This window comes from Panicum virgatum, chromosome 5K, assembly GCF_016808335.1.
Source record: "Panicum virgatum strain AP13 chromosome 5K, P.virgatum_v5, whole genome shotgun sequence".
Taxonomy (NCBI): Eukaryota; Viridiplantae; Streptophyta; class Magnoliopsida; order Poales; family Poaceae; genus Panicum; species Panicum virgatum.
In genome coordinates, this window is record NC_053140.1 from 27,498,432 (window position 1) to 27,570,520 (window position 72,089).

At 44.0% G+C, this 72,089-nt stretch overlaps 2 protein-coding genes and 1 long non-coding RNA gene across 38 annotated transcripts; 1 reads left to right on the forward strand and 2 right to left on the reverse strand.

Moving 5' to 3' along the window:
• Positions 1-25,126: 25,126 nt before the first annotated feature.
• LOC120707021 (AMSH-like ubiquitin thioesterase 3) lies at positions 25,127-40,344 on the forward strand. Its single transcript, XM_039991785.1, has 14 exons — positions 25,127-25,504; positions 25,679-25,743; positions 27,037-27,130; positions 27,341-27,505; positions 27,640-27,746; positions 29,059-29,164; positions 29,258-29,304; positions 29,406-29,715; positions 29,897-29,986; positions 30,060-30,122; positions 37,036-37,110; positions 37,833-37,895; positions 38,999-39,051; positions 39,745-40,344. The coding sequence occupies exons 1-14, from the start codon at positions 25,376-25,378 to the stop codon at positions 39,923-39,925; spliced, it is 1,548 nt and encodes a 515-aa protein (XP_039847719.1). The 5' UTR covers positions 25,127-25,375; the 3' UTR covers positions 39,926-40,344.
• Positions 33,982-35,930, reverse strand: LOC120707024. The gene is made up of 4 exons (XR_005688699.1): positions 35,559-35,930; positions 35,262-35,447; positions 35,085-35,144; positions 33,982-34,039 (listed from the first exon to the last, which is right to left on the reverse strand). It is a non-coding gene; the product is annotated as an uncharacterized LOC120707024 (long non-coding RNA).
• Positions 40,345-41,426: 1,082 nt separating the features above from the next.
• On the reverse strand, positions 41,427-55,353 carry LOC120707022. 36 transcript variants are annotated; one of them, XR_005688681.1, is made up of 14 exons: positions 54,754-55,100; positions 54,066-54,116; positions 53,652-53,821; positions 51,884-53,450; positions 51,747-51,789; positions 50,991-51,175; positions 47,426-47,473; positions 44,147-44,221; positions 43,855-43,984; positions 43,630-43,735; positions 43,204-43,469; positions 42,882-43,093; positions 42,373-42,477; positions 41,427-41,666 (listed from the first exon to the last, which is right to left on the reverse strand). XR_005688681.1 is itself a non-coding variant. In XM_039991787.1 (8 exons), the coding sequence occupies exons 1-5, from the start codon at positions 55,139-55,141 to the stop codon at positions 53,378-53,380; spliced, it is 798 nt and encodes a 265-aa protein (XP_039847721.1). In that variant the 5' UTR covers positions 55,142-55,339; the 3' UTR covers positions 46,917-47,317; positions 47,426-47,473; positions 51,747-51,789; positions 51,884-53,377. The 36 variants fall into 36 exon arrangements, 3 of the variants coding, with proteins under 3 accessions (XP_039847721.1, XP_039847722.1, XP_039847720.1); XR_005688680.1 differs by having other exon boundaries at positions 41,427-41,673; XR_005688672.1 differs by having other exon boundaries at positions 42,373-42,480.
• Positions 55,354-72,089: the final 16,736 nt, after the last annotated feature.

Consider the following 72,089-nt stretch of genomic DNA (forward strand, 5'->3'; position numbering starts at 1 on the left):
CTCTAGGTCCTCGACTGCAACAAATTGACCCTGAATACGTAATCCCCGAAGAAAAGGTACTGAATCTGTGCATTCATTCCTTCTAAGTCCTCTATTTTTCCTCTTAACTAATCCTGCTCACCCTGTTTGCAGCAACAAGATGGTCCAGAACCTACGACCAGCAACGGGGAGTCATTCCACTTTCTTCCAACTGCCCCTGACGTACTCTTCTGCAAGGGATCACCATCAATGAAGAAAGTGATAATGACTATTCAGCCAGACTTACTTCAGTCAGCTTCCAAACGAAGACAAGCTTCTGCAATTGTTGCCCCCCCGAATTCCAACCAAAAAGAGGAAGATGATTACAAAAAGGATCATCAAGAAAACTGTCCAATCTTCCCCAAGTCCATCAGATACTAACTCCAACCAGGTGATTCATCTTTTCTGAAACTTCTTCCTTATGCACATATATTCTAGTTGACCATAACTTTATTTTCAGGACATGGCTGAGGACATCCCCAACGCAGAAAGCCCAGTACAAGATGAGACGACTGCAAATCCTAATGCACTGATAGAGGCAAGCGAAGGGTAAGCTGACACAGTCAATGTTCTTGATGTCGACACAAGCTCTATTAGGACGATCGCTCTTGAACTGCCCAACGCTTCTTCTTCAGAACAGGTAACATTACAAGAATCAATTCTGAACCAGCCGATAGCTTCATAAATGCATCTTGCTCTAACTTCAGATATGTCCACAGGGCTTTGACATTTCAAGTTTGCTTTCTTTGACCCGGCATCGATGGGTCTGACTGCTCCTGGAGCAAAAACACCATCTTTGCAGCAATTGGCTAACTTGACAAATCAGCTTCAACTCATCAAGGATCTACTATCTGCTCCAATCATTATTCTGGTTGATGATTCCAGCAAGATAAAAGAAATTCTTGAGCAGATAGAATCCCAGCTTCCAGAATCACTTCGAGTCAAACTTTGGCCAGCCGGCCATCTTCCTTTCTTTCGGGTAGAGGTGAAGGCAGCACAACAAAGAATAGAACTGCGTCATTCTCAAATCCCTCTGAAAGCCGACATCGCTCAGAAGTGTAAACTACTCAACCAAAAGAAGGCAACTCTGGATGCTAAAGCTGATATCTCCGAGAGCACAAGACGACTCAACCTCTTGGAAAAGGAACTGATGGAACTTGAAGAAAAGGTCCGAAATACCCAAAGACTAATCCAAGAGGAGAAAGCTTCGATCGCAAACTCCAAGCAGGAAGCCCAAGAAATGACTGAAAAAATACAGGCAGAGTTTGCAAAGATAAGCACCTTGAGTCGACAGATAATATCAGGCGATGATAAGGACGATGGAGAAATCATTGCAAGAGCTGATGCTGTGCGCGCAGAAGCCATCCATGCCATAGAAAGATTCCTAAAATAGTAGAACTATTCAGAAAACATTTGATGTTGCTTGTTAAACCTGAAACTTGTACTCATTTAAAACATCTTAAGTCGATGGTTACACATCGGCTATCTTGCTTCCATATGTATTTTTACTAGCCAATTCAATGTGTTGGCCTCTCATTCTTTTTTTTTTGTGTCGGCCAACTCAACGTGTTGGCCTATTTCCTTCTTCTTTTTTTTTACCGGCCAACTCAACGTGTTGGCCTGTCATGATTTTTTTTACCGGCCAACTCAACGTGTTGGCCTGTCATGATTTTTTTTACTGGCCAACTCAACGTGTTGGCCTATCTCGGTACAGCCGGATGGATCTCATCGGCTCTTGTCACTCGCCTTCCCACATGCTCGGAAAATATTTCTTGAGGTGTTGGCCATTAACCGCCACGGGAAACTTGACACCGTCCAATTCCTCGAGCATGTATGCATTCCCAGGCAAAACCTGATTAATCTTGTACGGCCCGTGCCAAGTTGGAGACCACTTGCCATACTTTTTATCTTTAGTTCCTAATGACAATACCGCCTCCCAAACCAAGTCTCCAACCTGGAAATTCTTTGGCTTGACCTTCTTGTTGTACGCACGAGCAACTTTAGCCTTGTTTTCCTTAATCTTCTCCAATGACCAAAGTCTTAGCTTTGTCAGGTCCTCCACATTGTCATTCATCAAGGCTGCATACTGTTCAGCCGATAGATCATTCTGAAACTCAACACGTCTCGATCCGGCCATAATCTCCCATGGTAACACAACATCTTGGTCGTAGACCAAATGGTATGGTGATGTCTTGATGGATCCGTGACATGAAATATGATACGCCCACAAAGCTTCTGACAACACCTCATGCCAGCGCCTAGGATATTCGTCAATCTATCTCTTTATGAGCTTGATGAGGCTCTGGTTGGATGCTTCAGCCTGTCCATTAGCTTGGGCATAGTATGGAGATGATATGATCAGCTTAATTCCCATGTCATCGGCAAACTTCCTGAATTCCTCTGATATAAAGACCGATCCTCCATCGGTTGTAATAGTTTGAGGAATCCCGAATCTGTGAATGATATGCTCTCTGACAAAGCTTATCACATCTCTTGACGCTACTTACCTCATGGGCACTGCCTCTACCCACTTTGTGAAATAATCTGTAGCAGCTAAGACCCACTGGTGACCCTTGCTAGATGATGGGTTGATCTGACCAATCATGTCCATGGACCAACCTCTGAATGGCCACGGTTTGATGATAGGATTCATTACTGATGCTGGCACTATTTGAATTTTGCCAAACCTTTGACATGCCTGACATCCCTTGTAATATTTGAAGCAATCTTCAAGCATAGTGGGCCAGTAATAACCCGATCACCTAATCAGCCACTTCATCTTATGAGCCGATTGATGAGTACCGCAGGTTCCCTCGTGAACCTCATGCAAGAGCCGATTTGACTCTGAGGGTCCCAGACATTTAAGCAGTAGTCCTTCCAAGGTCCTGTAGAACATGTCATCCCCTATCAGAACATACTTCATAGCCTTGAGTCTTATCCTCCTGGGTGCCCCCCGAGCCGAATCCTTTAAGTAATTGAAAATATCGGCTCTCCAGTCTCCGGATTCTAGAAACTGAACCTCTACATCGACCCAGTCGGCCGTTTCCTTGTACCCAGAAGCCATCTGTGCCAAATCATTGGCTTCATTGTTCAGAGTCCTACGTATCCAGTGGAAATTGATGTACCTGAATTGTGACATCAACTCACGGCACTGCATCCATATCGGAAAAAGAGCCTCGCTCTCACATCTATATTCTTCCGTGAGCTGAGAAATCACCAGCTTCGAATCTCCAAATATTTCCACCGCTTCTGCGCCAGCTTCGAGGAGCAGTTCCATCCCTTTGCGAACGGCTTCATATTCCACCAAATTATTGGTGCATGGGGCAGTCATTCTGATGGAAAAGGAGTAAGTCGCCCCTTGAGGCGACACCAACAGAATTCCCACACCGCACCCATCATCACAAGCCGATCTGTCAAAAAAACATAGCCCAAGCACGAATAAATAGTGCAGCAATATCAGTGCTGATCCTGTCTGCAACAAGATCCGCCAGTGCCTGTCCTTTGACTGCTTTTGCAGGCTGATAACGAATATCGAACTCTGACAATGCAAACATCCATTTTCCAAGCTGGCCTTTCAGAACAGGAGCCGACAGCATGTGCTTTATGACATCCGATTTGCATATGACAATTGTTTCCGCCGAGAGCAAAATATGACGAAGCTTTGTACATGTAAAGAATAAGCAAAGGCAAAGCTTCTCGATTTCAGGGTACCTGGTCTCGGCGTCTAACATGCGCCTACTGAGGTAGAAAACTACCCTCTCTTAGCCGTCGTGCTTCTGAACCAATACTGAAGCAATGGAAGTGTCACCCACGGATAGGTACACATAGAACGGCCTATCTTGCTGAGGAGGAACCAACACTGGAGGCTTCGATAAATATTCTTTGATCTCATCGAAAGCTTGCTACTGTTCTGCCCCCCAGTGAAACTCATCATTGGATTTGATCTTCACTAAACCCATGAACGGCTCGATACGCCCAGACAGATTAGAAATAAATCATCTGACAAAGTTAATTTTACCAATGAGCTTCCACAACTCCTTCGTAGTAGGTGGATTCATCGTCTTCACAGCTTCTTGACTTTTCAGGCCGATCTCGATTCCCCGTTCATGCACCAGGAATCCCAAAAATTGACCGGCCGATACGCCAAAAGCGCACTTCTTTGGGTTCATTTTGAGCCCAAACCTTCGAGTCCGCTCTAATACTTGATGCAGATCTTCTAGATGCCCCCCAGCTGATTTGGACTTGACCACAACATCATCAATATAAATTTCTACCAGTTTGCCGATGAGATCATGAAAAATGTAATTCATGGCATGCTGGTATGTTGCATCGGCATTTTTCAATCCAAAGGTCATAACCAAGTACTCGAACAAGCCGACCGCGCCTGGTACTCTGAATGCGGTCTTGTTCACGTCTTCTGGGGCCATGAAGATCTGGTTGTAGCCGGCATTACCGTCCATAAAACTCATCATTTTGTGGCCCGCGGTTGCGTTGATTAATGTCTCTGCAACAGGCATCGGGTATTCGTCCTTTGGCGTCGCTCTGTTGAGATCCCTAAAATCGACGCAGACACGCCATCGGCCATCCTTCTTTTGTACCGGTACCACGCTGGAGATCCATTCTGCATACCGGCATGGGCTGATGAACCCAGCATCCAACATCTTCTCCACCTCTTTCTTGACTTCTTCTAGGACTTCGGCCTACATCTGACGTGCTCGTTGCTGAAACGGCCGAAACCCTTTCTTGAGCGGGAGCCGATGCTCGACGATGCTTCTATCTAGACCGGGCATCTCAGTGTAGTCCCATGCGAAACAATCCCGGTACTCTTTCAGCAGTGCGATCATCTCCTCACGCAAGACCGGATCCAACTTTTTGCTGATAAATGTCGGCCGTGGCTTATCCCCAGGACCGATGTCAACCTCTTCCAAATCATCAACTGACGTGAACCCGTATCCCAGCTTGCCGTCGTCTGAAAAACCAGCTGCGAAGGCAGGCGAGTCTTCGTTATCCACAAGATCAGCGGCAAACACAGGGAGATGACAAGAAAAATTATTTGGCCAACCGCATGGGCTGGCCGTTTCAATACTTCTATTATCATTCAAAACCAAATAGTCAATGAGTAGCCAACTGCTGGAGCAGGCCATCGCATGTACATGATGTAACAATTCCGACCCCAAATAAGATTTTTCTATTTTTTGGGGCCGGTCGCTGGGACCAGCCTCTCTAGCTCTATTACACCCCGTAGCATGCTAGGACGTGTTTACTCTATGAGGCCAGTGGATAAGACCAACCTCAGTCCGTTTTTTGTCGCCTCGATCCGATCACAATCCTCCAGTGAAATCCCTGGGATCGGCTCTTGTCCTTCTGCGTCCCAGGCATTCATATCTACGAGCGAGACCTCGTTGGAATAATCTGCAGGGACCACTTCTACCTCATCGCCATCCCATTGGACCAGATACTGGTGCATTGTGGAAGGGATACAACAGTTGGTGTGAATCCAATCTCTCCCAAGCAACACCGTGTATGTACTCTTGCTGTTGATGATGAAGAATGATGTCGGGACCATCTTGCGGCCCACTGTCAACTCCACATTAAGAACCCCCATTGCCTCTGATGGCTGCCCATTGAAGTCATTGAGCGTCACGTTGGTCTTGATGAGGTCGGCAGAAGAACGCCCCAACCGGCGCAGCACTGAATATGGCATCAGGTTGACTGCAGCACCGGTGTCAACCAACATCCTGTTGACGGGTTTACCATTGATGAAGCCCTTGAGACACAGCCCCTTCAAATGTTTGTAGCTTTTTTCCTTTGGCTTCTTGAAGATGATCGGCTGGGGGCCAAGATCCAACTGTGCAATAGGCAAATCCTCCGGTTGGGGTGCCCGAAACTCTGATGGGAGCACGAACACCATGTTCACATCAGCCGATGGCTTCTCATCAGCTTTTGCCTGCTTGGGGCGCCACTCTTTTCTTGGAGGGTGCCTTTCCACCCTTCGCGGGTACCTGACCTGTTCCACGAGATCCGGACGTGCCTTCCTCAGCACGTCAAGGTATCTTGCTTCTGCCTCTTCTAGATTGCGCAAGCGCTGCACTCTGCGCTTCTGTGAGCGATTAAGCCCGTCAGGACACCACCGTGGGTGATGGTACATGTCTTCTTCTTCTGGCTTGAAATCACCCATGGTCGGCCGCTCAACATGTTCGTCGTGACGCACTTTGGGCCCCAAGCGCCAGAACACCGATGTCTCGCCTGACTGGCGTGTCCGAGGCCTGCACTCCAGACAATCATCTATAGTGGGCAATCGGCTCATGCCGGAATTCCAGCAATACCTGAAGAACGGGCAATGCCAGTGGTCGCGTATAGCCTGGCGCCTTCCCAGCGTCCTCCCTGTGCAGTACTCATACTCCTCTTCTTCCGATTGATATCGGCGACGTAGCTTGTGCTGATACTCATATTTTTCCAGAAGCTGATTATGGATGTGACGCACTTTCTCTTCAGTAATATGCTGTCGCCCTGGCTTATTTTGATCCAAGGGTCGTTTGCCAGAAACGGCCTCTCTCCTTTGCTCGTCACGACGGCGTACGGGCCCCACCATGTTAATCTGGAACGAAAAATTCTGGCCTGTAGGAGTGAAGTCTGACAACTCTACCACGTTGGCTTGCGGGAAGGGCTTCGTGTCAACCTTCATCATGTGTTGAGCCAGGATTAATCGGCCTTGCTCGATAGCTGATTGAATCTGACGATGCAGCTCCTTGCATTCATCCGTGGCATGAGTGAACGAATGATGCCATTTACAGTATAGCCTCCCCTGCAGCTCTTGTGCGGTTGGCAGCTTGTGATTCTCTGGGAGCTTCAGCTGTTTTTCTTTGAGCAGCAGATCAAATATCTGCTCTGCTTTGGCTACGTCGAAGTCGAAGCCATTCACAAGCCCCTGCTATTTGATCTATTTGCACGGGATGGGGTTTGCCCCCCGGGTCCACTCTGCCACGGCCACTTCTTGCTCCTCGCCAGAGTCATCAGATTCATCCGCTTGGGCCATGTTCACATGGCGCTTGAACTTGTCCTGGTACAGCTCAGGATGGTAAAGCTCGTATGCCGTCAGCTTCTGCACCAGGTGCGCCAGAGATGCGAACTCCAACTGGAAAGCCATATCCTTGATCGGCTTAGCGAGTCCCAGAACTGCCAGATCAACTGCTTCCTTCTCCGTAATGCATGATGAGTAGCATCGAATCTTGACCTCTCTGAAGCGCTGTATGTATTCTGACATAGTCTCTCCTCGCTTCTGCCTGACTTGGGCGAGGTCGGCAATCCCAGCTTCAGCAGCCTCTGAGTGATACTGGGTATGGAACTGATCTTTCAGCTGCCTCCAAGTTCGAATCGAATCTGGAGCCAATGACGCGTACCATCCAAAAGCTGGGCCTGTAAGAGATTGGCCGAAGAATCGAACCCTCAGTGGGTCCGATACTGAGATCATCCCAAGCTACGTTAAGTATCGGCTCACATGCTCAATGGAGCTGGCTCCTTCCGACCCGTTGAACTTGGTGAACTCAGGGAGCTGATACTTGGGTGGCAATGGGATCAAGTCGTAGTCACTTGGATACGGCTTGGAATAGTCGATCGCTTTTCTCTTGGGCAGGATGCCAAACTGGTCTCTCAGTATTGCACTGACCTGCTCCACACTAAGAACTCCTGGGGCCGATGGCTCAGCACTCGGCCTGGTAGCGTACTTTGCCAGCCACGCTTGTTTCTCCACGTCTGCTCCAGAAGCTCCTGGGCTTACCAACTGCACCGAGCGTGTTGGATTGACGCTGTCAGGGATGTATGCACACATGCAGCCGTACGGGATCTCCTTGGGTGGCTCGGTCAGGAACTGGCCTTCTCCAGGATCACCGCTGATCTTGTGAACGACATAGATCGGCGAATTCTGTTGTCCTGCTGCCGCGAGCGAGTAGGACACTGGTGGCCTAGATTGCAGTGCAGCTTCCCCCTTGTGGCTCCCCAGGACTGGTCCCGACGAGGAGTACTGGTTCTTGATCACCTCCTGGACAACGCGATGTGCCATGCGCTCAAGCTCGTTCACCAGGCTCTCTGAGTGCCGATGAAGCGCATGAGCCACCATGTAGTTCATCTCCTGGCGTAGGGCCCTGGTGCGCTCCTCTGAAGGCACGGACAGGTCAACGTTGTCGAGAGCGCCCTCTGGTGAGAACCCCTTCAACCTGATGCCATGGTTGCGGGTCCTCTCGAAAGAGCCGATGAGATCGGCTTCGAACTGAGCTTTGACCTCATCATATTTTAGCTTGTGTTCTAGAGTCAGCTCTTCATACGTGACAGGTTTGGTGACCGGCGGAACCGGTGCTTGGTCCTGAGCTCCTGCCATCTTTACGGTGGGTGTTGTTGTTGATGAAGGTCCCACCGAGCGTGCCAGAATGTGTTGTCGGTCGAAACCCACCGGCGAGCAGCGACAGGCAACACGAAGAGCCGGGAGGTCGCCGGGGCGCTGGCAGGCACTGCTCCCTCGTCGACGGCCCGCAATTCCGTCACGCGCCCGGAGATTCCGGAGAAAGTCGGGCGTGCCACCTGACCTATACCCGATCAGGAAGGTGCGAACTTGCTTGCAACGATTTGCCTGCATACACCAACACGTGGAAACGTAAGTCCGAGCCGTAGTCGGCTCCCTGGGACGACTCTTGCATCGGCTTTAAAGAGCCGATCGAGTCCCAGTGTCAGATTGGATCTGCATCTATCCGGATAATGATAAATAAAACAAATAAGTGTAAAACTGCTTCAATTAAATCTAATTAATCCAATCCATGACGGTAAGAGCTTCACTGCTAGATCGAAACATCCTACACGTGATTGGGCCTAATGGACGTAATAAATAACTAAACCATAACAAAAAACAGAGGCCTAAGAACTAGCAAGAGCAGATTCCCGGATCAATTCCCCGCTAAGACTAAGGCAAAGCATCTAATACATCACCGGATCATCCAATCCGTTTGCAAGGCCTAACCTAGCAGATATCACGCCAACTCTTAAGAACAAGAGCAAACCATAATAGATTAGATCTACTAGATGGAAAAGAAGCAGGGTGTTGTCTCCGTGCAACTAATTCTACGCAACAAGAATTAGCATAAGATTGAAATGTGACTGCACGGAAACAACATGATATTCGTAGATGATAAACAACAAAGCACGATAGATCTACTAAAAGCCATGCTACGAACATCAGGATAACTAGCATTACTCGCCATCAAAAATGCTTCAGTACGAGTAATACCAAGGTAAAAGCAAGAACAACGCTGCCCTGATCGCAAGAAGCGATCAGGGCAGCATGGCGCTTACTTGGATGAAACCCTAGAATTAGGGGTGGCGATGCGCCGAGAGTTGTTGTTTGCGAGACGTGATGACGCTCTTCTTTATGAATAACATAGGATACATATTTATAGTCCGGAGACTTGGGAAACAATCTAATTCTAATCTTGTCCCGATCGGACTCTATCTCTAATCTTGAACTAAATCTAAGGATACATGGCCCATGTGGCCCAAATGCCCACGCAGGAACCGATTTACAAGCCTTCTTAACCTTCTGCTTTAAGCCCAACTTGCTTTGTTAATTTATGGCGATAACAGGTGCCCAGGCTTGGCTAGCTATCTTGAGTTGTGTTCCACCCCACAGAACCATTGTGGTAGGCGGCAGGTGGTGACAGCACTGTCCGTCCCTCGTAGTCCTCCACGTTCGGGTGTTTTCATAGCAGTAGTGCTGACTGCCGTTGGACTCCCTTCTCACCCCAGTTTGAGTCCTTCCCTGAGGCCGCCGAAGCAGATCAAGTTAGTAGTTAGCTCGTCACTAGGTAGAGTAGTAAGTTATCTGGAGTTAGGCCCTCGTCCCTCTTACCTTTTCTCTCTTGGTGTGTCCGGTTGAATAGTTCTAGATTTGGTCGAAGCTTTACTGTTCCTTGGATTTGATATCCCTGGTATACTCTCTGGTGAAGGCTACATCGGTCTCTGTATGCTTGCGGAGTAATTCGTTTAGGCTAAGGAGTGCCAACATATATGGGGACCTGAGTGAGTGCCCCTTCTATCGTACGCTCTTCGACTAGAACTGCATTGACAGCTGCGCCTGACGTGGCGATGTATGGGAGCAATTCTGCTTTGTCCGAAGGGCTGGACATGACTGCCAAATTTTCATTGTATTTCTTTAGGGCTTCGAAAGCCTTCGCCTGTTCTTTGCCCCACTGCATATTACCCGTGCCATTCAGTGCTTTGAAGACTGTGAGTCATTTCTCTGTGGACCTAGAAATGAATCTGTTGAGCGAAGCCAAGCAACCTGTTAGCTTTTGTACCCCCTTCTTCATAGTTGGCGGACACGCCTTGTTGAGGATGGTGAAGTCTATGCACATTCGCCATTTCTCGTTCTTCTTCGGCACCATGACAACATTCGCTAGCCACTCCGGATATTGCACTTCGCGGATAACACCTGCATCTAATAGCTTATGCACTTCGGCTTGCGCTGCCTTTTGCCTTTCTTCGGACATTGGCCGCTACCCCTGCTTTACCGGTTTTGCCTTTGGGTTCACCTTGAGCATGTGTTCTATGACCCCTCGACTGACCCCTCACAAATCCGACGAAGACCAGGCGAATACGTCCTGATTGCTCCGCAAGAATTGGATGAGTCTGTCTTTCTCGTCGTCTTCGAGCCCCTTACCGATGATCACCATTCGGTCCAGGACATCTTCGCATAATGGTACTTTCTTGTGTGCTCTGCTGGAGATACCCCTTCTGATCGTTGTGGGTCTTCGATGGTGGCTCCTTCGGTGTCTTCTTCTAGCGTTTCAATGGCATGCACATTTTTGTTGGCGCTAGATGCATTGTCTTCACACCTCCACGCCTCTTCTTGGCTGCCGAAGACCGTGATAACTCCTTCGGTGGAAAGCAGCTTCATACATAAGTATGGCTGGTGGATCACCGCTGCAAATTTGACTATTGTATTGCGGCCGATGATGGCGTTGTAGGGGTAATTGATGTCCACCACATCGAAGGTTATTGCTTCCGTTCTCTGTGCGGCCCCTTCGCCGAATGTGATGTTGAGCTCTATCTTGCCGAGGGCTTCAATCCTCTTGCCCTCGAAGCCAATGAGCGGGTACTGAGATTTCTGCAAGGCCTTCTCAGAGAATCAATTTTTTACGAAGCACTGCCACTCCAGGATGTCTGCGGAGCTGCCATTGTCGACCAAGATTTGCCCGACATCGTTTTCCTGTGACATGTACAGAGTTCTTGCCAATGTTGGCCCTGATGACGAGGGGGTTGTTATGCGGGTAATGTTGCAGCCGAAGATCTGCCTGTGTGAAGGATATAGGGATGTGCGACCACGGGATTCGAAAGAGTTTGCCTTCGCTTACATGAGAGACGGTTCTGAAGTATTCTTTGCACTGCTTCTTCGTCTCGTGCACTGGCTCATTGGATCTTCCGGAGATGGCGTTGATGATGTTGACCATGCTACCAGAGGGTGCATCGCTTGCTCTTTCGGGTATTTGCCCCGGCTCAAGCTTCGGTGGTGGGGGAAGGCTTGATGGGTCGTAGGATTGCAGTGTGGAGCTTCTCGACCATGTGTGGCTGTATTGCGGAGGGGGTAGCATTGGCATTGGCTGCTGCGGAGGGACTGGCGTTGGCTGTGTGTATGGTAGTGGGTTGTAGTTGTAGACTGGGTATGATATTGGCCAATTTGGCGTTGGGGTCCACATGGTTGTTGGCGTGGAAGATTGCTGTGGTAACTACGAGGTGTAGTTGACTGGCTTCGCTGATTGAGCGCTTTGGCGATCGAGTTCTTCTTTCTTCTCTATAGCGATGGGGCATTCATTTGTCCAATGGCCTTTGTCTTTTCCATGGAAGTAACAGTGTGGAATTTTTTCTCTTCGGCCCCCCTTGTCTCTTCGACTCTTGTGTTGGTGCTCTTCGCGATGATACCTGTCTTCGCGGATAGACTTGTCGTTGCGATGGTCTCTCTCACTCCTCCCTCTGTTGTGGTGCCTGGAATCCCGCGGTTCCTTTTCAGAGACGCTGTTAACTGTCTTCTAGTGCTTCGCCTGATCAGCGTACCATGGCTTTGAGTGCGATCTCTCACTATTTCTTGCCTTTTTCTGCTCATTCATTTCTTCTAGTGTTTGCCTTTTCCCACGGTCGGATATGCAATACTCTTGCATTATTTCGAAGAGCTTGCTGACTGTCTTAGGTTTGCACCGCGATAAATATTCTCCACACGGGCCTAGATTTATCCCATGAATTACTGCATCGATGATGCTTTGGTCGGCCACATCTGGCACTCTTGCGCGAAGCTTCATGATGCATTCAAGGTACTCTTGTAGGGTCATGCTTCCCTATTTCAAGTTGTGGAAATCACAAGACGTGACTTCATCGGGCCTTACGGCTCGGAAACTTGTGCGTAATTCTGACTGAAGCTAATTCCATGACAATATGCTTCCGGAGGGGATGTTCGTATACCAGCACTAGGCCAGGCCTCATAATGCGAGGAAGAGTGCCTTCGCCTTACACGCGGTGCCTCCTCCTGCCGCTTCTATGGTGGTTTCGTACTTGAGCAGGAACTCTTTCGGGTCAGATTCTCCATCGAATTGGGGCAAAACTGCCGAGTTGAGGCGATGGGGCCATTGCACCTCCTCCAGTTCTTCTGATAACGGTGTTCTTAAGCTGTGATGGTGCCAGCTTCGCTGGTGACTCCTTCGGTAGTGCTCTTCGCCGTCTGATTCGGAGCGGTCGGAGTTCTCTTCGACTGGTATGATCATTGGGCAAACCCTTGGCAGCGCATGTTGTCGTGGATTGGTTGTGGCCGTTTCCCTTGGTGGTGGTGGTGGTGGTGGTGCTTGCATTTTCTCAAGCAGCAGTCGTTGTTCTTGCAATTTCTTCTGCATCGTCTTGCAGCGTAGCTCTTCCTCTCTTAGCTTGTTGTACTATTCCTGTCTCTCGGCTTTAGACAGCATGGTCTCCTTCCCCTTCGCCCTTGTCACCATTTGTGGTTCCGAAGGCCCTGCTTGCAGGGCTTGTTGCTGAGCCCTTCGCACTTCTTCGTGACGAGCATCGATTCTTCGCATTGTTGCGATGTCTTCGGCGGATATGCCGAGGTCCAATAGGTTGACCTTGTGTTGTCCTTCTGCGATGGTGTCGATGGAGATGTTGTCGCTGTTGGTTCCAGTGCCTTGCGCCGCAGCGGCTTCATCTTGCGGAGGCAGCGTCGTCGTAGTCGTCGTCGTCGTCGTGTCTGCCGAAGTAGCACTGGTGTCTTCCTTCTTCTTCGCCACCATGAGGTGTGGTGTATCGAACCGACGGGTGGGCACCAAACTGTTGGTGGAGAGTGTCTCCTGGTGGGACGAATACCACAACAGTAAGGAAATGCGCACGGAGCGAAGAAGTCAACCCGCGAGTAGATTTGAAGGCTTCGGACAACTGTCCAGAATTCTCTCTCTCTCTATCCAAAGTGTCCCATCAATGCTCGTTACATTGGTATTTATAGGTGTCGGCTTGCCCACCGCCTCCCTTAATTTACACTGTAACACCCCTCAACGGCTAGATTCTTGGGATATTCCTAGGACAAGGCCATATTTTTACACTATGTAGTGGGTTACGGCTGGACTCTCGCTCTGCCTCCTGGGCCCGATCGCGGACGTCATCATTTTTCCACGCGGTCTTCGCCGTCGTTGCCGAAGCCATTCGGGCGGCGTCGCTCCGTAGCTCTTCGCACCTCGCCGCTCGTGGTCTTCGCCGTTCCTCCGAATCCACTCGGGAGGCGTCGAGTCGCAACTCTTCGCGCCCTGCAGCTTGCGGTCTTCGCCGCTCCTCCGAAGCCACTTAGAGCGAAGGCGCCTTCAGCCCTTCGCCTCACTGGCGAAGGTAGGGTTGCCGACGGCCTCCGCCTTGACTCCGCCGGGTCCGCTGACCTTCGGTCGATGGCCGAAGGTGGCGTGCCCAACAAGGAGGGCCGGGGGAGTGATCAAATGGAAGGTGGCAGCTGCTTCATTCCAATTTTGATTTTGATTGATTGATGACGATGATCAATCACGTGCGGGGATGGTGCAGGGTGGGTACGCACGGAAGGTAAGAGGAGAGGTCCGGTGAAAAAATTGAAGGAATCGGCGGAAACGGTTCGTAGGCTACAGTTTTTTTTCTCCCAGAAAATTTTCTACCGCTTCGAGCTTGACATGTGGGGCCATTGAGAGGGGTATGGGGATGTTTTTTTGGGCGAAAGTGTTCTCAATTGTTTTGGTTCTTTATAGTGTATAGAAAAAAATAAGGAACTATTAGAGATGGACTTTTTTTTTCCCTCCTCGTACCTATTTTGGAAGTTGGCAAATAACAAGATTTGGGGAGTATTTTTTATGAACTCTCGGAGATGTTCTTACCATGTATGGCACTCTTTTTTTATGAACTTCATAGAGCTGGTCTATTGACCATTCAAAGATGGTATGATTTAATATTGCACAATTGTCCTGCCGGTAGAAGAAATCACTCTGTTCTCCTGGCAACCAGCAACCGTGCTTTTCTCTCACATCAAATCAGTACCAGCCACAAGCCAGCAGTACTTTTCTCTCACAACAAATCATCACCAGCCACAGCCAGCCGAACAGAGCGTGTCATTAAAAGATATGTTATCTGCCCTTTGCAAAGTAAGACTCAACAAACCTTTCTATTAACATGAAGAAAGCTCTATGAGTGACATAATGGCATGCTCAACGTGCTCAATGAAACGCATAAATGGAGCTGCTGATCGTGGGAATTAAGTAACGCAATGTTTAGGGAAAACAATGTGATGGAAGAAATGGATTAACAAATAAATAATATAAGAAAAGGAAATCAAATTACAGTAATAAACGAAAATTGAATTAATTTTTTCAGGTACTGAATAATTTTAGTATGTGCGTTCTGTTTACTAGATGTTTACAAAATGCATACTTACAACACATATATTTATTATAAATATAAATTTATTGTTTACTTATTTTTTATTTATAAATGTAGATTCTTATTTACTAAGTATTTTAAAACACGTGCCTTCTAATATTGCACCAAATGAAGATGGTTAACAACAATAAAGGATTATTATTAATATTTTTTAATTTAGGCTAGATTGTTACCCTGTATCATATTTCTTCAGAAATGAGAAACGGTATACGCACCCACCCATGGGCTCCAGTAAAGCATTAAAGTTTTTTTTGATAATCATCTCGCTCTCTTTATTAAGCAGACCTTGGATCATATTATTAAGCAGACCTTGGATCACATTTTTCTACTGTATAATTATTTGTCTAATTATCCGCACATGCTTCATATTACTTTATACATATCATTTACTTGTTTTCATAATTATATATATACTTTTTTTAATATTCTTTATATTTTGTCTATTTTCATCACAACTGAGATCTTGTTGCTTATTTTCATCATATATAGTTTCTTAAAAATGCTTCTTGCAATATTTTTTCGTAATATTATTCTTTAAATACACGTACACTCTACTAGTACTTATATCTCTCTTACAATTTTTGGGTCTTTGAGCTGCACTTTTGTTATTGGACTGCTCATAAAATCACTCCTCGGAAATGTAATTCAGGTCCAACATGAGGGAAGGGGGGAATAAACCCTGTCTCCGCCCCTGCCCCCATTTGAGTCAAGTCGCTCCGCGGAAATGTATTTCAGGTCCAACATGAGGGAAGGGGGGAATAAACCCTGTCTCCGCCCCATTTGAGTCAAGTCTCTGTGCCGAGTCGGCTACGAATCAAGCGAGCTATCAAGTCATGGGCAATTTTTCAGCCCTATTCATGGCGGTGGGTGGCACGTGGCACGAGCACATGGAGGGGTGGAGGAGGTTGGATCATCGGAGAAAGAAGAAATGGAGAGGCTGGAGAGGCAGGAGGCCTTTCTGCTGTTCGCGATGCCTCAACTCGGCCGAGCGAGGAGTGTGGCGTGGAGAAACAAGTCAACAACGAGGGCGCCACAGTAGCGGGCGGCGGGCTCCAAAACGCCCGCGAGTCTAAGCGAAGACTCCAGACCGATCTGTGGACGGACGGCCAGTACTCAAAGAATTCACCAAGTTGATTATTACTTCCTCCGTCCCAAGAAAATATAAATCTCGCTTCTAGAAGAATCAAATAATTTAAAATTTGACCAAATTTATATACAATAGTATTAATATTTGTGTTACAACACAAGTATCTTTAGATTAATCATGTAATATATTTCTATATTATATCTATTTGGAGATACAAATGTTAATAATTTTTTGTATAAATTTAGTCAAAATTGAAGTTGTTTGACTTGTTGGGAAACAAGATTTACATTTTTTTTGGACGGAGGTGTTGACACAGAATCACGCCAACACACTCGAATGCGCTAGAATGCGCAACGATCGTCAAAACGATCAACACAGCGAAAACCCTGGGCGGACCGGTCTAACCGGTTTCGCCGACCGGTCTGACTGGTGCAAGCAGGGAGCTCGCGAAGACCTAGAACAGCGAGCTCGGGAGGGACCCGTCGGAGCTCGTGAACGTAGGGTTGCTCTGAGATCGGCAGGCCACTCAGAATGTCTTCAAACGCCGTCGAGACGAAGGAAGAAAGCAATATAGGGTTGGAAAAGACTAAGGTTTGAGAGATAAAAAGTAATGCGATTTTTGTATTGATTCGATTGGGAATACCTCAATCGGCCTTAGCCTTATATTTATAGGCCGGGGAAGTCGTACCCCTCTCCAAGTCGGTTTATACAAGAATTTTCAAAATAAAACGAAGCCTACTCGGATTACAACTGGACAGACCGGCCGGCCCGACCGGTCAGACCGGTCGGCCTCTGAACTGCCAGAATTGGCTGTCAACATATGCCCCCCCGCTTTTTGGTGAGTTTCATAAGCCAAAAAGCAAGAACTATCCTAATGTACATGTTTTACACAGAGCACACAAGTCTAAAAATATAAAACTAAAGGTGATATCCAATACCGGCCATCTTCATCCTCATGCACTTTGCCATACGCTAGGATAGAACTTCTTCAAGTACCTCCCATTGATAGCCCTTGGTAGACGCTCACCTTGCACCGTCTCCACCATATACGAATTACCGAAGATAACTTTGATAATCTTGTATGGACCCTCCCAACTTGGCGACCATTTGACAAACTTGTTGCTTTTCATCCCAAGAGGCAAAATTGTCTTCCAAACCAGATCTCCAACCTGAAAAGATTTAAGTTTTACTTTTTTGTTGTAAGCTCTAGCCACCCGAAGCTTGTCTTTCTCAATTTCCTTCAAACGCTTGTCGGTCACCTCATCAATATTATCCATCATCAAATCATGGTAATCAACAGCGGAGAGGTCATTTTGCTTTGCCAATCTATATGCGTCCAGATTTACCTCAACGGGTAAAACGACCTCTTGACCATACACAAGCTCAAAAGGAGTAACATTAGGAGCACCATGTCTAGATATACGATAATCCCACAATGCTTCGGATAACACTTCATGCCACCTCTTAGGATTTTCATCTATCTTCTTCTTGACAAGTTTGATCAAAATCTTATTACTAGACTCGGCCTGCCCATTGGCCTAAGCATAGTATGGAGATGAATTGAGCAACTTAATCTTATAAGATTCGGCAAAGGCACGCACCTCTTTTGATATAAATGAAGAACCTTGATCCATTGTCAAAGTTTGTGGAATGCCGAATATATGAATAATATGCTCAGTAATAAACTCAATTTCCTCCTTATGTGTCATATTCTTCAAAGGAACCGTTTCGGTCCATTTAGTGAAACAATCCGTAGCAACCAATACGAAGCGATGCCCCTTTGAAGATGGAGGATTAATTTGTCCAATAAAATCCAATCCCCAACCTCGGAACGGCCATGGTTTAATAATAGGATGCATTAACGCAGCAGGCACCAATTGCAAATCACCAAACCGCTCACATTCTTCATACCCTTTATAGTATTTGAAACAATCGGATAGCATGGTGGGCCAACAGAAACCGGCCCTTCTAAGTAAACACTTTATTTTGGGAGCCGATTGATGAGTACCACAAATACCTTCATGAACCTCACCCATAGCAACCCGGGCCTGATCCGAGTCCAAACACTTGAGAAGCAAATCTTCGGCAGTTCGACGATAAAGTTCATCATCAATTAAAACATACTTGAAAGCCAAACGCCGAATATTTCTCTCTGCACCACGACTAGGATCTCTCAAATACGATATAAGAGGAACCCTCCAATCCTGGGTTTCGGCCGAGACAATTGAATCATCTTTTTTGGCCGAATCAGAACTAGCAGCTGCATCACTAGTCAGACCGGTCTCGCGGACCGGTCGGACCGGTGCGTCCAGAACCAGACACTCGGCTTTCGTTTGCATCGGCTTGCAAATGTTGAAATATTTTTTCGTAACATTATAGCTAGATGCCTACTGAGTCAGAGTATTTGACTTTCCATTCTCTTCCCTCGGAATATGTTTGATAATAAATTCATCGAAAGAAGAAATAATATCGAGACATTTATCAAGACATGCATTTAGAGAACCATTATAGCACTAGCATACCTTAGATACTTGCTGCACCACCAGAAAAGAATCTCCAAAGGCTTCAACATGCTTCACGCCCATGGATTGCAAGAATTCCAAGCCAAATAGAAGAGCCTCATATTCAACTTGGTTATTTGTGCACTCTTCTTCCAATCAGTTTGAAAATTCAAAAACAGCACCATTTGGAGAAATAAGAACAACACCAATCCCTTGACCATCATCACAAACCGATCCATCAAAGTACAACTTCCATGGTGTGCAAGTAATATAGCTGACTTCTAGATCATGCTTGTCATTAATCCGATGCTCAACAATAAATCCGCTACAATTTGGCCTCTCATAGATTTTAAAGGTTCACAAACCAAATCATATTCAATCAAAGCATAAGCCCACTTACCGATTCTACCACTCAAAATCGGTTTTTGTAACATATGTTTGATCACATCGGTTTGACATACTACTATGCAAGTACTAGATAGTAGATAATGCCTTAATTTAGTACAAGCATAATAAAGAGACAAACACAACTTCTCAATAAATGTATACCTCGTCTTCGCATCAATAAGTCGTCGGCTTAAATATGTAATGATATACTCCTTCCCTTCGGTTTCTTGAGTCAAAACAGCCCCAATAACCTTGTCTTCAGCAGCCATATAAGGTCTGAAAGGTACTTCTCTCCTAGGTGCTTTGAGTACGGGTGGCAAAGACAAATAAATCTTGATCTTCTCAAACGTTTCTTGCTGTTTTGCCCCCAAGTAAATTCGGTTTTATCTTTTAACCGAAGAATAGGAGTAAAAGCATCGATCTTCCCGGACAAGTTAGATATAAACCTTCTCAAGAAATGTACCTTACCCAAGAACTTCTGTAAATCCTTCTTGCATGTAGGGGCTTCAACCTTCCTCATGGCTTCAATTCTTTTAGGATCAACCTCTATTCCTTTCTCATGAATAATGAAGCCAAAAAACTTTCCAGCCGATACACCAAAAGCACATTTGAGTGGATTCATCTTCAAACCATACCGGCACATCCTCTCAAGAGCAAGTCTCAAATCGGCTAAATGATGATCCAAACCGGCCGATTTAATGACAATATCATCAATGTATACTTCCAAGATGACACCAAGCAAATCATGGAAGATTAAATTCATAGCTCTTTGATAAGTAGCACCCGCATTTTTCAAACCAAAAGTCATAACAATCCACTCAAACAAGCCGACAAATCCTGGACATCTAAAGGCCGTTTTAGATATATCTTCTTCGGCCATGAATATTTGATTGTAACCGGCATTACCATCAATAAAACTAATGATACGATGTCCGGAGGCCTCATTGATCAACATATCGGCTATAGGCATATGATATTCATCCTTGGGAGTAGCTTTATTAAGATCTCTAAAATCAATGCACACTCTAATTTTCCCCGAATCCTTTTTCTCAACGGGCACAATATTAGAGATCCAATCAGTATAACGACAAGACCGAATAAATCCAGCATCAAGTAAACGATTAATTTCAGTTTTAATTCGGTCATAAATAATAGGATTGAAATGCCTAATCCATTGTTTATAAGGTCTAAAACCGGCTTTAATCGGTAAGCGATGCTCAACAAGATCACGACTCAAATCAGGCATTTCATGATACTCCTAAGTAAAGCAATCAACATATTCTTTCAACAAATTAACTAAATCGGCTTTATATTCAACCGATAAATTTTTGTTTACAAAGGTCGCCTAGGAATAGTTCCATCACCAATGTCTACCTTTTCTAAAGGATCGGCCAATGTAAACCCTTGGCCCAGCTTATCTAGATCATCAGAATCTTCAATGGCTTCACACATATCGTTCGTACGCGCCCGATATTGATCTAGCCTCTGCTGCAGCCACTCTGCGTTAGACCGGTCTGACTGGTCGGGAGGTCCGGTCTGACCGGTCGGTCCTGTGCGCCGAACGGGACTGGACCGGTCTGACCGGTCGGCACAAGCGGTCTGACCGGTCGCTTCTGGAGCTTCTGTTGTATTCATCTGATTTACATTAAATGATTTAGCTGATTATCCATTGGCTTTAGTACAACAGAAACAAAATCATCCTTAGTGCAACTAATCAAATCATAATTGGACAGATCCACGCCCGATAAATACTTGACGTTGTCGTGTGCACTAATAGAATCCGAATTGGCTAAAGCAACAAAGGATGAAGTGTCCCCATGGACAATCTCAACCTCATCGCCGATCCACTGAAAAAGAAACTGATGCAAGGTAGAAGGAACGCACTGATTTGCATGAATCCAATCCCTCCCAAGAATCAAATTGTAGTTACCTTGCACCTCCGAGATGAAGAAAGCCGTAGCAAGCGTCTTGCTCCCAATGGTGAGCTCCATGGAAGCAACTCCCTTGGCGCTAAGGGGCTCGCTACCTCTAACACCACTGACCGTCATGTTTGTCTTGATCAAGTCCTCGTCTTGGCCACCAAGCTTCTTGTACAGCGAGTAGGGCATAAGATTTACAATGGCCCCACCATCCACTAGCATGCGAGTCACCGGCTTCCCGTTGATGTGTCCCCTCAGGTAAAAAGCCTTCAAATGGTTGTCCTTCTCGCTTGGCTTCTGGAACACAGCTTCACGGGGTCCAAACTGAAGATGAGCCAAATCCTCTTCCGGAACCACGAAGTAATCCAAAGACAAGTGCACCACATTAATCTCTAAGTTGGTGCGCTCCGGAGACGCTTCATAATCCACCAATTCCTCATCTTCTGCTGTCAGAGGAACTGCTGGGGCTTCGTCTACAGAAGTAACCGAAACGGGCGATGCCGATTCGGCTGCTAGCTCTGCAGTAGGCTCTACCGGTCTGACCGGTTGGTCAGAGCGGTCTGACCGGTATATCTGACCGGTCTGACCGGTCTGGCTGGCTAATCAGCTATCTTGACCTTCCAAACCTTGCTCTGAGGGAACATGGGCCTGTATCTGTTGAAGTCCTCATCCCTCATCTTCTCTTTCTCCTGCTCCTTCTTTTCTTTGTTGCGAAGGCGCTGCAATTTCCTCTTCTGTGTATGAGTTAAACCCGAAGGGCACCACCTAGGTTGATGTTACTTGTCCGCTGCGCTCTTGCTGCTACCAGCCACATGATCATTGCCCATGACCGGCTTTTGTGAAGGAACCTCAGCTGATTCTTCAATATCCATCGGGTTTTTGCCCGTGTTTTTTATGGGCACTTTGATTTCACCGATTTGAACAACATCGGTTTCAGACTTCTCTGGATCAGCAACAGGCTTCTACACCTCTTTCATTTCCTTGATGCGATACTCGAATCTTGGAGCAGGAACCTGGCCCGGCCTCTGGTGGGACCGGTCTGACCGATCAGAGGTGACCGGTCTGACCGGTGCAGCCTGCTGCACTGGACCAGATTGGCGTGGTCCCAATCGGTCGTGCACGGGCACCCTGTAGCTTTTCCCTTGATAATGTGAAGAATAAGGCATCGGGAAACACTCCATCCATATCCCTCCATGCTCTCACGCCGGATTTGTTGCACTTGACGCCGGTGGCACCCATGACATGGTAGCATACATCTTCTAGGGAGGATACAATGTGACAACATCACCTCTGCGCCTGCGGGATTCCCTCCTTGGGGACACTGGACGATCTTGGTGCGGCGGTGATCGCTGTCTCTTTTTTAGCGGCCGATCATTTTGAACGGCCTTTGTGTACTTGTTCAACAACTGGTTGAAGGTGGGCTTCTGATTAGCAGTTCTTCCCTGCACCTTCACCTCGTTGGTCTTCCAAGTACACACTTCCGGACGCTTTGGCTTGAAAGTACGGGGACGATCACCAGAGCAGTCTGACCGGCTGGAGGAACTGGTCTGACCGATCGTGCTTGATCAGCAGACCGATTTTCTGGTGGAGAGCTTCCTTGCCCCCCGAGTCTGGGATTTCTGATTATGATCTTCAGAGTATCCTTGGCATCATCAGTCTTCTCCTTGATGACTTCCCGGGCAAGGATTTTGTCACTTGTATCCATCGGTCTTGGATCACCGATGACAACATTCTTTCCCTTAGCTCTTTCGGCTTGTTCCGGCTGAATGAGCACCTTTGGATTGTTTAATTCCAGCGTATGAACAGGGAAAGGAGCTTTTTCAATTTGCATCTCAGAAAGTACCAATCGTCCTTCATTAATGGCCGATTGTACCTGTCGACGGAAAATATTACAATCATTAGTAGCATGAGATGTAGAGTTATGCCACTTACAATATGCAAGTCATTTAAGTTCGTCGGGAGATGAAATAGCATGTGACAATCGGATGTTACCATTCTTAAGCAATTCATCAAAAATCTGATCACACTTAGAAACATCAAAAGTAAATTTCAGCTCCTCTTGCCGATTCTTTTGAATCGGTTTGAGAGACGGAACTGAATTGGGTTTGGCCTTTGATGACCAAACAAACTCAACAGCATATACTTCCTTGCTATCATCGTCCGAACTATCCGAATCATGATCAAGAATATGTGTGTTGGACCGATGAGGCTTAAAAGTATCTCTTGCATTTTTAAGTTTAAACTCTAAACCCATGACTTTGACTTGCAAGAAATTCACAGTATGATATTCAAAGCCCTCGAGTTTCTCTTTCAAATAAGAACGTAAACCATTAAACGCCAAATCCGCCAAATCCTTTTCGGAAATTGTCAAACTAAAACACCGATTTTTAATTTCTTTAAATCTTTTGAAATAATCCGAAGAAGATTCATCACGTCCTTGCTTAATCGATGTTAAGTCCAGCAATTTTGCTTCGGTTTCCCCACTAAAGAAGTGATCATGAAACTTATGCTCCAACTGAGCCCAATTACGAATAGAATTAGGAGCAAGCGAGGAAAACCAAGAGAAAGCCGTTCCAGTCAAAGATAAAGAAAATAAACGCACACGCAAAACATCATTGAAACCGGCTTCTCCTAATTGCAAGACATATTGACTAACGTGTTCCCAAATTGTACGAGAATCATCACCGTTAAATTTAGTAAACTCAGGAATACGCCAACCAGCAGGAAAAGGAGTAAAATCAAACTAAGCGGGATAAGGTTTTTGATATAAACGTGTAGTACCCATATCCACCCCAAGCTTATTTTTAATCGCATTTGCCCGTTCCTCTTTGAACTTAAGGATATCGGCCTAATAGTGCTGGCTGGTATAAAACTCAGAAAAACGATGTGCATTAGAATTTCCATGTGCCATCGTCTGTGAAGAAGTCGGGATCGGTCCTTGGTTAGGTCCAGATCCTCGTGGCCCTCCCACTACAGTAGTAGTGCGAGTTAGTGTATACAGTGACAATTCATTAGTTCGGCTAGGGGCAGCCGAACCTGGAATTGTCTCGAGAGGCGTCGGCGACGGTACTGAGTAACCGGTTTGACCGGTTGGACCGGTCTGATCGGTCTATGGAACCGGTCCGCCTGGTGCTGTGTGCACGGTCGACGGTGGTAGGGTTAGCCCTGGGAATGAGTTCGACGGCATACCATAGAGTGGTTCAGATGTGAACTCAGGGGTAGCCGAACTCGGATCTAATGAGTTAGGATCTGACAAGGGTTGTTTACCTTTAAGCGCATCAACATCACTACTCAATTTAATCAATATATCACCCACAGCAGCTTGTGCAGCAACAATCTTTTGATCCATTATGGATGACATTCTATCAAATATATCAGAGGGAGAGAGGCTTACATTGGGGATCTCTTCAATCTTGTCCTTGCTATGCTTGAGAGACGGCATTACGAACTCCTCCACCCTCTTGACGAGGCCACCACGATCCTTCTTGAAGCCCTTCAAGAATTGTGCCTTGACGTGGTCCTCCACAAGAAGGTAGGCCTTGCGCTCCTCTTCGGTGAGCTCCTCCATTGTAGCCGTGATGATGTTTTCCTTGTCGATCTCTGAAGAGCCCATCTTCTTCAAAGAGTAGATTAGATCGGTTTTAAAACCAGATTAATCTGTTCCCAGCGGAGTCGCCAAAAAGTATGTTGACACAGAATCGCGCCAACACACTTGAATGCACTAGAACGCACAACGATCGTCAAAACGATCAACACAGCGAAAATCCTGGGTGGACCGGTTTGACCGGTGCAAGCAGGGACCTCGCGAAGACCTAGAACAGCGAGCTCGGGAGGGACCCCGTCGGAGCTCGTGAACGTAGGGTTGCTCTGAGGTCGGCAAGGCCACTCAGAACGTCTTCAAACGCCGTTGAGATGAAGGAAGAAAGCAATCTAAGGTTGGAAAAGACTAGAGTTTTAGAGATAAAAAGTAATGTGATTTTTGTATTGATTCGATTGGGAATACCTCAATCGGCCTAGCCTTTATATTTATAGGCCGGGGAAGTCGTACCCCTCTCCAAGTCGGTTTATACAAGAATTTCAAAAATAAAATGAAGTCTACTCGAATTACAACTGGGCAGACCGGTCTGACCGATCGGTCTCTAAACTGCCAGAATTGACTGTCAACACGACCTGTCTGACCGGTCGGCCTAGAATTGGCTGTTGAGCAGGAAGCATTATATACTCGCAATATAATCCCAATACGCCTTCGTTGCCCTGGGACCCCGCTCTCCGCCTCCGACCTTCCCCACCCCACCTGGCGATTTTCCCTTGCTCCTCGCCCACCGGCTCCAGCTCGCACGCCGTCCCACCCGCTTCCCCTCTTTCTCGGCTAACCTTACTCCGCCTGTGTTACCACCCTTCAACCGCCCCCCCCCCCCCACCCAAAGGCCAACAGCGGATTGGAGCAGAGATCCATCCGGATTCTCGTCGGTCGGGGAAGAAGACCCGCCCCGCCGGAGATGGCCACGGTACCTCCTCGCCGGGCTAGGGGAGACGTAAATATCGAGTCCCTGGCGCGGCCGGTCGCTGTCGACCACCGCATCACCATCCAGTACTACTTCCGCATCGCCGACAACCTCCTTCGCCAGGTACCCTATGATCGATTCCCCTCCCCTTGTTGTGCAAGACTTGTTAGTTTTGCGTGTATAAGTGGTAGCTTCGGATTTGAGCGCGTGTTCGAGTAAACTGCCAGAATACCGTAATTATGAGCAATTAACACTCGGCTTGTTGAAATCCGGTGTTTTTTTTTGTGTTGTCCGCAGGCTGATGTGTATCGAGAGGAGAAGAACCTTCTGGACCTGTACATTATCCTCTTGAGATATTCGAGGTGAGGTGTTGACTGAAATCTTGTCAATTTCTTGTTAAAATTGTCAGCTTGGAACTGTTTGGCTTGAGAAATAGAGTGATCCATCACCATCTCATTCCTCACATTTTTGTTTGGTTGCATAATAGAATGGTTTCATCCATCAGCACTTCTTCCTTCACAAACACATATAGCTTAATAATTAGGATTGGTCTCATTCCACCATAATTCATGGAGATCACCCCATGATGGACCATTCCATACTAGACAAGGTGGCTATGTTACACGGATACCGGTATGGGTATCTGATACGATACGTATCAGATCGTAGATACACACTTTCCCAAAAAATGCCGATATGGGGATATGGCTAGGATAATTAATAGTTATATATAAATATCACATAGATATTCAGCAACATAGTGGCAATTCCCTAAGGCCAGTAGGCCACAATCAGAGGATAACTAACATAATTGAGTTCAATCATACTGGAAGCTGGAAAGAAAGACATCAAGCCATTAATTGATGAAAAGATAGGAAAGAAAGGCAAGAGAGCAGAAAGACTCCTAGTCTTCTTCCATCACAGGGTTCTCCATATCATCGCTCATGCTCTCGCCCCCATCTTCAAAAGACACACTTACCATCAGGGTTCATCAAGCGACAGAGGGGGCTGCAGTTCAGAGCGCTAGAGCGGAAGGCGCAAAACATGGCGAGGGGTAGCTGTCCAGGGAAGAACTTACTTGTTTTGAAGGGAGGGTCTCGCCGGCGACCGATTTCTGCCGTGGAAGAGCTTGCCGGCAGCTTGCGGCCCCTGGATCTAGAGGGCGACAGGCGAAACTCGGGAGGTCAGGCGTGGGGGAGGAACATGAGCACGACGATTGCGGCTGCTGCTGCTAGGTCACTGAGGGGACTAGTAGTCTCAAGTCTGGTATAGGGTGGGCTAATTGGGCCGACTACTACTTTGGGCCGTATCCCATCTAGCCCAAACGTGTCGGATACAAGTATCCGAGCCAATACGTATCTGTTTTTGTGGGATACAGCTGGAAACATATCGGTGTATCCATGTCCGAAATGTGTCGGATATGTGATACGCCACCCCATAGGAGTATCTGTGTAACACAGCAAGGTGGCTCAACAAACCAAACATTTTAAGGATGAGGCTCACGCTTGGCAATATGCTGGGGCTAAGGGATTGACTACCCTTTACCTCGAGTTGGGTTTAGCCCATGGATAGGGTGTTGTGTGGTTTAGTTGGTCCGGTCCTGCCTCAACAAACAAACCAAACATGCTATACATGTTATCTCTGTACATTGGCAGCTTGTTGCTTGAGACGATACCCAAGCATCACGATTACATTGCATTTAAGGCGAGAGAAAAGGAATTCCTGAAGAAAGGCCCCCACAACTCTAAGGTATCGCCTTGCTGAGCTTATAGCTACCTTTTTGTTTACTGTTTCTAATGTTCTTAGATAGGGATACTTTCTTGGTTCTTTAAACATGCAATTTGTCGTGAGTAGAATGGAGAATCCAAGCACCTTAGGATCAGTGTCTTGGTGAACCCAAGCATAGGTTCTAAAAGTTTTTGCTGAGTGACTGAAATTGTTTAATTTTTTTCATTATAGAAACTTCATAATGTTCTCAATGAGCTAGAATCCCTGAAGCCAGTTGTGCAGAAACAATTTGCCAACTGTAATAGCGGTGGTGCAGAGGAACCTAATGGTGTGCATGGAACCTATGCTGCAAGCAGTGGGATGGAGCAGCATATCCCAAGCCCGTATATGCCAAAGGTACACAAATCATTGGATGGCATTTCCCATCCTTAATGTAACAGTAAGCAAGCATTGGAAGGTGTTATGTGCTTAAAATTACCAATTTATTGTTCGGGATGTCTGGTTGTAGTCTTACATTCCCCCTTGTTCAGTCATTGGCGGGAAGCCCTACTGGACTACAGCAGAAATCGTTCTCTAGTTCAAACCTTCCAGCAGCATCAGTGCAGAATGTTCAACCTGAGAGACAACTAATCAAACGGTATGTTCTGATGTGCTACAACATGTTCACCTTGACCTGTAACTAGATTAGCACATGATCCATCCATCCCAAATTTGGCTTTTCTAGGTGCATATACACAATTTCTAGATACGTAGTAAAAACCACATATTTAGAAAAGCCAAAACGACCAGTAATTTGGAACTTATGGAGTACTCCCTCTGTTCCAAATTATAGGTCGTTTGACTTTTTTGACACCAAGCTGACCACTTGTCTTATTCAAAAATTTGTGCAAAATATCACTTCTTTTGTTGTGGCTTGCTTTATCAATACAAGTTCTTCAAGAATGACTTAAATTTGACTATGTTAGCACAAATTTTTTGAATAAGACGAGCGGTCGAACTTGTCGTCGAGAAAGTCAAATGACCTATAATTTGGAACGGAGGGAGTATATTGGATTTCAGATTGAACAGTTGGTTACAATCTTGTATTTATATAACTGCAGAAAATTATTAAATTTTTCATTGGATTTACCTATTTCATTTAGTTAATGAATTTTACTTGGGTGAGCTTGTAGGGTCTGCCTTGCTGTTACACAACTGCTCCTGTTTGGTTCAAATCTCATAGTCTTAGGTGTTCTCACTGGGGTGGGGTAGGTTGAGATGTAATGAATTCTTTTACCATTTTAGCTATGGAGGCATTTTATGGACTTAGGATCATATGGTTACACTCTATGAAAATTCACAATGAAAATCATAGATGAAAAAAATGCTATTCAGTATATGTTCTTGCAAGATTTTCTGCTAAAGAAATTATCATATGCTCTGTAATTATACAACTAGGACACTCTTGTATTGTCAGAATATATCTACATTTTTTACAGCACACTCATGGCCATATTTTTTATTAAATTTGCTAGTGCACATATTCTAACCTTTTACATCTACTTTTTAAGTGCACTAGCATTTGTGTGTAAAAAAAGCTAATATGATCCTTTCGTCATATTTGCTTTTCAGTAAAATTTACGAATGACCTAAGCGTGTGGTTTCACTTGGCAGGAGTGAGCTGTCTTTATAATTCTCCTTTTTTTTTCTCGAATGTCTTTATAATTCTCCTGATTATATTATTCTGAACATTGCCTAGGATAGTTGATGCAATGCACTTTATTTTTTGTGCAAGTACACTACTTTATACTTAAATAAATAAGTATGAATGCATTCTTGCTTGCATCGCTCTGTTTTTTGACTTACATTATATAGTTTTGAAGAATTCTTTTGTTAATAAATATTTCTTGAACACTTTTTTGTTAATAAATACAGACATAATTTTGTCTTTGGCTTTGTAACTTATGCAGATATTCTACTCTGCCTTATCCAAAAGAGGAAACATTATCAAGACACTCAGTACTAGGACCAAATGGGCTTCATGGCCAATGGGCAGGGCCTGTTACTGGTACCAGGGTATATATTGTTTATGTTTTTGTATTTGCATTTCGTTTTATGTATGGTTGATTATAATGATGGGCATTTGTGTTTCGCTCATGCCTGTTGCAGATTGAGTATCCATGTAATCCTGAATTGACCCAAACTGATATCTCAAGGTGAGAACTTGGAAAATCTTCAGCTTGTCCTTTGTAACAAAGGCAGTCTATACTCACAGTTATATGGAGTTCATAAACTTAGCTTTCTGCTGTCTCTGCAGTTTAGTGCCATCTATCTTGAACCAGGACAGCTTGCATGGTCCCAATACAGTATCACAGGACAGAAATGATGATATGCTGTCTGTTCTCTCACTTGATGATGGAAGATGGTCTTTGCCAGTAGAAGAACCAACCTCAGTATCTCCGGGTTTGGAAGCAGAGTTTTCCCAGCTGAATATAAGACAACCTTGTCCCCCTCCTGTCCTAGCACAGGTGCATTCTCAGCGTGGACCGATTCCTCCATCAAGAGTTGCTGATCCAAGACCAGGACTTGCTACCTCTGACACTGGACGCTATCAGAATTTGCATGTGGTAATCTCTTCATGAAGATTTTATTTTTTTCTTTTGACGCTATGATCCCAAATTCACTACATTTGAGCAAATATATGGATGACTATGATTTTTTTGAACAAGACACATGAGTATGATTTTCTTGACTACATCTTAATCATATACTTGAATTGTGAGGTGATTTGATTTTACCATTTACCAGCCAGTGGCATTAATGGAGTGCTTCCTGAGGGTTGCTGAGGCAAATACCGCAAAAAATTTGGAAACCTGTGGGATTCTTGCGGGTAGCCTGGTATGCACCTTGCCCAAAAAGCAAATGAAAATAGTACTATATATGGCTATAACATTAACAATTTCTTTTGTAGAAAAAACGAACTTTCTATGTGACGACGCTGATAATTCCTAAACAGAAATCAACATCTGATTCAGTAAGTTGTTATTTTATGCTGTTACATACTCTTTATTTGCTCCGTTTCTCCATTAGATATTGGTTCTGACCTGGACTATTTTCTGAATAATTGGCCATCCATTAGGAGCTTGTTATGATTCTAAGATCGTTAGGGTTAAACACTGACGGGAAGATAGCTGGGCGGAGTCGGCTTGGAGGGAGACCAGACTATTAGTGGACATAGGATTAATTCTTCTCATTGATTGATCTCAAATTACTGCCATGCCTGTGTATATATAGAGCCGACATCTAATAACCTGATGATTATCGTAAAAAAACTAACTAATATAATCTCTCTCCTAATCCTTATCTCTTGACATGAGGGGCGGATGGGCTGGCCCTCTGGCCACCCATAACACTTCTCCCCCCCCTTTTCGAGCAGGTAGTCCTTGAGCTGCAGCAGACCTTTGTTAGGAAAATGACACGACTCAATACTTGATTAGGCCTTTTATATCTCGGCTTTACTTTGTTATTTATGACTGAAATGCAAAGTAAATCGACTCTTTATTAGTGGCATAGCTTGAACTGTTGGATCCCATCTGGAAGCATGAAGAGATAGAATGCAGGGGCAGCTTCGCTGGTTCACTGCCTTGTGCCTTGCTTAGGACAGAGTTGTAGCCTGTGTTATTTGTAGTTCTGATGAGTTGCCTTGTCATTTCTGGCACTAATACCAGAGATCATAGAGTTCTACCAGGGGGTTTGGTTCGCCTGGGCCCCACTGAAAGAACCCTGCCTATGGCTGCAGCTCATAGGAATCTACGCTGCATCTACCTGTGCCGACAGATGCCGGCAAAATCAGAGGATCTGACGGTTCGACCGTCCGCCCATTCTGGGCAAGTTCTGTGCCCAGTGTCTTGGCCTGGGGCACCCATCGCATCTGCTGCGCCACGCAGAAGTGGCCTGAAGTGCCGGCTTGAGCCATGCTGGGCAGAGGTGACCATGAGCGATCATGGACGAAGGTGGTGATTCGCCGCAGAGATGGGTGGAGTGACTAGTGCATTGTCCATGCCGTCACCCTCATGAGGAAGCCACATGCCGTGGCTTGCAGGTGCACGGCCACCGCCTTCTCCTTCAAAGACGTCCATGTGATTGCCTGGGCGATGGAACCCACAGAGGAAACCAAGAGGGGAATGGTTGCATCTTCCCTCGTCGTGTCCACGGCAGCCGCACGGATGTTGACTGCGTTGCTGTGTGGCGTCTTGAGACGAACCCTCAGTACCTAGCGCTGGCAGCATGTTGGTGGGTCGGGCGCAGCCATGAGAGCAGCTCCAAGCAGGCCATCACCCTGCTTGGGGCTTGCGCCGAGCAGACCATCCTGCTGTGTCGCCTTCTCAATGTCGCAGATCAATTCCCTTCACAACCGGTCCACCAAATCCCTTAGTTCTTTGTGCTCCTCTTCTTCGGCATGTAGCGACCTTCACAGCCTGTCTGCTAATTCAGACCACAATGGTGATTGTACTGCCGATTGATTGGCAGCAGAACCATGGGAAAGGATCCCTAACTCATGTTACCAGATGTTATGATCCTAAGATCATTAGGGGTAAGAACCTCTGGGAAGGTAGCGCGGAGTCAGCTTGGAGGACGACTAGACTATTATGGGACTTTAAAATTAACTAGTTAATATGCCCGTGCGTTGCTAGGGGGAGACAATGCATGCGAAGCCATATATATATATATATATCTTTTTCATATTGACTTGTCATAGAACCATAGAGCATCTTGTGCATCCATATAATCAAATCTGAAAGTTAGATTTGGAAGTCTTGTGGGATAAATTTATACTTATAATCAGAAAAAAAGCAAGACTGATGAAGCCAATTTTATGCATCTCAGTCGCTGTTTCAAAATCATTTTGATATAACATGCATCAGCAGCACAAAGAATCATTCACCATGTGCTCATAGGTGTTTATTCTGCTCCTCTGCAAGAAAAACCAAAAACATAAATTTTCAGTGGAAGCTCTATGTATTAGTTGAACTAATTAAGAGAATCTCATGAAACAGTAAAATGCTATGTAAAGGATACTGGTCATGCTTGTATACCCGGTTTGCATCTGAACCCAAACAAAATGCAAAACACACACACGTAAAAAATTCATTAGGCTTATCTTGTTCCTCTGTTGGGCATATGGCCTTTCAAACAATTTTGCCCAGCAGCTTTGCCCCCTCCCGAAGCACCACGGCGAACGAGCGAAGCCAACGGAACAAGCTCGTACACACAGACGCACAGCAACCAACATTGAACAACGCCATGCTAGGAGAACTACTGCAAGAGGCCGGTGAGTTTGCTCACCGGTGTCATTGCTGCCTCGGCAGATGGAACAGTTGTGGCCGCTCCTGTCTGTGGCCGCGCCCGGCGCTGATGGATCGGACTACCTCCAGTTCACCTTGTCTTTCTTCATTCCCACTTGGGTATATGGATGACGACGCGACGGGTGCAGCTCCGCATGGTGTTGCTTGATAGGGTTACTGCAAGTGCAAGTTGCTGGTTGCGGCACTGTAACAGGGGACCGGGAGGCGTCGGCCAGACCAACGGGATCAATTGGACTTAGCTATAGCATATTGGGCTGTCAGGTCACCATTGATGGTCGAAGTTGGATCAGCTTACTCACTCCATGAATCGTCTTCTTCCTCGGGCTAGTTGCAGAACACTGATGCTAGCGCCGGGATCTTCGATTCTCGGAGGAAAAGCAGGGGTCAAGGCGTCCTCACTACCCTGGTTAGGTGGCGGGCGGGCGGCCACTCTACCTTACATATTGTTGGGTTTGCAGCTGCTCGACGAGCGCACTCCAATCCGAATCGACGGTGATGGGAATTGGGATCGTATTGGAACTGGAGTTCGATCGGTGCATCAAGGAAGAAGTACCAGGTGGGTCCACAGAAAGTCAACAACGTACGAAACCACAGAAACAGTCCACACTTGAGAAATAGGAGAGATTCTTCTTCATTGATTGATCTTGAGTGACTGGGTGCCTATGTATATATAGAGCCAGCACCTAACAACCAGATAATTATTCTAACAAACCAACTATAACTAATATAATCTCTCTCCTAATCCTTATTTCTTGACATGAGGAGTGGATGGGTTGGCCCTCCAGCCACCCATAACGGAGCTTCTGAAAAATACCATCTTCAGATTTACTGATATCACTAGGTTCGTGCCCGTGCGTTGCAACGGGCAACAAAAATTTTATCAATTCATATATTAACTCATAATTCAACTTTATATAACTTCTTCAAAATTCAACTACAATGGTAAAAGTTTACTCAAAGTAATGTATAGCATGGGTAGCGCAACGTTGGTCTTAGCAATATGATATTATAAGGATAATTTAGACTTGAAAGAATCATTCCAGTGCTATGAGTGAACAAAAGTAAACCCAAAACAATATTCTACACATCCAAAAAATATTGCATTCGATGAAATCAAAATATCCATCATGGATTAAGAATTCATCTAGACAAAATCACAGTATCCATAATCTCATAAGCATAGTTTGAATATTTTATCTCATATATCTAATTCAAATGTCTTTTCCTGTGATGCTTCTTAACACAATCAAGAAGTATTTTCCGATATCAGTTTCCATCAAACGCCAGTGCGTCAATCACAAAATTCCTCCTCAGTGCTTGTCCATCCTGGAGCTGTGCTGAAATGAATCATGAACGTAGAAAAACATAATATACGCACCACACATATTGGTGTAGTCCTCACATGCTTCCAGGCAGCCATATATTGCAGAACTATGTAGCCAGTTAAACACATGTGATTGAATGCTCTGTGAATACATGTGTCAGAGTCATATATAATAGACTGCAATTTCAGATATGAGTTAAGTTACCTGTCTTTATCCTCGACAATACCATCTGCACTTTTAGCTTTCCATGTGAAAATGTTCTGGCTCCATGCCGTACCGAGAACAATATATCATTTCAGTATAAGCGTAAAGATGCCCTACACACGTTACGTATTTGGCTAGTATAAAGGATCTAAACTGGAGTGCAAGCCCGCCATTACAAACTGAGCACATGAGGACCTGGGCCTGGTAAGAGCAATTATTCCTTCCAGACAAGCCCTGAGTAAAGCAATGTATCCATTGTATCCAGAGGTACAGGAGCATATGACAAATTTTAAACGGTACAAATACCGTATACAGCATGTCAGCTCATATAATCCATAACCATGTTAAGTCGAAATGTCATGTTTTATTCAGCAGGACATCTTGATATTAAACAGTGACAAACCTACTCTCCAAAAAATTTGCAGTCCTGGCAAGCTATGGACACTAATTTGTGTATATATGTGAAGCAATAAATAAACACCCACTGAATATGAATTACAACATGGAGTTGTCACTTGTTACAGATGTTGCCCAAAACAAGAACATCGCCTCGTGTGAAATGAACGATATGAATTACAAAGAATGACTTCTCAAAGCTTGAACTGCTGTTCTGTGAAGAGCCATACAATGGGCTGAACAAAGGTGCAGTTTGGAAATACGTTTATTCATGTTATGGTATATTTAAGTCTTAAACCTTGCCCAAAACCTATTATGAAGTTATGTTCAGAAACAGGAAAGGCATATGAAAATCTCCTTCCATGCCATAGCCATGCCGAGGCTGTACCCACGGCCAATATGCTTCAGACATTGGTAACCTCAATCACCAGCTGCCAATATGCGGTAGAACAAGATAACACATCTGAATACGAGCTCCAGATTTGCGTTGCATGGACTTTATAGTCTCACCACCCTTACCAATAACAAGACCCACCTAAAAAGGAACAAATCATAAGCAGAAAGAAAGAAAAAACATGTTGGAGCAATACTTATTAACTATATATTGAGAAATGGGCACTTGTGATTATTTCAAAAACTGTGATAATTTGTAGTCTTCTCATCCTAAAGTTAAGCTTATCAAGAAAAAACAGCATGTGTACTAACCTTGTTATTAGCAATTTTCATCTAGAACGTGTCGGCACCTGGCTGTAGTGCATTATATTTCTGGCCACCAGATCCAGTACAAGATGACCCAGCTTCAGCCTGCAGAAGATTGCAAGATCAACAGCATATATGCAAAAAGAAATGCAGAACAAAAGCTGTGGTTGTAACAAGTAATACCTCTGCCAGAACTTCTTTGATCAGCTGCTCAGCTTTGCTTATCTGCTCATGAGTGCCTGAAAGCTCAACTGGTCTTGTCTGTGCACCTGGTTCAGCTTCATTGTCACTTGTTACTTGAATCTTTGCTCCTGACTGAAGTTGGAGGTACCTGATAGTTTCCCCAGCTTTTTCGATAATAACACCAACCTACAGCAAGTCAACAACAGTGCCAGTTAACATGACTACTAACTTCACACTTTAGGTGATACTAACACGACTATAGATTTAGTGATTGAAAACAAATTGAACACAGCTTACCCTTCCGTTTCATATTTCAATCTTTTTGCTTGTACCCTGATATCCATCATATGAAGAGTACCGAGACGCACTGCTCGGTGAAGATAACGGTGGGATAGAAGAACCACGAGAGTTCAGAATTCATTCGTGGTCATCAGAATTTATGGTGCGAAAATAGCTTCTACTTACTCAACACAAGTGCAATGTGCCCTCTCTACCAGCCTGAGCGAAAATAGCTTCTACTTACTCAACACAAGTTTAGTTAGATTAAGCCTCTACTCTTCCACCACCAATCTACTGTACTGCAACGTGAAGCTGCAGAGCCACGAAGGATGCCCCGTGGTTACTTGCAGCTCGTGTCGTTATAAGATGGCGAATTGGTGATGACGAAAAAGCGCCTGCAAAAATAATTTTGATAAGATTAGCTGCTGCTACCTACTATTGCGTCAATAGGAATACCAATACCACACAGGTTAAATTAACCGAGAAGCAGATTTGCGCATCACAGCAGCTCACGCTCAGGATCTGTCGATCCAGCCCCCAAATCGAAGCATAAAACAACCCAAAATCAACATCATGGAAGCAGCCATAAATCGTGAGCACAAACAGATCTCTGCGATCAAGAATGGGCTTAACGAGAAATCAATCCAGTGACTCACAATCACCGGCAGATCGAGGACGAGAAGCCGAGCCCCCCACCACCGATGCAGATTGAGGACGAGAAGCCGAGCCCCCCCCCCCCCCCCCCACCGCCAATGCAGCCACCTCTACCACAACAGAAAGATTGCGCGACTGGTTTTGTCGACAGCGGGACATCGGCGTGGAGGCGGCGACGAATGCGACGGCGATGGCGAGGGCCCGCGGGGGGGGGGGGGGGGAGCCGACGGCAGATGTTGCGGGGGAGGCGGTGGCCTGGACGCGGCATGCGGCGTCCGCCTGGTGACCGCGCGGACGAACGCGACGGCGACGGCGACGATGATGGCGAGGTCCCGGGGGGAGGCGACGACGGATGTCGTGGGGGAGACGGCGGCGGTGGCTGCGGCGTGCGGGAGTGCGGCGTCCGCCCGGAGTGGGCGCGGACTGCGGCGGCATGCGGGCGAGGGCGTGGGCGTGCGGGGGAGCTGGCATGCGAGAGAAGTGGGCGAGATTAGCAGGCGGGAGGTGTGCAGCGGCGAGATTGGATCGGAGGAGAAGGATCGCAGGTGGAGATTCAAACTGACGAATCACGATCCTCGGAGGCTTAACCAAAGTTGGGGGGCCACGATGTACACCAAAAAAGTCACCCTTAGCCTCTTTTTAGTAGTAGAGATTTTTAGACTTCTATTGAGTTGTGGTAACTAATACTAGGGGATTAGTATTTGTTTTGTGTATCAACTCAGATCCTATGGATTTGCATCTGTTGTCTGCAAGTTTACGGTGGTGCTTATGTGTTGAAGCGCAGTCTCCAACATGCAGTTCTCTCAGAATACTAGAATTAATTTTCCCCTTAATTTTCCAGTGTCAAGCTACAAATGAAGAAGAAATTTTTGAATTCCAGGACAAGGGCTCACTTTTACCTCTTGGTTGGATTCACGTAAGTCCAGCACTTGGTTTTGTTAATGCAATATTTTTGACCAAGTCAATAAATTACTTGTGTTTATTTAGACTTAAAGTGTCTATCTCTATTTTTTTATGTTTTATTGTATATTTATATTTATATTTATATTGAAGGAGCACATCTGGAAAAAATGTTCTAATCCAAAATTATTTTCACTGCTTTTCACTTAATGCTCCTAAAATCATGCTTACGCAGAATAACTAACAGTGACCAAACTGCTTTAGCGCTACGAAGGTGTTCTATGTCCACCCATTCAGCATGATGCTCTGTTGCTTTGGTTACTGATTTTTTATTATGGACTATTAAGACAAAAACGACCTTAGCTGCCCTCAAATATATATGTAGGAAATTTCTACATGCGCTGGGTAATTTCTACATGTTATCATTTTAGCTGTCAAACTTCCATAAAACTATATAGGCTATACTTCGATGACATGAAAAACTTTAGATTTGCTGCAAGAAATACCTTCAAAATCAATATTGCTGCTTTCGTGCTAACATATTTCTATGAAAACTAGTTGTCAGAGTTGCGTGTTACAATCCATCCTTTACCCATCGGATCATATTCTTAAAAACTGTTTGTTTTTTTCTTTTTTCTATTTAGCGTCACCTATTATTGGAATGTTGAACGTTGTAGGAATGTAATACTGTAATTAGTTTACTATTTTTGATGATTTCTTTTTTTGTCATTCTTTCAGACACATCCAACACAGACCTGCTTCCTATCTTCCATTGATCTTCATAATCATTATGCGTATCAGGTAAGCACTGTACCTTGTTTCTGTACTTTCAAAACTATAACTATTACTCGTATTGTGCTCAGCACTTAAAGATGCCATTGTCCTATAAATGTCTCTGTTGCTGAAGAATGTTCTTCAAATCCAGATAAAGTTTACCATTCAGTTATTGTATAAAGATTTGAAAAGGAAAAAGTCTAAATTACTACCCTCAACTATAGCCAAAGTCTGGATAACCCCCTAAACTATTGTTTGGTTTATTTTACCCCCCAAATTATACTCTTTGGTTCAAATTACCCCCTAACATAATTTATGTTTTTCATTTCTCCATGTATAGGTGGAGTTTTAAGTTGAAATTTTACAAGATGATAGTACATATCATAACACATATTAGAAAAATATATCATAATTTTTTATCATTATTGTGATATGTTAGAATATTTAACAAAAATTAAACATTGGAGTTCAAAATTATATGAAAAATGAAGTTGAAAAATTATAAAAATTTTCTAAAATATGCATCCTGATGTCCACTACCACTCTACAAAATTTGAGGTTAAAATTCAACTTGTGTATGGAGAAACAAAAAGAACAAATTGTATTATGGGGTAGAATGAACTAAATGGCATAGTTCAGGGGTTAAATTGGACCAAGTTATAGTTTAGGGGGTTATCCGGACTTTGGCTATAGTTGAGGGGAGTAATTTAGACTTTTTCCATTTGAAAATTTAGAATGCATGGTCGCAATGCAGTTCTTGTCAATATCTAGATCATTTACTAAATTGGTTTTGGCTTGTTCTGCTTGACGATGATTTCGCTTGAAACAAGTATCAGGAAGGCTGACTTTTGCTTGGAGTCATGGTGTCTTATTTGTCATGTTTTTGTTTACACCATAACATAAATTTATAAAGTTTAAAATTATGAGTTTTTTGTTATTACTTATTAGTAGCTTTATCGTGACTTGTGAAATGTCTTCAGTATCACCACAAATTTTGTGGTGAAGTACATCTTGGGTATATACTCCGTTGGCTTTTGCAAATGCTATCTCTCCACATTTTTATTTCAACAATGTTTGATTTTTATTTTATTTGACTTGACCATTGTTTCTTCTCATCTTGTTGGCTACAGATCATGCTACCTGAAGCGATTGCCATTGTTATGGCACCAACTGACACAACAAGGTACTTGTTCCATTGATGTCACATCTAACCTTTTGGTCTACCCTTTATGTCACATCTAACCTATTGGGCTATCTAGTTCAGCTGGCTAGAGTTAAGATTTAGAGTGCTACTATTTATAATATTGGCAAATGCTAAAGTTGGTCTCTCTATTCCAACTTTGTTCAATGTTTACTGTTAGACCATGGGATGAATGCTATTTTTTTCCTTAACAAAAAATTGATTAACCTAGGAGGAACTAGGTGACAATGTAAGAAATATGCACACAAACTTGAGTCTAGGAAACATTTGCACCTATGAACTTAGCTAGGCTGAATTATCAACATTCCTTATCCATAACTCAATTTCATGCAGCAAATTATGTAAGATCTTGACTATTAATGAAAGCATTAAAAAAATCAATGGTGCCCTTGTGTGTCTGCTCCTTTTGTTAGTTCTGATAGCTGTAGAGTATCATTAAGCTTCTTAGCAGTATAAATTGGGTAAAGCTCCTCAGTTGCAGCTATTTTGCAGCCCTATGCTTTTTATGAAGTTGCCAAACCTGAAATAATGAATCACATTCAAAGTCGCATTTGCAATACTAATATGTGGTATCCTGTTGTGTTTTCCCCGTGAACATCCTATTGTGCTTTCCCCGCGAACATCCTGTTGTGCCATTTAGTAATATGATTACTGCATTATGTTTCATTGGAACAGAAAGCATGGCATATTTCATCTCACGGATCCATGTGGCATGGGTGTGATCCATGATTGTGATGCTACTGGATTCCATCCCCATGAGGAGCCCCTAGATGGCACGCCAATCTACGAGCATTGCTCCCATGTGTACGTGAACCCGAACGTGAAATTTGAGATGGTTGACCTACGTGCAGTGTGAGAAGCCATGGTTCCCTTTTGGCATAAATTGCCAGTTATACTTCTAGCAGGTGACCTTTTCAGATCCAAGAACCACAGCGGTTGTACATAGCTATTTTATTCCATTTTCATGTACATAACTTCTATATTGAATGGAGGCTTTGTTTTCATATCTGGGGTTAAGTGACATCAATCTAGGCACCATGGTGTGTGTGTGTGTGTCTGTCTGGGGGTGGGGGTGGTTGCTTCGTTTTATACCCTTTCAAGTGTTATTTTGTTTTTTACTTCCCTTTTGGTAATAAAAGCTAGTCTGAGTGGGGTCGCGCTTGCACCATTGCGTGGCACGCACTTCGTTTTTTTCTCAATGGCTTGCCATGTGTTGGCTTGCGCGCCCATTGTCTTTGCGTATTTTGATATTAAAGGAGAGAGTTAATTTGCATTTTTGTATAGTATGTGAGCAGATGGCTAATTATTTGCGCTTGTGATCATTTTAACTTTGTTTCTATTTGGCTATATACAATTATTTACAAATAGTAAAAAAGGTAAGCATGTTAACTATTTTTTATAAAAACTTATTGCTATTTGGTTATAAACAATTGTTTACAAATAGTAAAAATAGTAAGCAGGGTAGTAATTGTCAATATTTTGAGATAATAATTGTCAATATACAGTATCAGAAAGAGTTCTTATAAATGGAAAATATACATATGATTACTTGAAATTTAACAGAATCTAGTTATAGGTGTCCTGCAAGGGCTGCATCATCTTTCCAAAAGAATTAGTGTCCTGCAATGACTGTACGTAGATAAATCTTGTACACTTGTGCTAGGACAGATGAATCTAGGGGTGGTAAAGGGAAGTTTGATTTAGATAATTTAAGAGCCGAGCTTTAAAAGGGCCGGATTTTAATTTTATATAATTTTGAGTTAAAAATATACAAAAGTCAAGGTCAAGTTGGATTGTGAAGAAACCATTAGGGCTATGATCTGGTACCACCCTTAGATATATCTCCTTTGCTTATCCTTTTGGGAAGCCATGCTTGGTAAATAGAACTCTTATGAATAACAACTGAACATGAAATTAGAAAAAATGTTAATTTAGATCTACTAAGGTTAATGGAATACTCAAAACTGATAAGGGCCTTTTTGGCAAGGGCCGTGTTTGGTTGAGGTGGAAAAAAATTTCGCGAAAACTTTTTGGCCCTTTGACCAAAAATTTAGAGTATCAAATGAAGTCTAATTACAAAACCACCTCCACAACCCCCTGTAAATCGCGAGACGAATCTAATGAGGCATTTGACCGCGCGATTAGAGGATGGTTACTGTCATTAGATTCATCAATTAATTACCGTCATTAGATTCATCGCGAAAAGTTACATCCGTCCCTGAAAAGGTTTTGCAAATAGACTTCATTTAGTACTCCATGCGGACGTTCGTCTTTTTATGTAAACTTGATTTGACAAGTTACCAAACACGGCCAAGTTTGTAAATTTTACAAAAGAGATATTAAACACCTGTAATCCCTTGCGCATTAGGAATACCCTGTCTATTTCCGCTTATAATTTGTTCTTCGGATAGAAAGAAACAAACACTGCAGCTCAGTCTTAGCTTAGTACTATGGTCTATGGATAGCACAAGCAAAATAATTATCACGAAACATATACGGATACAGAGGAAGTCAACAACAGTGGAAAGATCATGTGATTCTGCTTTGAAGCTGCTGGCCTGCTGCTAGAGATACCCAAATCGTGGTCTGCTGCTAGCCTGCTCCCTAAGGATGGAAAATGATCAGATTCGGATAGCTTCTTTTTATCACACTAGTAGGATGTACGTGTGGCACACACTAAAGAACAACGTTACAAAAAAAACATCAAATTTTTGTTGCAACAAATATTTTTATAAAAAAATACATATGGTGAACACAAACGGCGAGATCTCAATTGTGATGAAAATAGACAAAATATCCAAAATATGAAAAGTGTATAATTATAAAAAATATAAATGGTATGTATAAGTTAGTAGAGTGTACATGCGCCCGAGCATGTTTAAAATAAATTACATATTCTCACAAGAAATTCATTAAACATCAAATTATAAACTTTCTTTCGCAGCTCAGCCAGGAATGCTACAATCGCTACCAAACGAGGAGAGAGCAAAATGTTTCACTTATGAATCACTTAGGTCAACTTCCATTTTTTTCCTAGGCATGTGAGCGCACTTAGGGCGATTTTTTTTTAGATCAAGATTGGCTCTATTCATTCACTCAAAAATCAGAGTATCCAATTTCCTTGATGCAACCAGGGATACAACGCCCGGAAGACCAAATCAGCCGATTGCTCGCCCGATCGAGCCGGCACATGAGCCACCTCATTAGCACTACGAGTTACATGAATGAAAGACATAGAAGAAAAATTGCATGCCAATAATTTGATATCAGCTATTATGGAGCCTGCTGCAGTTCTATCTTTACCATGCGCACTGCCGATCTGTTGCTGTGGATCATCGGGTCTTGATGTGCACGTGCACGTCTCCATTTGCTGCTAATTGATTGAACTTGCCGTTCAGCATCTGATCTCTGCTGCATTAAGAACCATATCATATGAAATATTGTATCATGTCATAATAAAAACATACACTTTTTCTTAATTAGAAATACAAATTATAGTTTGTACACGTCTGGAGCTTAATCACACCAAACAGCAGTATTGCACAATTGAAACATGATTTTTCACATATAGTTTTATTTGGATGTGGTTTACCCACAACTCATCAAAATTGGTAAAAGTAGACAAATATAGTTTATGAGTTGTATCTAATAATTTTAAACTTGGCTCCTTGGTAGCAGCCCGACACCTAGGTGCTTCCAAATTATTATAAACAACAACCCAAAATCAATAAATGTCACCATGTAGTTTCAGCTAATTCTGGCACGCCCTTATCTACTACAGTATAAGTCCAAATGCATTAATAAAAACTTACCTGCACAACTGATGAATGAATGTAAAGTAGTGTGTCATTATGTTTGCACTTTGCACCAAGAAGCGCTATTAGAGAGTAAGCACTTTCACAACTCAGCTTGGGAAACATTACTTTCACTGTGAGATGAATTTGTACGTGGTTGGCTTAACCAATAAGAGAGAACAATGGACAATCCAGCTCGAGCACCCAATAAGATACTCATTGTGGCATATCTTTGTTTCATGTGAAAGAATGAGAAAGTTAGCAACTCAAAGGAATGTCATGAACAATTTACAAAATTTGACAAAGCAAGAAATTTCAAAGATGCTAAACTTATTAATACCTGAAGGCATTGAATTTTGCCATTCAAAAAGTAGTCGAGTATCAAATGGTAGACTTAATTAAACCAACAAATTCCTATGCTTGAGGCAATATGAGCTTAATCATTAGAATAACTCATGCCAAGGCCACCATATATTTGTGTGTGAAATATCAGCACCAGCTCTGTCTGAACAAGCACCCAATCCAACCATCATGAACCAAGACGACTAATGGGGGAATATATATAAACGTCACCTCTGTAAGGTAACACTGCACGAGTTGTTCTAACTGTTTGAGAAGCAACAGTCAGTGACATCATGAGATTCATGATATATAAATGAATAACGAAAGGAGAACAGTGCAAGGATTTGGTCTGGAAAAAAGTGGAAGGATATATACAAATAGCCATTGGCGCCTTTGTCTCAAGAGAAGAAAAACTGGAACACACCTTGATCTGCTCCTAAAGCTTTGTCTTGCTTGTGCACATAGAGAGATGGTGCAAAGGCAGAGCTGTAGGGTGATCAAATATATCAATAATGAACTCCCCATATTCTCTGTACAATAAAGCATCAGATCATTCCCTGAATGGACAAATGGCCCTTGAAGCCTGAAATATCATATCAATCAATGGCTCATGGATCACACACCATGCATGAAATAATTAAAATTGGACCTGATCAGAGGTGATTGGTGATGTTAATTCGCTCGCAGTAGGGTGTTTGTTGTGCTGCCTTTGATCGTCATTGAGGAGATTTCTTTAATTGCTGCTAAGGTTGTCTTGGTATTCTGTGTGACATATATGGCTAAAAAACAGATCAAACAACATTTTGACATATGTAATTGACCAAACAAAAATGGCAGAACAGAACATATATCCAGAGCAGTAGTTTAGGAAAATGTATGGCATTATTTAAACAATGAAGATTAAGAAATGTTGCTAAACAAGTAATAAACTTTAAACTTACACATGAAAAGCGGTTCAGTAGTCATGGCAGCCTGCAGATTCTGTCCACGGTAGCCAACAGCTATGTCCACAACACCTGCATCCATTTCATTTTGCATCAGCTCAAACACTGATACAGCCCGCAGGTCTGTCCACAACTCCACACTCATTTTTAATACAAAAATACCACGGCATGTCGGCATCAACGCTTCAATGCAAACACTGGGCTAGGCCAGTTCGGTGAGGATTGCAGTGGTGTTGCCGAGCAGCCCCCGCGTGCAGCGCTACGGGCCGTCAGGGGTCGGAGCTGCCGAGTAGTGCCTTCGGCAGCACGAACACTGCCGCCACAGCCGCTCCTCACCGAAGCGCATCCCGTCGTGCGTCGTACCATGGGTCGCGCCGCCAGCGCACCCCGCTTGGGCAACGGGCATCGAGGCTACACGGAAGAGTGGATCTGCACCTGTTCGCATCTGATTTTTTAACATGTTGAATGCGAATTACTCACAAGAAGATGAACAAGGCGGCGCCTCCATGCGCGTGACCAGCGCAGGCTGGTCCTCGTCGGGCCCTTGCGCCAGCGAGCTCCAACGCGTAGCTACTGCTGCACACCTGCTTCCTGCGCGCGTGCCTCGCCTGCACGGACGCGAATCGCCTCTGCTCCGCCGCAGCAGTCCTGCTGCTTGGCTCCTGCCGCTCACAGCAGCTCCCGCGCCTGCACGCTCGCGAGCAGGTCTGCACCTCCTCCCGCGTCCTGCTCCCACGCGCCCCGTGCGCGCAGCCTCGCTTGCCGCGGGTCCCGCGCACCGACCACCGTACGTGGCTGCACGCATCGCCTGCTGCGCGCACGCGACTTGCCCTCCCGTACGCCGCCATTGAAGGCCCGCCCACCGCCAGATCCACGCCGACGGCCCGCCCACTCCTCCTCCCCACGCCGCGCGGAGGGAGAGAAGCAGGGAGGGAAGGCGCCTGGTGAAGGAGAGGGCGCCGGGGAGAGGGCGCTGCCGGTGCGCCGCCGCCAGGGAAGGGGTTCTCGAGGTGTGGAGGGGGGAGGGGAGGAGGCGAGTGCGCCGCAGCCCGCCGGAGAGGGAAGAAGAAGGGGCTGTGGTTTAAAATTGTGGATTGGATCGGAGACGGCGGAGGGGACGGGTTCACGCTCATGGCCGGGCGGCGTGCGTGATCTCCGGCGGGATGGAAGATGAGTGTGATTGCCGCGGAGGAGGGGAAGCGGCTAGGCGTGCTCCGCCAAAGGATTTTTTAGTATTTAGAAGTATTAAATAAATATTAATTATAAAACTAACTGTAGAATTTTGGGACTAAATTGCGAGACGAATCTAATAAGGTATCTTAATCCATGTTTAGCGAGTGGTTACTGTAGCATCACTGTAGCAAATTATGAATTAATTAGGCTCATTAGATTCGTCTCGCGAAAAAACACTCAACTGTCAAAAAACATTTATAAACATATTTTATTTAATACTATAAAATAGTAAGATTCTTTTTGATGTGATAGAGACTTCTGAAAAAAGTTTGCATTTTGCTTCGATCAATTTTTTCGGTCCGTGCTCAACCCATGGCCCACCTTTTGATCCTGTGTAGTGGGTCCAAGTGAGAGGTATAATAAATCTAATTTTGGTAAAAAATGTATTCAATTCTTTTGGTTCCTTATAGTACTAGTGGAGATGCACGTGCCACATGCACGTGTTTAATAAACAATTATATTTAAAAATATTTGAGTTGCATCAAGACTACTAAACATTTAATTTATTTATTAGTATATCATAGCAATCCAATATAAAAATTTGACCTTTGACATGACAGAAAAAACACATAAATAAAAATTAAAAAGACAAATTGTAATATTTCTTAGAGATGCAAACAAAGAATTTGACCTTCACATGACAGTTTTTATGTGATAATTAGGCAGAACTTCATGTCAGGAAATTGTTATTATGACCAATCGTGATCAGAACCTATTTGTTTGGACGCCATCTTATGTTAGCAATTAGGCATATTTTAAGTTAGGAAATTTATTTGTGAGATCATAATAGATCCAACCTATTTTGAACGCCATCCTATGATCTCAGTTAAGCAGAATATTAATATAAAGTTTGTAAATTCTTGATATGAAATTGTGATCACATCAATTATATCCTAGATGCCGTCTTATGGTAGCTATTAGACATAATTTTATGTTAGGAAATTCTCTTCATGAATTATAGACCTGCCATTGTGTACTTTGGGTGCAATGATATATCAGGAATTAGGCAAGACTTCATACCATGAAATTCTATTTATAAAATCGTGACCTACAATTGTATTGTAGATGCCTTCTGGTGTGTATACATTTGAAATAAAATTCATATTATGAGATCTTGTAATGAATTTGTGCCATCCCCACTACAATTTCCACGTGTCTTTGATCCATAAATCTTCGGTTACAAAAACATTACTGCCATATACATACTGCCTCTAATTGTGAGTCTAGTAGAGTGCACGTGCATATTAAACATGGGTTTTATATTCATAGAACATATATCATAATCACTGTGTTCGGCAGGCTGGAGCTGGAGTTGTGGGAGAGAAAAACACTGTTACCTGGCTGGTGGCTGGAGCGATGTGAGATAGAAATACTGTAGGGATGGAGCTGGAGGCTGGAGCCGAACACGGTGAATACCAATTTTTTATTCAATCAACACAAAGCTATATAATATCTTATGTAAACATGGTGCATGCATTTAGTACTGGGCAATCGAAGCGCTTGATTTGGACAAATAGTGAATGTACTCAACAAGTTCAAAAAAAGGTGCAGTAAATAATTCGTTCATCTTACATCGCACTTGATTTGGACTGTATGAAGAAAAGAAAAAAACAGTAATGGAAGAATAAATATATCCTAGGTATAAACATATATATTGGCCAGATTCATTTCCACATTATCTCGGATTCGACGTTTCCTCATAACTCTTACATGACCATATGCAAACACTGAATTGGTAGCTCAGGATTGGTGAAAGATACTCTAGGCAGTACCAATTGCCTTAAGTGCCAATAAGAACACCATGAGAATAGAATGTTAGTCTGTCTGAACATCATAGATTCATATCTTGTCAACAGATGATCCCACACGCTAAGCTTATTAAACAAAATACGATGGTAGACCCTTCTCTTCTGGGATCAGATCAATCAAGATGATCTACAAAAAGGAGCAAGCAGATGTCAAGGCTTTAGTAGCATGCTATGAGATGTGCAGCTGACATATTCCAACAAAAGATCACAAGACATTGTTCATTGACCACCGTACCATGAATTCACAATCGATGCAGGGATCAGGAAGAGTCTTGCAGTTATCCTAGGCAAAAAAAGAGAGAAAAATAGACATGTAATGAACCTTTGAAGTAAAATAGAAATTTTCAGTTGCCAGGAAAAAGAGAAAAATAGACATGTAATGCACCTTTGAAGTAAAATAGAAAATTTCAGTTGCCAGGAAGTATCCACGCAGCTCAGGTACGAAAGTAGACCCCAGTTGGCATTGTTGATGTGACAATCCAAGTTTTATGGGTCAGAACCACCCAGTTAAAATATAGCTTTTGTGTTTTTTTTTAAAAAAATTTAAACCCTGATTGCCATAGCAAGGGTATTTTTGTAATTTTGAAAAAGTGCAGAGTCCTTTACATAATAGTTTTGCATAAGTCAAAAATTCAAATTTTGTGAGGGGTTAAAGTGCATATTTTATTTTTCACTTTGACCATCATAAAAAGATATATTTTATGCTTAGGGCTACTTATGAAATTTTAAAACTTAAGTTGAGTTCTTTTGCATTTAAAAGAAATGGTGGATTTAAAAATAATTTTAAATCCTTTGACCTAGTGAGTTTTTGTCCAACAGGAAAGTTGTAGATCTTGCAAAGTTACACAACTTTCATGTTGAACACTTTTTCATCTGAGCCCTAGATCAATGAGAAATTTTACTTTTCAGTTAGGTCCCTGAGATTTTGGAAAATCACAAAACCACCCCTGCCTCTATCTTCTTCTTCCTTCCTTTGCTGAAACAGGGCGCCGCCCTCGCCGCCGGTTTGCCCCGCCGCCGGTTCTCGCCGCCGGCCAGCAGGCCGCCAGCTGCCTCAAAGCCTCTCCACGCGTCGCTAGCACCTCCTACCGCCGCTTCTTTTCCCCCTCGCTGGCACCCTGCGCTCGCACCACGCCGCCCCGCCAACATCCCTTCACGCCACGACCGCCGACCGCCGCTGGACAGTACCCCCGCCGCCATATCCTGCCCACAGCCTCCGGCGAGCTCATCCCCTCCCTCTCTTGCTTATCCCCTCTATCTCCAGGCTATAAATAGCCCCAGCCGGGCCCTATCCCGGCATTCCCCACCGCTGCCCTCCTCCATTTGCGCCGCCGCTCACCGGCCGCACATGGAGTTGCCACCCCGCCCTCACTTTCCCCAATTTCAGCACCACACGGCCTTCTCCACCTCCCCTGGAACCTTCCCAGCCCAGCTGCCCCTCCACTCCCTCACCGGAACGTGGACCCAATTGCAACGATTGAGTTCCTTCAAGGGTCCTTTCTGCGAAAAGATCAATTCCTTTCTATTTCTTTGTGGTGAACTTTAAAAATTCCTAGGAAATTGTAGAAAAATCAGAAATTGTTGTGTTCCTTTTGATTAGCTCTACAGTTTGATGTGGTGAGTTTGAGTTGAATCCTTGTGTATCTAGCTCTCAAAATAGGATTAAGTTTAGTCCTTTTTAATTGTATCTTTTGTTCTAAACCTACACTATGAGTGAGTTTTTGACCATGTGTAGTGTAAAATATGGTTAGCTCTTCATAATTTTTGTAGACCCATTACCACACTCTAGCTTATACTTTTAAAAATTCTTTTCTTGTGTTTTGTTTGTGTCTTTAAAGATTTAATTAAATCTTTCCTGTGGATTGTTTTATTGAAATAAAAACCCTTTCACCATGTTATTTTATGGGGTTCATCATGTTCATTTTTACTCTATAAACGATTGTCCAGTAAAATAACACTATTAAGCTTAGTCTTAAATGTTTACTTTATTGGATTATAACTTTTTAGTGAAGAAAAGCTATACTCAAACACTTCACTAATTCCAACTACTGCATTGCATTGCATTTCATATAGAAGCAACCTCGCTAGCAGGCGGAACGTACAAACTCATCCAGGAATCAGAAGGGAATATTTATGAAGCCCAGGCCAACGTTGTTGAATTAACTGAAGCCCCGAACCCAGATTCGGAAGAAATTAAGGCTAATAGCTTTAGCAAAGTCACTGCAGGCAAGCCCCGGTGCATAATCCCATTATTTTAAATTATACAATTTATTATTACTATTTACTTGTGCAATTAAGTTATTGGAGCTAAATGAAAACCTTAGATGCATAATTCTAGGTACCTATTGATTGAACACTAGAACTGAGTCCGAATTGATGCTATGCTAATAGGACCGGTAAAAGTCGAGTGATTGCCTGTCACTCGCGAGCTTTATAGGAGTTGACTGTTTACTTTCTTACAATCACTATAAGGACCATGGACGGATTTGGTTACAAGCTTCATGATTGAAATCCGTCTGTGTTGATAAATTATTAAGGCCGCAGTGTGTGGTAGCGGTGGTTAAATATTTGAAAGTACTAGACACATGCCGTAAATATGGTACGCGGTAAGCCTAGTAACTGATCGGCTCGGCAAGTTGACATACCTTCCACTCTCTCATAGAGATAGGAGTTTATTTTTGTTGCGCAACACCACGAGTGTAGGGATGTGGTGGTTCCATGTAGTCGGGGAGAGTGGCCCTGATCTATGAATCGGAATGAGAAGCCAACAGTTGCTTGTGAGTGACTTGACAGTACTCCAAGTGTGTGTGTTAGGTTTACCCTTGCAAGGTTGGAAATTCGATTCAGAATCGTCCGTTTCTCGCGGAAATTGAGACTGCTTGATCCCTTTGCCACATAGAGTAAGAAGTGGAACAATTATGATAATCTTGTTGGATGCAATTATTTTCTCTAACATATTTGTATAGATAGGTGCTTACCTAAAATGATAAATAAAACTAGAACCTGAAAGCTAAAACTTGAAATTAAAGACTTACTTTTTGTTGCTTTTCAGCAAAGAAACCCCAGAGCCTTCACAAGCCTAGCATGTCTAGTTAAAAGGATATTATATACCCTTAATCGGGTCAATCTTACTGAGTATTAGTATACTCAGTCTTGCTTGTGACTTTGTTTTTCAGGTAATTTTTGGGATGCTTGGTGAGATTGACGTCATGTACGAGCTTCATCATGATGTCATATATCGTCGCTAGTTGTCATTTTCTTTTCCGCTGTTTATAAACTCTGAAGGGCTTATCTACTTTAAAATTTCTGAGGTACCCGATTTAAATTCTCAAACTTAGTCTGTAATAGCATTTACTGTTGAAGTTTGTGTTGTAAAATTTATGGATGTTGTAATCTTTGGGCTCACCTTCGTGTGAGGTATGTTGTTTCGATCGAAAATACAGTGGTTGCATCGGGATTTTACCCGACAGACAGTCAGATTACTCCGTTTGAAGTGCGTGTTAACCATTGCATCCGTAATGGTGATGGTTAACACACTTGAGCCAGATTAATTTAGGCGGTTCTGCCACAGTTGATACTTGATACTGGCACTTCTCTGCATTCACGAGATACATGTGGCACTAATCTATAAGACATCACAATTGAGCTAAGAAACAGTTCAGCATAATATTTGGAGTGCATAAGATTTGCAAAAGATATTAGCTTACTGAGTAAGTTAAGAACATTTAGCTTCAAGCGATTTTTAAGTCATTCTACGTGAACTACTGAACAGAGAGTTTGCAGTTTCGAATATGTCTTACCTTTCCTTTTTGCAGTAAAAGCAGGGAAGTGGATCTGCATTCTGTAAAGTTTCCGTTTCCACTATCAACATATTGGTTCTCTAGTGTTGATCTTGAAGCACCACTTGTCCTCACCATTACTTGTCCATTATGTGAATATCCTCTAGGAGCACAAGGATCAACAAGTGTACTATTTTTGGAAGATCCTGCACTTGCACGAGTGATGAACTTGAAGAGATAATTCGCTTGGTGTTTAATGCTTAGTAGCCCTTTAGACTGTATAGTGCAATTACAGAAAACTGAATCTATTGATCCTTTTTTGTTTCCTACACATCTTGCACTCTGCTTAGGCATATAGTAAGCTAGTGGAACATAACTGCTTCAGAAACATATGATCAAGTGCTCACTCTCACTAAACTGCAAAAATGACTCCTGCTTTTTTGAACAATGGTGCAAGCATACTTGTACATGCATAGCATACAAGAATAGTTGCAGTAGGTATTACTTGTTGGCATTCTGTTAATTAAGTAGCGTCTATTGTCGTGAATGATTTCTCCTCTCAGTGTATCTATTTTCAGAACTTAGTTTTCCCTTGTACATCAGGTACTGAATTCTATCATTGCAAGCATGGTTTTTTGAGGCATCGCCTAGGCATAAGGCATGTCCCCGACACCACAGGACGCCACCAATGCTTTAAAACCCACGTTTGCAAGGGTGGCCAGACTGGTTATGTTCTTGCACGAATAGAATACAAAAAAGTTAAATCCAGATAAATACCTTTTGACCTCAGTACTTCATGTAACGAGTCTTGATCTGCATTCTGCGGAGGTAAATCATTTGATCAGCAAGTTAATCTATAGTATGATTCACAAGATTATACAAAACAAAAGAATCAGTCGATGCAAATAACTCACTTGACCAAAGTTTAAAAAGCTGTTCGTATAGAGAGTGTATGTTGTTTCACCAAAAGTAAAATTATTTGACAGTTCGGGAGGAAGTACTTCATCAGAAGCAAAGGTCATCTGAAACAAAAAAGCAACAGTTATTTTGGTAAAAAAACATATTTTTGGAAGATCAAGAATAGCAGATCAACCCATATAGCAGATTAAATAGAAGATCAAGAAGATCTATATGATCCATAGCTTGCAAGAAACGGAAAATTAATGGTCCTTTTATGTGTACGTATATGGAAAATTATGGACACAACTGCTACAAGAGGATGCTGCTGCATGCTTTGTCTTACTCATCTATTTCCATACAATAAATGTGCTTCAATGTCCGAGTCAAAAAAAAAGTGCTTCAATGTCTAGATTAGAGGACAAAATTAGGCAACATGGAAAATCTGAAGGTTATTCACACGCACACTGGTATAGGTTAAAATTAAAAGCTAATAAGCAACAATGGCCATGCATGCAGATCGGGGGGATTGTCATGCTACTCTGCATGCATCAAAATACCTGAAGTTTGAAATTCATTATTGTCACATCTAAAAGTTATCACATCAGTCACTAAAGCAGAACTACTGAAACATAAGATAGCAATGCAAATACCTGAAGTTTTACACCCAAAGCAATTCCAGGGGAAGAAACATACTGTGATGGAACAAGTGCAGTGTAGACTACCAAAAAATTTGTAGCTACATTTCAGAACAATTTGAGAACCAAAAATACATAGTAGCTTCATTTTTTAGAAGAATTTCAAACCTAAAGTAGCATTTCATTTTTTAGAATAATATCCGGACTACAAGTAGCAGCTGCATTTTCAGAACATTTGTTTTCCTGCACTATTTGCACACATCAAAATTGGTAATTGTTTTACTTGGTAAGCACTAAGCAGGTAATACAAGATCGATTGTCAGACCAACACAGGTGGGATCAACCAAAGAGCAGAGCTAACCACGAAAGGATATTCAGTTTTATAAGGACCAGATGATCAAACCAATCCCTTAACTCTAACATTCAGGGCTTTTGTGATGCATCATTATAATAAAAGGATATTTTTTGCACACATCAATTTCTGAATTCTAATAAAAGGTGCACATCCAGCACCTAAAGTATTTAAACTTTACAAGATCACTGTGAAATCACCAAACCTACGATGCTTATGTTTTTCGCTATGGCTGCGCACACCCTTTCCATGCATGACCAATAGTTCTTTCATGGTAATCGGAATCCCAAATAGCATGTTCTACTTAAAAATCCATAAACAAAAGAATTCTCTTATAAATAGGTATAGCTGTGACATGGATCAAAATTACTTGTCTAATGGTTTATACAAATGGCACAATTATCAATCAGTTTAGTTCTAAACACATTTATAGTAAGACAAATTAATACCGTCTTTGATTGATAGTAATACTGCACAAAAGTAGCAATATTAGGAGGCCAATTGCAGGAAATGTCAATCATTCATAAGTATAAACCACTGACGAATTCACCTGGATGGTGTACTAATTGCCAACTTGGTGGTTCTTGAAAATGCCTGCGAAAGGAAGGAGCAGAAAAAAGTCAGAGGTGCAACGGAAACACAGCATTGCAGCCATCCAAATGAGCAGAAAGATTTATAGATAAAATTAGACCTAATTTCACATCCTACGTCAGTTAATAGCAATTCAATGATGGGCTTCATACTAATTTGAGCTCAGTCATTGTTGTTTATATTTTTTTCAATGAATCTGTATACCTGAAAAAGCTGGAGAGCGGTCGTGGTACATGAACTTGGGGAAGACGATGTCTGCCGGAGTGGTCTTCTCCCAATAGCTCGACATGATGAGGATGGCGCTCGATGGGAGGCCTTGTGCCGTGTCGTTGCCGAAGTGGGCGGGTCGTCAATCCACGCGCCCTAGCGTCAATCTGTTTTATTAATCCATGTGTTGCCAAAAGCATTTATTATCACTATATATAGACTTTCTGCAAACATATATTACATAATAATAATAATAATAATAATAATAATAATAATAATAATAATCATGATGATGATGATGATGATGATGATGATGATGATGATGATGATGATGATGATGAAAAGTGTGGAGAACATTTAAAGTCCGAAGAAGCAAGTTAAATAGAGCACTGGAAACTTAGACGAGCATACCGTCCTGTTAGTCAGATTCTGATTGCCTCGGTAGAGATGAGACTGAATTGCCTGAAAATAAACAATTATAATATTAGAAGGTATGGCAAATGGGAAAAGTAATAGCCAAACATATAATGCTTTTGGGAAAGAAACTGTCAGTGTTACTATCTCCCAATTCCAACCCACATTGCCCCAGGATGCAAGGAAAAATAGGCCCCCAGCTATTTTGGGCATACATGGAAACACGTAAACGATCATGCTACATGTTCGCCGAACATATTTATGGAGAGGGGAAAGGTTATGTTTGGAGTATAATAAATTAGTAAACAGACATTCTGCATGCGGCATTAACATAGAAAAAATAGGTCAATTACATAGACGACATGAACAAACAACCACTTGAGTAAAAAACAAAGGAAGTGGTCAGATACCCGGATGGTATCTGGCCGATGCCGATAGAGCTTGACTCCATCAAATCTGAAAATTGCAAAGTTAGAAGGCGTCTCAAACACCACCCTGATCTCTCCACCGTATGTCATATTAGCACCTGGCAAATCAGAAACGAAGCAAGCAATGCAAGCGGAATTAAAACGTAAACAATCCACGCGACCTTTCTGCTGACTCGCACCCGCAGTTCCAAAGAGGACACTGGCGGTCCTAACTCGCCGATGGAGGTTGGAGGGATGGTGGCGGCGGATTAGCTCACCTAGGCCGAGCGACCCCTTCTTGTTCTTGAGAAGCTTGATCGGCTCCTCGTCAGGCCAGATCTTGCTCGGCTCCTTGTCATGCCAGATCTCATCCTCAAGGTCCGATGTGCCCTCCTCCACCTTTTCCTTCTCGAGCTCGATGTAATTCCCCTTGCCTTCCACCTCTAGACGTGACGCAGTCAACACCGCCTCATTCACCAGCGGTGCCATCCCCTTGCCCTCCTCCTCCAGAGGCAACGAAGCCAACACCACCTCTTTCACCGGTGGCGCCATCCCGTTGCCCTCCTCCTCCAGAGGCGACGTAGATGGAGAGGGGAGGGGCAGGGGCGGGCAGCCACGGCCTCCATCGTCGAGGCAACGCGGATGGATGTTGAGGGAGCAGGCCATTGCCGCCGCCGCATCGGCATGGCCACTCCCGATCTCGATTGGAAGAGGTGAGGTAGGGGGCGGAGCGGAGGCGTCAGCGGCGCGTGATTGACGGGAGCTGGGAGCAATGGGCCTGTTCGGGGGAATCTCGCGTGCCGCACATGAGCATGTCCCAATCGCACGGCGAGTACAGAGGGCGGTTGAGAAGGCGTCGGTCTCCAAATATTTTTCGTCGCACGGCGGAATCCACAGGTGCAAGAGGGATTTCGGTCTGCCAAGGCCACTGTCAAACATCTACCTCTTGCACGTGGGCCCTCTGAAGGTGTTTTGTGTGAGGGTGGGTAGATAAAAGTGGGTGAGAATTGTATTTGAAAGTTTCAATTTTTATAGTATAGATTGAAAGTTTTAACTTTTTAGTATAGACAGATAGATAGATAAATAGATTAATTAATTAATAATATGGGTTATCAAAAATGAACATAACTTTTTAAATAGTTTGTGAATGAAATCAGATATGGATAGTGTCGGATATTGTTGAATACGGATGTGGAATCTGATAGAGAAAATTAATAAAAATTGGATTTGGATGTATCCACTTTACTACCACATTAAATTTGAATATATGAATACATATATTCATATTGATGTTAAAGCGGATATGGATGTTGAATATATCTGTTTCCTGCTTATTGTTTGTCAAAAACAATTGATCTGTAAAAGGGAAAACGAAGAAGGCCGTCGGAGAAGGACGAGGTACCACTGCTGCCAACGTTGGCTCAGAGTGGCTCTATAATGCTCGGGCTACAAATTCCACATCCATCATCTGAACGAGTGTGCGCCTGCTATTGGGCTGTTTTAGCCCCACTAACATTTTTCTCAAGTTAGCCATAGTTTGGACCAGGAAGCACCACCACGGATCGGTCCCAGAATGATTAGTCGTGGCCGCAGAATCCAGATTGATCATGGAATAGGGAGCGCTGCTTTTTAATTCCATGACAGCGCAACGTAGTAAATATTTAGCGCTGGAGATCAGTCAGGTACATGGCCGCTGACCGGGAAGTTGAAATCGCTCCAGAACTAAAAACATTGTGAGGGGACTCAGCCTGTAATTAACGCAATTATAGCAAAAATCAATGCGGACTGGTCAATTGGGCATTAAAATGTGGAGTATCCCATTTTTTACTACCCACGCAGTGCCAGCGAATTAAAAGTCTATTAAAACAGATGCACAATACAGGTTGGATTTAATTTTTACTACCACACATGAAAATAGAGTTTTTTTTTGCGGCAGGAGTGCTCACCGGAGCTCCAGTGGAACCTCCACCGTGCATGCTGAATAATATTTAGCTCGCAGCGAGCTAAATAGATCATTCCTATATACACACACAATTCAAACTTGCTACCTTGTACTGATGCAATAGGACACCCGAATGTTGGTTACATATTATTGGAGCAAAATCCAACAAGGGAAACATTGGTTACACAAAGATGGAAGAGAGCAACTTGCTCCTAGATGGCCTGAGAATTGGTCGGTCATCAATAAATAAATGGTTGAATTTTTTTTGGAAAAGAGAAACTTTATTTATTTCAAGAAGAATACATTGAGGTGATACATCGTATTGAAAATTTTTTGGCCTCTGTCGGAAGGGCACACAACCTATAAAAGTTTGACAAGAAACCTGACACACTAATGACTGTCAATTCTAAGATAGACCGCCACCCATGTGCCCGGGCAAAAAAATCCTTAGCAACTGAAAGCTATCGGGTGCTCTAGCCTAAGAGGGGGAGGGGGTGAATTAGGCACTATTCAAATCTTAACCTATGGCTCCAACTAGTTTGCACAAAACTTAAACTAGATCAAGCTATTTAAATGTGCAACTACGGTTCACCTTAGTGTGAAACCTTCATCCCAAAAGAGTTTTACAACCTATAGCCAATCCTAGCAAGATACTACACTAAGAAAGAAAAGCACACAAGTTGCAATATGAAATGCGGAAGCTTAAAGGGAGGGATGAGAGGAAGCGAACTCTCGACACGAGGATTTATCCCGTGGTTCGGATTGCCACAAAGGCGCCCCTACGTCCACGTTGTTGAAGCACTCACGAAGAGTATCGCTTCCCGGCAATCAAGTATCTTCCGTGAACACAATCACGATCACCTTGATCCTGATCTTCACTAAGGGAGATTGCCCACGAAGGAGGGGTCTCCGTCCCCCGCACAATATCGTCGACGCCGCTCCACACCAAGCCGGAGGGTCGTTGACTTGCCGGCGAGCCACCAATTGCTCCTAGGGGCCGGCGCACCGTAATACAAGTGTGGTTCACTCTAGAACCAGCCACAAGAATCTCAACCTTGCTTGTTCACTCACTCAAGAGCTAATCTAGCACTCACACTTTTACAAAGCTAGTGCTAAAACCTAAGGATATGATCAATGAGCTCTTGTATGGCTTGGAGGTGTTCTTGGGTGTGTATGAGATGTCTTGGGACTCCAGCAAGCTTCAAATGGCCGGGAAAACACATATATATAGGCCACCATGTCAAGAGAGCTGTTACTAGCCGTTAGCCAGTTTTCTGCGTAGGCATCGGAACTTCCGGTGCATAGAGCATCGGTTCTTCCGGTCACTCTGCGCTCTGAAGTAACCGTTGGCCTCTCTGACACGCTGTAGCAACTTCAGGGACCATCGGATGAACCGATGCTAGGGCATCGGAACTTCCGGTGACACTTGTCCTTCATATAGCCGTTACACCTTGCTGACGTCATTGCACCGACGCATTACTCCGGTAGCCGTCGGATCTTCCGGTACTGAAGACTTGGCTGCTGCATGCTTGACATCGTCTCTGGAACATAGTACGTTGAATGCACCGATGCTTAACTTGGCCTCGTCGGTTCAACCGGTGCTTCACTCTTTCTTCACTTGATCTCCAGAGGTGCTCAGACTGCACGGATGCCAGGGCGTCGGATCTTCCGACAACCATAGGATGCACCGATGCTTAGGCATCGGTTAAACCGGTGCCCCTGTTTTCTGCCAAACTCGTCCAATGCATCGCAGCGATCAATTGGATCCTTCAAATTTATTCTATCTCTGGATTTCCACTATGCTTTGACATCTCTACGGTGGATTGGACTTGTCATCTTGATGGTGGATTGGACTTGGCGTCTCGACGATAGATCAGACATTGCGTCTTGACGATGAATTAGACATGTTGACTCATATCCATGGGACCTAAAAACTCCTACATGTGTGATCTCACAAACTTGTTAGTCCCATTGATTATGTTGTCACTCAATCACCAAAATCACAAACAATGGCCTAAATGGGGCCATGTTCCTTACAGCCACCTGTGTCAAAAAAAGAGATGCCTCTACAAGAATGTCCTGCGAAGTATGCCGTTGAAGGATAGCCCACGTACGGAACTAGTGCGTAGTCGAGAAGATGACCCGCAAAAAGGAAAATTGTTTGTTATCAGAAACCACTGCATTTCTACGGAGCCAAATAGACCAACACAAAGCTGCCGCGCCCACAAGGACTAGTGGTTAAAATTTTTTTTGGTAATCCATTTAGGTAGCTCCCAAACATACTGGACACGTTGCGAGGTTTGGGTATGCCCCAGGCCGCATAGACCATAGGTATGCCATTCGCGTAAATTGGCAATCAAAAAATAGATGTTGTATCGTTTTATTTTCAGGACAAAAGCAGCACTCACTAGTGGAAAAATGATACATCGGTGACAAACGTCATTCATCATTGAAGGGCCAAAATTTGTCATTAATAAGTTTGGTGACGAATTAATGATGAAATTCGATACGTCATGAAAGCTGCGTCAAGTTTGTTCCACAATGACGGAACGCGAAAAACGTCACGGAACTGGTTTTTTCGGTGACGAAGGAACTTACGTCATCTAACCGTTTTTGCTTTGGCGACGCGCCCCAAGAACGTCACCGGACATCCGGATCCACGTGTCCCCGTCAACGCCGTCAGCGCCGTTAGGTGCCGTGCTGGCAGCCCGTTTCGGCAACGGACAGACACGAGGCAGGCTAGCAGAACAACACGTGTCCACCTGTCAGGAGCCTCCTGGTTCGTCCATGTGTCGCTTTCCTGCTTGTCCACTTTTCACTTGAGGGTTTGGCCACCTGTCCCCTCCAGATTTGTGACATGTGTCCTCTGGTTATTTGCCCACATGGCACAAAATAGTGTAGCCACGTGTCGCCGCCCCGTTCTGACACGTGGCATCGTCACACATGTCCACGTGTCCCCACTGAGTTTCGCCATGTGTCGCCGCCTGGCCTGTGACACATGCCGCTTCCGTACTTTTCCACATGTCGCCATCTTGTTGTGGCACATGTCGGTGCCGAGTTTGGACGCGCGGTGTCTCCATATGCTTCCACGTGCCTCTTTGTTATTGTGCCACGTGTCGTCTTCCTGTTTGTCAACGTGTCATTTATTCACACTGCTATGTGCGCCTTTCTGGTAGGTACACATGGCGTTGTCGTGGCGAATTTCTGTTCGGCCTCGTGTCGCCTCGAGGTTCCGACAGGAGCCATATTCCTATTGGACCACGTGTCCTCTCTACATGTCGTGTCCAGTTTATACGTGTCCATTCCCTATTGGACCACGTGTCAGTTTCTTATTGGACCACGGATCCATTTCTCATTTTCAAGAATGCCCGTTTCGGACCGCCACGTGTCCGAAACCATTACATGTCGACATTCATACAGATCCATTTCATCACAGAACCAATGAAATGGTGTTATTATTCCGAGAAATTAGTGTTATTATTCTGAGAAAGCAAACCACAATCAATAAAGTTACAACCAAATAAGTTCATGACACAACTAAACGAGCAAGAGGCAGCCAAATCGGCTCGACACAACCAAATAAGCTCATCAGACCAAGACACACAGGATCAGGGCTGACAAGCTATACCAGAGATGATGACATGCCCAAATTTCTGAAGCATGAGATGGCTCTCCTATTCTTGCTTCTGGAGCTCATCAAACAGGCTTGCATTTCTTTGCAACACTTCATCTGCTGCTGCAGTCTTCTTCTTTAGTTCTTCCAGGTGATCATGGAGAATAGTTGAACTTTATTTTTGAGCATTAAGTTCTCGACATAGCGCCGCTTCACGAGCTAGAGAAGACTTCGAGGAAGGAGTGGATAGACCAGCATTTTTCAAGAATGTGTTGTTGGAGCTGTTATGCGACAAGACCTTGGAAACAACCTCAGCACTTGGCAATGGTGCCTGCCCATCAGCAACAGCTTGTGCCCGCTTAGTTTCCATTGACAACTACAAAATGGAAAAAATGAACCATTTAAGAGACTCCGAACAAAAGTATATTGGATAACTGCTAGTAAATAGTGGCAATGTAAAAAGAGTGTAAAATATGCGATTACGATGTAGCATGTAAAGAGAGTGTTGGACAAAGTACAAAAGAATTGATGAACAGTTTAAGAATCATGTAAGACTTGCTCGTACTGACTTGTTGAGCATGGCAACAAACAGAAATTACATGTACAAATGTCAATCAAGTTAGATAAATCCTGGAAGAGAAAATAAGTATGTGCTGGGACTTACAACTGCTTCCCTAGCAGTGTCGCTCATACCCTTCTTGCGGCTGGTATGGCAGACCTTGAAGGCTTCCACGGCATCAATTTCTTTGCCAGCTTCACCAACTTGCTCCTCGGGTTCCTCCTCGTTGAATTCAATGGCATTTATAGAGTTCTCCTTGTTCTTGTTCTGGTGGATGCACAAAAATGGTGGTCAGACAAACAGCAAAACCAGGAATAGCTGATAATGGGACTTGCTTCGAGAGACATCTGAGGTGCATGTGTGTACTCATTTAAGGAAGCAGAAGAGTAGAGAGACTACATCACAAGAGTGTTGACACTTACATATGAATGCAACTGAGCAATGTAGCAGCGAGATCCTGTTACTGCAGGCCACTTGACTTTAGCACGGTTTCGCTTGTTCTGGTCTGAAACTCCCTGCAAGAGATGCAAGTGTTGGTATACATCATAAGTACATATTTGAAAGCACACTAAGAGAAAATACCTTGTTCTCTGGAGATGACCACATGTGAACAAGTTGACGCCACTGTCCATCATTCATGGTGGGGAGAGGAGAGGTTGCAAAGATCTCATTAGCAGGGACGCCAACAAAATAATCTTGCTTCAACCTATAATGGTTTTGCCGTATGGCTGTCTTGAGTACGCTAGCACAAGCATCTGTCGTTGCCTTGTCACTTGTGTCCATTGCTAACCTCCCCTGATGGCCAGAAATAAAATCTGAGTTGCACAACTGCCATAGGAAAAAGAGTTGAATGCAAAAGAACTAGTACGTAGGCACTCACAGATAGCCTTCCCATGAAGCCATCAAAATGCTCAGTCTGTTCCATGTATTGATTCCAATGGGTCAAGGTTGGAACTTGAGACCTAACGATAACACCAGCCTCTAATGCAAACTTGGCAGCTTGCACCGGTTCATGCGGCCTTAGGTTCCCCTCAGCAAAAGAGATGGGCATCTTTCTCCCCATAGCTTTGGTCATCTTGTCAAGCAAAACTCCCCTGGTTGCCTATTGGGTATTTTAGCATCACGAATGATTCCGCAAGCGCACGGATACCATTGTAGCTTTCACCTCAGAGTATTCCAAGGGTTATCAAATCCACAGGGAACATGTATGCACTCTCTTCTATTCTAGTCGGTCCAAGGATACACCAAGATAGGTAGAGGGGTAGAGAGGATTCCTAAGATAGTGCTACTGCTGAGTTAAAGGTCGATCTCTCGGGCACAATACTCGCTTCAGGCACCGGCTTACAACTGGTCTGCCAGTCGACTCCAGCCAACAGCTCTACGCTATATCTGAACATGGAGGATTATGAAGGACTAATAGGGCTGTCACCACCTACGGCCTACCTCTAACAAACCGTGGGATATAAGGCAAACGAAGGATAACCCTTAGCCTAGACACCACGCCTACGCTACTGATTACTACTGCATTCTAACTACGTATGATATCCCATAGCAAACTACAGCACTCTGTATGAATACAGAGTGACGAACCCGCTAGTAAGAGAACTGATCTCACTCAACTACAAGCACTACTAGCATATACTATACCAAGTATAAAACTAGAGATAGGAACTACGAATACTTACTAAACCCGAAGAATGTAGCAGCATCCGTATAGGTACAAGCTGGGAGTAGAGAGCCGACACCCCGGCACTTCTCCCGAACTACTCTCTCACTCTCGTAGAGGTACAAAATGGAGAAGAGCACCGAAGACCGGTGGCCCTCCTGCATACCTCTACCCCTTCCCTAATCTAAGATTACTCTAAACCAAGAGGAGGCTTGTAATTCCACTTTGTGGATGTGAACTCCAACTTGGTGGTGTGTCTTGATTCTTACCCCCTCCTCTCATATTTATAGGAGGGAGCCAAGGGTGTGTACGGGTGAGAGCTGCAGCTATGCCTTGCTAAACTGCCTTCTAGGACCAATGAGCAAGTGACACATCAAAGGGGAGAGTCGGTGGAGCCTCGGTGGGCTCGGCCGATCATGCTGGTCGGCCGACAGCCCACTGGGCCCCACCGCCTCCAGCTTCCTCTGGTGGGTCGCCACGTGTCCCCTTATCCCTGTTGCACATGCCTAAGCTTTGGGTATGTCGGTTTCTTGCTGCATGTGGGCCCATGAATCCATGTGAGGCTGAGAGGCGCGCTCTGATTGGTTGACACAGTTTGCCTTGGATTGAGGTGTGTGTTTCCCTGCTCATGAAGTGTATTTTCTCACTTAATTCACCTGCATACAAATATTTACCAACACTCGTGGAAATGGTCAGTAATAAACCCCTACCACTATGTTGATGCTCACATTTTATGTATTTATGCAGGAGTTGACGGCCTAAAATTGGTACTTAAGAGCCGTCAACAACACCTTCACACTTAGCCTTTGCTTGTCCTCGAGTAAAGCAGAAAGGACTAAGGTGGAGCATGACTTCTAAAGGTATGAAGCGAGCAAAAGAGATATTCCAACTCATACCTTGTACTTGTGAACTTTGAAGTGTCTATCATGCCATCTTGAGTAGTTGAGGCATGGAACGATACTGAATCAAGTCACTTCTGCTCCTCATGTCAAGTAGCTTGGGATTTTTCGATAAAGTTTCAAAACAAACCTTACTTAGCTCCTCATTTGATTCTCATGGATTGCTCAATGTGTATGTGTCCTCACCAAGGCTTTTGACTTGCCTTTTCTTCATCCTTTTTCTAGTGATGGCTATATGTGGAGCTCAAGGTAGGATATGAAGGATAAGGCATACTTATATCACATGTATTGCAAAGTCAAAGACCGGATCCAAAGAGGAAAACAAGTCATGCAATCAGATCAAGATGTGCACGTGCATGGATTATGATGGATGTAATGGAACTCCTTTTGTATGATCTCTCTCACTAAATAAATTCCTTTGAGAGCATGGTTATATTCTTTTTTTTCATGGACCTTCATGTGCCCACATTTTTTCTTTCTTTTTTTTCAATACTTGGACCTTCATGTGTCCATATATATTTGTCTCGATAGCCCATGCCTCTCTTCTTTTTTGTGAAATGAGTGGATGGTACAATGCTAACTTCTCAAAGAAGCATAGGAAGGGGGTATATGGTGTGCACGTGAATCTTGATCATGAAAGCATGAAAAGAATTCTCTCAAGGGTCACAACAATTTGACAAAGCTCAATGCAAGACAAGCAGCATATGTGTATAAGGTTTTCAAACTGAATCGTCATATGGCTTTGGTAGGACTTTGGCATATCAAAGAGGAGCTTTGCAAATGTTTTACAAATTTTGAAATAAATAACCCAAGCACTTAAACAAAAAAAGAGCGAAGATCATACCATTCAAACCATATCTCAAATGTCAACTACTTAGATAAGCATGTTTTCCTAAGGATTTTTGTTCACAAGCATCAAGGTGATAAGCATGGAATAAAACATATGCAAGCCAACCATAGGAAACATGTATAGTAGGTGCAACACACTGATTCACTTTGAGCTGATTTTAGTGAGTAAGATTTAAAAACCATTCAAACTCATGAATCAAAGAGAGTTGAGAGGTAGAGGATGCACATACTATCGCTCTTCAAGAAGGTGGGGATCAAGGCAGCGGTGATTCAACCAAACCACCAGGTGGCTGGCTGAATTTGGTGTCCTTGCCTTGTCCCTTGTCATGTTGGTGCGGACGATGATGTGCAACACATATATGTGGGAGATCTCGAACGTGTATGGCACTGATGATCTTGAGAGATCTCCTCCACACTTGTTCTTGTACCTAGTGCTGTATTCAACGAGATGGTGGAAACGAAATAATGGCTCTACAGGTTTTAAGAACCAGGGAGCCCTAAAATTTATTCAAACTAAAATTTACTCTCACCATGAGACTTACTCAAATAAGGCTGAATTAAAGTTGCAACGACATGAGTATGCTGTGCAACATTAATCCAAAACCTTGGCTTACCTTCCCCTTTGAATTCAGCTCAACGACTCACCCATTTAGAATTGATGAATTTCCTGTAGGGGTTAGTCCGCATATACAACCAATATCTATACAAGTATTAACTCTAGAACATCAATCAAACTTGACACAAAGTCTAGTTTGACTGACAAGGACATTTTAACCTAAGCACCATGCTTAATTTAAAATGCCTATGAATGTATGCTGCAGACACACATTCAAACTAGAGCATACAAGAACAGATAAAGAAAACATGAAGCATGATTGAGCTTTATTCACACAGAGATAAGCATGAGCACATACCTGGTGATCCTCGGGGAACCTCCCAGTAGGGCTTTGTTTAATGTCAAAAGCAGGACATTAAGAGCACTTACCATGGTGTCTTGTTGATGAAGACTCAATGTTTTCACCATGGCAATTCCTCTCATTTTTTTCTTCTTTTTTTATAGAGCAAGATGCGAGGACTAGAACCAATTCAAAGACAAGATATGGATTGAGAAAGAATTTACTTCGGGGAACTCACATACCTCCCCCACACTTGGAGTTTGCAAAACTTCAAGTGAATGGAGTTCACGTCTCCTTCTGTAGTTGTTCCTTCATCAAGGCATATCGAGAGGTTGTAGTTGGTGTAGCCAACATGTTCGTAGGTGTTGTTTGTCCGTCATTCTTCTTGATCTTCCCCTAGAAAGGTTAGCGACCAAAAATACTCGAAGGAAAAATACATCCTAGAACATGCTCTTGCTTTTATTGAAGGGAAATAAATAAGTAAATAAATAAATGATAATCCGGGCTATCTCCCGGTAGTGCTTTGTTTTTATGGTCATAAGCTCGACCATGAGATCCCTTGTAGCCATCATTGGTGAAGGGTCATGGTTTCACCACCAACTGTTAAAGCTAGCTACAAGGTTAGTGCCACGGTGCACCCACGAAATCTGCAATGTTTACAATAAACATATACATCTACAGCCAACCTCCTAAAAGTTTTACAAAAGAGGACCATAAGGTGGTTGTAGTCCTCGTGTGTGCATAGTGCACTAAGCATGCCTGACTCTGTAGTTGCATTGAATGAGCACGATGTTTTAAAGATGATGGACCCATGCTCATCTGTGGAATCCTTTTCATCGGACTCCAGAGTCGGCGCCTCACAAAATTCCATGGCCCATTGATTCTACATCTCAAGAGATTCATCGTGGGAAAGCATAGTTGAATCTCGATCGTGGTCGAGAACAACTTTCTCGGGGCCAGAGGGAAGAGGCTCAAACTCACTCAAGAGGGATAATGATCGTTCGTCTTCACAAAAGTGACGGGTAGCTTCCGAGTCGTGCTCTTCAGAAGCAGCAGATTTTGCAACCTCGGAGAGAATGGACTCGGATGGTATGAACGGAGATTCATGCATCATTTCCTCGAGCGGGTTTGGCTCGGGAAAATACTTCACCATGGAATTTTCTAAGTAAGAGACAGTGGCAGAAGCGGTTTTCCTAAGCTTTTTATCTAGACTCCCTTGAAATGTGAGAAGTTTTTCAAACAGGGAGCCTAGGAGAAGATCAAAATCAATTATATCAAAGATATGGAAATCTAAGTTGACCTCGATTTTGTCTATTATGAGCGGCACGACACTTGCGACCCCCCGACATTCGAGGATTTGTCCCGAGGGACAACTCTTTAAGAGCGTGTCGGATGGTATTAGCGTAACATTGCCCAGAAGATGTACGCTAAGTGCCATGGCAAAACATTAACATCCATGATGCGGTTAATGTGGGCTTCTATGGTGGTTCCCCTTATTGAGCAAGGAGTGATCGTGGAGGGTGAGTTAATCCAAATTTCTTCATAAAAGCATTTCTCTCCATTTGACCATTCCTCATTCATGGCTTCCTCAAGAGGTGCTTCATTACGGGGATCAGGAGGAGAAGGAGGTACCATAGGCCTTAGGGAAGGTTCTGTCAAGAGATCTCTAGATTGATCGGTGTGGACAGAGGAAGGTTCCTTCCCTGAATGGGCATCTATGAGATTCGAGGTGTTTCTATGGTTTCCCGTTGATTCATCCTCGAATCTAGAAGAGAACTTCGGGGGGTGAATCTCTTCTCCCTCCGATGTTCCTGGTTCGGGCAAGGTTTTTAGAGCTGAATCTAAGGATGTGGATGACGAAAGATTGGATTTAACTGCTAGAAGATCCTCTAGGTTCGACTTGCATATTTTTCGGAAGACTTCGGGCATGATCGTGAAGGCGATAGAATCTATGATATCATACAAGAATTTCCTACCTTCAGCTAGAGTCATACGGGAAAATGATCCTCCAAAGACAACATCGAGATGAAACATGGAGTACTTGTCGAGGCCCTCATAAAAGTTGCGAAGCAACAAGGATTCGGGTATCGATAGTACATGTCCTGATTCTATCAAACTCAAGAATCTGTACCAGGCTGCTCTAATGCTTTCCCTCTCATTCTGTTTGAAAGAGCGGATATCCCTATGTAGAGCAATGATACGGGACATCGGGAAGAACTCAAGACAGAACTTGTCTCTAAACTCATCCCAGTTGTCATGTACACTTCCAACGGTATACGTGTACCATTGTTTGGCCTTCCCTATAAGAGAGAAAGGGAACAATTTCCACTTAAGGGTATCTTGTGTCATGCCTACAATGGCAAACAATGAACACACATGCTCGAAGTCCGACAAATGGTGGTATGGGTTTTCACTTTCTACCCCAGAGAAGGAAGGCTTCCAAACCAGAGTGATAAGACCAGGAAAGAGTTCACAGCCGGATGTGAGATTATTCGTGTAGATGATGGTGACTCTGGGAACTCCTCCCTAGGGGCAGAGAGGCTGCGAAAGGATGGCTTATCCATGGGTAGCAGGGGTAAAGATAGCAGAGAGAAAAGTAAAACTGATACGGGATAAATCCCGTAGAGTAGAGAAGCTTTTCAAGGATATCTTCTCTTTGGATAGCGGGGGCCAAGGTAGAAGAAAAGAAAAGCAAAGGGTACGAGGATGACTAGGTTCGAAGAAAGATATAGCAACCGTTCCCTGGCAACGGCGCCAGAAAGCTTTTTGGGTATTTTAGCATCATGAATAAATCCGCAAGCGCACGGATACTAATTGTAGTTTTTACCTCAGAGTATTCCAAGGGTTATCGAATCCACAGGGAACGTGTGTGCACTCTCTTCTATTCTAATTGGTCCAAGGACACACCAAGATAGGTAGAGAGGATTCCAAAGATAGTGCTACTGCTGAGTTAAAGGTCGATCTCTGGGGCACAATACTCGCTTCGGGCACCGACTTACAACTGGTCTGCCAGTCGACTCCGACGAACAGCTCTACGCTATATCCGAACATGGAGGATTACGAAGGACCAATAGGGCTGTCACCACCTACGGCCTATCTCTAACAAACCGTGGGATATAAGGCAAATGAAGGATAACCCTTAGCCTAGACACCACGCCTATGCTACTGATTACTACTGCAGCCTAACTACGTATGATATCCCATAGCAAACTACAGCACTCTGTATGAATACAGAGCGACGAACCCGCGAGTAAGAGAACTGATCTCACTCAACTACAAGCACTACTAGCATATACTATACCAAGTATAAAACTAGAGATAGGAACCATGAATACTTATTAAACCCAAAGAATGTAGTAGCATCCGTAGAGGTACAAGCTGGGAGCAGAGAGCCAACACCCCGGCACTTCTCTCGAACTACTCTCTCACTCTCGTAGAGGTACAAAATGGAGAAGAGTGCCGAAGACCGGCACCCCTCCTGCGTACCTCTACCCTCTCCCTAATCTAAGATTACTCTAAACCAAGAGGAGGCTTGGAGTTGCACTTGGTGGATGTGAACTCCAACTTGGTGGTGTGTCTTGATTCTTACCCCCTCCTCTCATATTTATAGGAGGGAGCCAAAGGGTGTGTACGGGTGAGAGCTGCAGCTATGCCTTGCCAAACCGTCTTCTAGCACCAATGAGCAAGTGACACGTCAAAGGGGAGAGTCGGTGGAGCCTTCGTGGGCTTGGCCGAACATGCTGGTCGGCCCACTGGGCCCCACCGCCTGCAGCTTCCTCTGGTGGGTCGCCACGTGTCCCCTTATCCCTATTGCACGTGCCTAAGCTTTGGGTATGTCAGTTTCTTGCTGCATGTGGGCCCATGAATCCATGTGAGGCTGAAAGGCGCGCTCTGATTGGTCGACGCAGTTTGCCTTGGATTGAGGAGTGTGTTTCCCTGTTCATGAAGTGTGTTTTCTCCCTTAAATCACCTGCATATAAATATTTAGCAACACTCATGGAAATGGTCAGTAATAAACCCCTACCACTGTGTTGATGCTCACATTTTATGTATTTATGCAGGAGTTGACGGCCTAAACTTGGTACTTAAGAGCCGTCAACATTGCCTTCCTCCGGCCACATCTTTGCGGAGGTACTGCAGTGATTTCATTCAAATCCCCATTATTCATCAAATTGAAAACCAACAACTCTAAAACACTTGAGTGAAACATAACAACCAACCTTCAGAGCGGGAACCAGTCTGCCCTGAGTCGGTGTTTCGTCCAGTCTCTGTTTTGTTGATGCCATTAGCACCATATGGATGGTTCAAGTTCTCATGACAGCTACTATCGTCCGCAACTGTTGCCAATTCTTCCTGCACAACATTTTCACCTCCACTACTGCTTTCTGCACTGGGTGAAAACTGTTCAGGCACAGGGTGAAAACTATGTCGGAAGGGAGGATATGTTTTTCAGGTTCAAGAAAAGGGAAGAGCAGCACTTCATGATTCAACAAGACAGTGAAGGGCAAGTACTCTAGGGTGCACCAAAACTCCAGCCAGAATACCGACCCTCCACACCTAGAAGAAAGAAGAAAGCAAAGAAGGTGTGTGTAACGGCCCAGGTTTTTAAATAGCCAATTTAGGGTAATTAGAACCAAATCATGCATCTTATGCTTGAATTGCTTGAAAAATGATCTTTTTGTAAATATAAAAGGTTATATGTGTAATTATGATTTTATGCAAGGTCCTTTCTGCATCTCGTGGCTACTCAGACCAAACTACTCCAGCAACTTGCTCAGAGACAGCAAGAGATTTATCAACTCCTACAGTAGCAACACCAGCTAGGGGAAGGGTATGATGTCCCCCAACCTCTGGTTGCAGAATCTCAAGAGCTCAATGAAGAAATAAAGGAGACGAGGGATGTTTACTTAGACTCCCTAATGCCACCATCGCAACCTCCGATGGAACTTAAGGCTCGCCAAGCAAAGCGTCGGATTCTCAAGCATGACCCAAGCGACATAGACTTGACTGGGTGGGAAATTACCTGCACGGACTTCATCCCACGTGGTGGTTCAGGCAAAATAAAACGTTGCTTCAATTGTGGGAATCCTAACCACTTCGCTCGACACTGCTCCCAGCCTAGACGACCAAAATGGGGTCAAGATTCTATGCAGAACAACAAAAATAAGGGCAAGAGACAGGCTAGTTTACAAGGAAGGGTTGGAGGCACCCCACCTGCCGATCGTCTTGAAGGTGCACCGGATATGACGGGTATATTCTCTATTCTCAAACCGTCTAGCCCATACTTTGCATTTCAAAAGGGAAATCTCATTAACCTCCTTGCTCGTGTAACTCTCCTTGAAAACTAAAAAGAGTGGCAATCAAGAATACTAGAATAACACGCAGGATCATTACTAGCATGGTTGTTGCATAGCCATTACTTAAACATGTGCATCATGGGGCTCAATTACAATTAACATCATATGCATCTGGGAAGGGTTTTGCGTTTATCACCTAACCCTCCGTCTTTCTTTCTAGCCATGCACATTATTTAGGTTGCTATATTTTTACCTTGTCGTGTTGTCTGTCACTGACCAATGGTGTCGCGACGGGATCTAGGTCCTCGTGTGTGCTGCAGCCATACGTTTGTGCCACTAGAAGCGCGCTGGTATCTTGGTACGTGTAAGCAATACCCCGACAATCCATTTTTCGCGACCTGAATATTGTGTTAACTTGGGGTTTTGATTCGGCCAACAAAAACCGTGAGTTTTGGTATATCCTTCTGGGTCACTAACCAGCATTGCAATCATACATCTTGAGGATGCATCTTTCTCATAGTCATCGAGCATATGCATCTCGCATCATAATGTTTAATTTAATCAACAGTTTGAGAAAGAATGTCCTTAAGCAAAAACTCACCTTGTTATCTTTTCAATTAGATTCACCACCAGATTGAGACCTTGATTCTACCAGAACTTAGGTCCTCTCTTCTTTACAAAAATCCTACTATATATCAGTACTAGAATAGTCCACCAGTCTTTTCCAGCCGACTTTGATGGTGATTGTGATCTCATGCTTTATCCACAGACTCTTGCTGCAAAGAATGAAGTCCTGGAGCCTTTAGTGTGGAAAAACAATTGATTAGTTCACACAATCGCACAGTAATTCCTCTCGCTCATAATATCATACCTTGTTTCTTGAACTTTCTCTAAGTTCTCAATCCTTATCTACAAAAGATCATATCGTCAACATCAACCTTCTCTGTTGTGACTTAGTCCTGTTGGCTTTGATGGTTAATCTACTCCTCTTCCCTTGAGAGTTTTTCGTTCGGAATCTCGGGACGAGATTCTTTTTAAGGGGGGTAGGCTGTAACGGCCAGGGTTTTTAAATAGCCAATTTAGGGTAATTAGAACCAAATCATGCATCTTATGCTTGAATTGCTTGAAAAAGGATCTTTTTGTAAATATAAAAGGTTATATGTGTAATTATGATTTTATGCAAGGTCCTTTCTGCAGTTATGTTGATTAGAGTGCGCAATTATTGCTTTTGTGGAGGGTGTTTTTGCAAAATTCAGTGCATTTATTGCATGGCAGCAAATTTTGCTTTTAAGTCTAAGTTCAAAGTGAAATTGCATTGAAAAAGACAAAATTCCTGGAATTCAAAATCCCTCTTATGTTTTAAAATTTAGCTCTTGAATATTTGATCAAATAAATTTTTGCACAACATCAAAGTTGTAGATCTTGAAAAATTGAACAACTTTCATGTTGGGCACTTTTTCATTTGAGCCCTAGATTAATAGTTATCCTTGTTTTACAGTTATGCCCCTGAAATTTTTGGAAATAGCGTTTAGGTCCCTGTCTTCTTCCCCAGCCTGCCTGCTCTGCTTCCCGCGCCGCCGAACCGCGCCGCGCCGGCCGCCGCCTCCCAGGCCAACTCCGACTTCGCCTTTGCTTCGCGCTGGCACCCACGCGTCGCCCCGGAGCCGCCCCACCGCCCTCCTTCCTCGCGCTGGAGCCTCCCCGGCCGTGCCACGCACCCACGCCGCTTCCAGAGCCGCCCAGGCGGCCGCCACCGCGACGCCGCTATGGAGCGACCGCTGCAGCACCCCAGGGCCTCCTTTCGTGCGTGCCCCAGCCTCTGGAGAACCCCTACACTCTATTCCGCACGCTCTCTCTCCGATTCCCCACTCCGCCGCCCAGAACACCGCCGCC

Coding starts and splice junctions, on each gene's coding strand:
- LOC120707021 (XM_039991785.1), top strand. CDS start 25,376: ATGGCCACGGTACCTCCTCGCCGGGCTAGGGGAGACGTAAATATCGAG. Junction 27,747..29,058: donor GAGAGACAACTAATCAAACG/GTATGTTCTGAT, acceptor TAACTTATGCAG/ATATTCTACTCTGCCTTATC. Junction 30,123..37,035: donor AGAAATCAACATCTGATTCA/GTAAGTTGTTAT, acceptor TTAATTTTCCAG/TGTCAAGCTACAAATGAAGA.
- LOC120707022 (XM_039991787.1), bottom strand. CDS start 55,141: ATGGCCTGCTCCCTCAACATCCATCCGCGTTGCCTCGACGATGGAGGC. Junction 54,595..54,753: donor GAAGGGGTCGCTCGGCCTAG/GTGAGCTAATCC, acceptor CTGATTTGCCAG/GTGCTAATATGACATACGGT. Junction 53,451..53,651: donor CCGCTCTCCAGCTTTTTCAG/GTATACAGATTC, acceptor TTCCTTTCGCAG/GCATTTTCAAGAACCACCAA.